This window comes from Arvicanthis niloticus, chromosome 30 (genome assembly GCF_011762505.2).
Source record: "Arvicanthis niloticus isolate mArvNil1 chromosome 30, mArvNil1.pat.X, whole genome shotgun sequence".
NCBI classification, from domain to species: Eukaryota; Metazoa; Chordata; class Mammalia; order Rodentia; family Muridae; genus Arvicanthis; species Arvicanthis niloticus.
The window spans coordinates 2862723-2934811 of record NC_133438.1 but is presented as its reverse complement, the minus strand read 5'-3'; the positions used below and the strand labels follow the sequence as shown (position 1 = coordinate 2934811).

Below are 72089 nucleotides of genomic sequence, written 5' to 3'. Positions count from 1 at the left end.
CCAGTTTAAGAAAGAGCAGTTGACACCTGCCTGCCTGGAAGTGGTTCATGTATAGAAAGAGATGGAGACAGAGGCACAGACTTACCAGGTGTTCCCTGTTCAAGGGCATGGATGGCAAGGAAAGATGATGTGAGGTCAGCTCTCCAAGGCAGTCTGGTCAGAGTCTCTGAAAAGTTCTCCTTGGTTTTGTCTGAGTAGCTCAGCCTGTTCCAGTGGCTAGGGCCAGCTCAGAACCTGTGAAATGAACTTTCTCAGTGTTGTGCATTGTGGATTGGGGAGGATAGGATTCTATGATGTTCTTCCTACCCCAGAGTAGAATGAGACACACCTCTCTTCTCAGATTGGATGAAAAAAACATATCTGTCCTAGGAGAGCTTCATGTTGTTCAGGGGACAGTGCAGATACCAAATAAGAATGTGTTCCACAACAGTAGAATGCTGTAGGGCCATGTTGTTGAACTTAGCAGAAATCCCAACAGGATTACTATGCCAGGAGCCTTGTTGTCTTGTATTCAAATTAGGGGAGACATTTGATAGGACGAACGATCCGTGTGTCAGGCACATGGGCCTCTCTGAGCCTAAATCTGGGACAGATCTTGACACAGCAGAGAGAGAGAGGACACAGGAGATGACACCTTATCAGTGTGACAGTGGGGGAGACAGGTAAAGCTTCCCAGAAGCCATCTCTAAAGATGTACAAGGCTGCTTACCTGAGTGAGAACAAGCAATGTGCAAATACAAAAAAAAAAAAAAAAAAAAAAAAAAGGAAGTAACCTTGCTGACATTTCCAGCTATGTGCTGACTCTAGGTAGAGGCCTGAAGCTGGCATGAGAAGCTGGCATGAGAAGCTGGCATGAGGCAGGGCCACAGCAGGCTGCTGCCTCATCATAAGGGTCTCAAATTCAACCCTGGTCACAACACCTATTACTCCCTCATTGTATGGCACCTGAGGCTGAGAGTGTAGTCCTATTGCCAAGGTGAATGTTGGCCTGGAAAGAACAAGCATAGAGAGGCAGGTGGTGAGGAACTAGGGGGCAGAACTGGTGGAGAGAGAGGACACAGCTGCTCCTGGAGCCACTCCACAGCTGTGGTGTTCATAAGCTTTGCTCTGAGTTGAGTCTGAGGACTCAAGTAATGTAACCTGTGATGGATCTTGCAGGGAAATGGAGGTGGTTGGGGGTTTGTAAAAGGTTGACAGGAGGCTGCCCCCTAGAGGACTCCCACAGAGACACTTGCAGGCCTCATTTTCAACCTAGGAACTCATTTTGGGGCAGGTGGGACATGCTGAGTAGGGAAACGTCTCTAAGGAGAGAAGTCTACTTTGTGAAGAAGACCATATCCCCTCCAAGAAACAGAAAGCAAAAAACAGTCACTTCCCATAGAACAATCTCTGATGGTTATCCAGGCTAGAGGAGAGGTCACAGAGCTACTGTTCCACATAGAGTTTTGCACCTCAGCCCTCATCTCTGAGCAACACCCAGTGAAAAGCCAGCACTTTCTGCCTGGGGTTTTATCTAGACAGGACAGTGCTGGGGTGGACAGCTCTTCCTGTGCAGGAGGGGACTGTGACCACACTGGCTCATGGACATCTGGCCTGGGTCTCCCGATGAGCTGTCAGATTCTCAGCTAAGCCAACCCCCAACCCATGGCTCACAGGCCACGGAGGAGCTGGGACTGGTCCTCTTCAGGACTTCAAAGCCAAAAGAGGAGGGAGGCTCTTAGTAACTGTGAATTACAGAGAACTTACTGGGCTGGCCCTGCAAGGCAATAGCACCCAGCCCTCTCCTGAATGGCTCTCCAATGACTCTCTGCTTTCTTTTTCCGTGTCCCCACCCTCTTTACTCCCTGCTTTGATCAGCTTCTCTGCTGTCAACTTCTGGCTCAGCAAGCATGAAGTGGCTCCTCAGGGGTTTCTATGGAATTGCTCTTTCTGACGTGATAGATAGTTAAGTTCCCAAGTTTGCCACAAGGGGGCAGACTCATCCTTTGTCACAAGAGGCAGTGTGGCTAAAATGAATGAGGACATGCATCCTCATGATCCCCTTTCCTCAGAACCGATTTCTTACAGGAGACTTAACTTCTCTTCGGTGCTGGCAGGCAGCAGCACCATCAGAGGCAGTTCAGGATTGTCTTAGAGGCAGTTCATTATTGTAGTCTCATCCCTTCCAGTAGTGTGGCTAGTTATGAGGGAAATGCGGGCCAGCATCCTGAGGCTGGACATTAGTAGTGGGCTCTTCCTGAATGATGGTGACTTACTTAAGGATGGCCTCTTCCTGGGTTGTGTTCTTTTCCTGTATGAGAGTCTCTTTATGCAGACCTCCCCAGAGGAGGAGTCTCTGAGGTTTACACTCTTAGCTGCCTACAGGGATCCCCAGAGCTCCTCTTGGGGATGGCAGGAGGACATATGCCTGTCCAGCATATATCCTATGACTCTGCTGGTCCTGCCAATGCTAGGGCTCTTGTTGCCTGGGAAAATCTGTATGGAAGGAGGTGGTACATGTGTTTCATTGTCTCTGATCATGGGGTGTCTCATGACTTGGTGAATGGTGGGCCTCCTGCCAGGATTGATCATCAGCAGTTCAATGTTGACATTGAAAATATCACTGGAAACATGAGGAAGAATGCTGAAGTTAGCGGCCTCACATCCACAAAAGATCTGTTGAGACAAGGCCAGCTCCCAGCTTCTGTGAGGAACAGGAGGACCCCTAAACTCCATATATCCACGAGGTAGCCCTCATATTCCTCTGTGTACAAGAGGTCTGGAGCACATTACTTTAGCAGTAAGGCCAAAATCACACAGCTTGGGGTTTCCCCTGTGGTCGATCAAAATGTTGCTAGCTTTTATGTCCCTGTGGTCAGTGTGATTGTCATGGCAGTATTGCACAGCCTGTACTATCTGGACAAACATCCTTCAATCCTAGCTCTCCTCTAAAGATCCTTTTTGATGATGAAGTCTAATAGCTCTCCCTCTGAGGCAGGCTCCATCACCAGGTAGGTGGTCTTTCTCATCTGGACCATGTAAAACAGCTTGTTAATCTTAGGATGTCTACATGATTTCATAATCCTGACTTCCCTACAGATAAGAGAGGTATACTTCTTGGCTTTTTGGAGAATTTTTACAGCCACACAGGACAATGTTGAGATGTGAAGGCCAGTTTGACCATTGAGAAATTTCCTTCACCAAGGGTAGTCAGCATCTTATAGTTAGTTGTGAAGTTCTCAATTGAGTAGCAAGCCTCCAGGTCCTGCTTCATCATCAAACCCTCTATGATTTGGCTAGAAACAATCTTGCAATAAGAAATAAAAAAAAAAAAATTAAGTCGGGCCCAAGAGAATGTTTACAGCTACAAAATCCTATGTCAAAAGAACAAGAAAAAAAGAGTCAGAAATATGTCAGACAATGTGGAATGCTTTGACATTGAGCTAGGACAAGCAAGTAGGGTCAAGATAAATACAGCTGAGGGTTGTCATCTTTGTATCTTGATCATCTTGGTAAGTCCCTGGATACAGTGATCACAGGACTTTTACTTATGCCTTGTGGATTCCTTGACCTAGAACTGACTCTATTATTTGGATGTACTTTGTATGGTATATAGGCAGCATGTGAAAAAAATAAACTTGCTTCTGCTCTTACTGGAGTCATACTACAGTGTTGTCTAATTGTCTTTTCTTTCTTTAATCCTCACTCCCTCCCTTGAGACCCTGTTGACTGACTGAGTGGGCTTAATCAAGACAATCTAATCAGGTACTTTGGATCCTTTGTAAGAGAAGAACAAAACACCTGTTAGAGCAGAGGTCTCTTAATGAAATTGAAATGTTCATTGTCACCTGGAGGCAGTGCCTACCTATACATTCCCCACTAAGCACTGACTAGCAATTCTATCAACTAAACCATCACACAATGAAAGGGAGACACAGGCACTGTCCAGAAATGGGCACCAAAGCTCTACTTGTTATTTCTCTAAACAGATATTTGATTTTTGAAAGTCACAGAGCAAAGACCCTCCGTCTTCATCAGCACCTTGGAGAACGGGAAGGAACCTGAAAAGTGGTTTGCTGCTCCCCACTGCCTCTCTTCTAACAGATAAAAAGATTAGGATTCACGGGAGGAGTTATATTTAACCCTCGGAAATTTGGGAAGACTCCTTGTCAGTAAAAAGTCCCTTGATTTTCACTGGCCAGCCTAGCCAGTCTGTGAATTTAAGGTTTATTGATAGTCTGTCTCATAAAGTACTATGGAGATAGAAAAAATGCAAAGATAAATGCTGATTTTCACACATGCATGCACAATATATGCACTCATATGACCACACAGGGACACACATCTATACCCACAAGCTAGGCAGGATGCGCATGTCTGTAATCAAAATACTGAGGAAGTGGAGCCAGGAAAATCAGGAAATCAAGACCAGCCTCATTACAGAGTGAGTTAAGAACCAGCTTTGACTACATGAAACTCAAAAAAAAAAAAAAAAAAAAAAAAAAAAAAAAAGAAAGAAAGAAAGAAAGAAAATGGAAAAGAAAAGAAAGAAAGAACTTGGAAGACAGGATAAAGAACTCTTCTATATGAGTCACTTATAATTCCTAAATACTTAAATTTCTAATCTTCAGGCTAAAGTCCATCGCTGTGATGGAATGATCCCATAGACTCATGGGTTTGAATTCTTGATCAACAGGGAGTGACACTCTTAGGAGGTGTGGCCTTGTTGGAGTAGGTGTGGCTTAGTTAGAGGAACTGTGTCACAGCTTTGAGGTTTCAAATGCTCATGCCAGTTCTTATGTCTCTCCCTTCATGCTGCCTGCTGATCTAGATGTTGGACTCTCTGCTACTCTCCAGTTCCATGCTCCTCACCATGACTGAACCTCTGAATTGTAAGCCAGCCCCAATTAAGTGTTTTTTTTTTTTATATGAGTTTGCATTTAATTTCAAATTTTTATTTATTTTATTTAAATATATGGTTGCCTGCATGCATCTCTGTAGGTCAGAAAAGGGTGTGGAATCAATCCCCTGGCACTGGAGTTACAGCCACTATATGGGTGCTGAGAACAGAATCTGAAGAACAGTCAGTGCTCTTAATTACTGAGCCCTCTCTGCAGCTCCAAAAAATAAATGTTAAGAAACACTCCTTCCAGCCATGTGGTGCTAACTGTGGATGACTTTAATCCCACCACTTGGGAGGTAGAGGCAGGTGACTCTCTGAGTTTGAAGCCAGCCTGATTTAGAGAGTGAGTTCCAGGATATCCAGGGCTATGTAGAGAAACCCTGACTCAAACAACCAAACGAAAAAAGAAAAAAAGAAAAAGTTCCTACATCCTGTAGATCAAGACTTAGCAGCCTTGTTTAAGATTGTGAGGGGTTTATTTTGAGGAGAGGCTAATGTATCTCAGGCTGCCCTGGAACTTAATATGTAGCCGAGGCTGGCTACATAATCTCTTGGTGAATCTGATCCTCCTCCTTAGCATCCTAACTACTGGAATTTCAAATATCATTACTAAGCCCTATCATTTTGTGACATTGTTCAAAAGATGTACGCAGGGGGCTGGAGAGACATAGGAGCATTCAAGAGCAGCTGGCTGCTCTTCCAGAGGACTGGGTTCAAGTCCCACTAACCACATAGCAGCTAACAACTGTCTATATCTCTAGTCTCTAGGGAAGCCAAGGCCCTCTTTTGACGTCTACTAGGCATTGCATATATGTGGTGCATAGATATACATGCAGTCTGTCTCGGCCTGAGCAAAATGTTGAGGCCCGGGCTGCCCTGCGTTTGGCGGCCACTGTATCCCTGTCCAAGCTGCCGCTCAGGTCTGCGGGTCGGGGTTCAGCAAGAGAGAGAGTGAAGACAGACTCAAAGAATGGAGTCCAGACCGAGTGTGTTTCAATCCCGTTTATTCTTCAGTCTCTCTTCCTCTAAGTGTCTCCTAAAAGTGTCTGATTCTCTACCATCTGCCTCTGCCTTTTATGTGTCTCACTTCTAAGCCATGCCTTTTGGTCACACCTTTAATCATGCCCTTAGGTCTTGTCTCTAAATCTGATCTCTATACTCCTAAGTCATACTCTTAAGTCACACACCTTTAATCTCACGCACCTTTAATCCCAAGGTATCTAAACCAAGATTATCGGAGTGTTCTCAGCTGTTGTAGGCTATTGTAATCCAAGTCACATGTCAGGGTATATGGCTCAAGATGGCTACAAGGATGATAGCTGCTTTCAACAGCAGTCAAAATACACACACACATAAAAATAGTTAATACATAAGTAAATAAAATATAAAAAGAGACTTAAATGGAGATATAGGGGCTGGAGAGATGGCTCAGTGGTTAAGAGCACTGACTGCTCTTCCAAAGCTTCTGAGCTCAATTCCCAGCAACCACGTGGTAGCTCAGAACAATGTGTAATGGGACCCAGTGTCCTCTTCTGGTGTGTCTGAAAAAAGTTAACAGTGTACTAACATACACTAAATAAATAAATCATTTTTTTAAAAGCAATGCAAACAAGATGCTCTATGCTTACTTTTCTTTAAGACACTTCCCTTTTCCTGGTTTTCTTTCTCTACATGTAAATTTATGTGCCTATTCCTGTGTAACACTGGGTGTGTTGGGGGGGAGGGACTTGGGATTTGAAGGCCAGAGGACAATATGTATAGTTCTTTATGCATGTCCTCCTTTTAAAATGTATCAAGGAAATGGGTTGCAGGCAGGAATCTGACATTAGGCTAGAACAAAGAAGTAATTCAGTCAGGAATCTAAATCTTAGGCTACAACAAAGAAGTAGGCTTCAGGCATGAAAATGACTTTGGGCTAGGACAGGGAAGAAGGCTCAGATATTTTGGTCATCCTGATAAGCCCTTAGAAATAGTGATCACAGGAGTGATCACAGGACTTTGTTTACTGCCTTGCTTGTTCTTTGACTATTTATGTTTATTGTCTTGCTTGTTCTGTGACTTTTGCATCTATTGTATTGCTATTTCCTCAACCTAGAACTGACCTTAATACTTGCATGAAATTAAAATGGTATAAAAGCAAAAAGGAGGAAGAGGGATGGGATAGTGGGTTTATGGGGGGTGGGGTGGGGAAAGGGGATGACATCTGAAATGTAAATGAATATAATATCTAATAAAAAATTTAAAAAGTTTAAAAAGTTTCTTCAATTATTTCTTTTTTTTTTTTTTTTTTTTTTTTTTTTTTTTATTTTTTTTTTTTTTTTTTTTTTTTTTTTTTTTTTAGACAAGGTTCCTCTCTTTGTAGCTCTGGCTGTCCTGGATGGATCTCATTCTGTATAAGAGAGTGAATTTTTGTTGTTGTTGTTGTTATTGTTGTTGTTATTATTTGAGACAGGGTTTCTCTGTATAGCCCTGGCTGTCCTGGATGGATCTCATTCTGTATAAGAGAGTGAATTTTTGTTGTTGTTGTTGTTGTTGTTATTGTTGTTGTTATTATTTGAGACAGGGTTTCTCTGTATAGCCCTGGCTGTCCTGGATGGATCTCATTCTGTATAAGAGAGTGAATTTTTGTTGTTGTTGTTGTTGTTATTGTTGTTGTTATTATTTGAGACAGGGTTTCTCTGTATAGCCCTGGCTGTCCTGGAACTCACTCTGTAGACCAGGCTGGCCTTGAACTCAGAAATCCGCCTGCCTCTGCCTCCCAAGTGCTGGGATTAAAGGTGTGTGCCACCACTGCCCGGCGAGAGTGACTTCAATCTGAGAGAGTCATCTACCTCAGCATCAGCATCCCAAATGTTGGAATTAAAGATTTCACAGCTGGCTAAGACAAGATTTTTCTGTGCAGCCCTGAATGTCTTGGAACTGCCTTTGTAAACCAGGCTGGCCTAGAACTCACAAAAATCCACCTGCTTCTGCCTCCTGAATTCTAGGATTAAAGGCGAGCACCACCTCTGCCCGAGCATATTTAGCATTTTTAATGTGGTTTCTGGGGCTCAAACTCAGCAGGGCAAGCCTTTCACTGACAGGGGCTGGGCTATCTTTCTTCCCCACCCCACCCTTTTTCTTTCTGTATTGGGTTTTAGTCTTGAGACAGAATCTTATATAGCCCAGCTGGCCTTGAACATTCAACTTTGTCAGTTGAATGTTCTTCAACTATTTTTGGAAATAACAAATCCAAGAGAGTAGTGATAACTAAGTAGTTTTGAATATACAATTCTGCAGAAAGAGAGCTGTGGCATAGAGAAAAATGCATGGATGCCAAGGTTCTGAATTGCCACAAGACAGTGTTTTTGTTTTAAACACACACACACACACACACACATGTTTTTGTTTTAAACATATATATATATATATATATATATATATATATATATATATATATATATATATCAAGAGAGAGAGAGAGAGAGAGAGAGAGAGAGAGAGAGAGAGAGAGAGAGAGGCAAATAAGGTTTCCCTTCTCCTCCGGGCCTATAGGAGTCACATCCTTCTAGTGAAGGGGAACTTTGGAACACTTGACTTGTCCCCCTGGAAGGGAGAGGCTGATTAACATTCCTCAGGCCACATGGGAGGGAACCCACCTGCAGGTAGGGAAGGCCCTGAGCCTTCACATTCTGCAGGAACCAACCTTTGCCACCTGCAGACAAGGGAAGTTCCTGCCACCTCATTCCCTAAGACCAATCAGTTTAAAAAGTCACACTGTTCTGCCAATCACATTGTACCTAATGGCTGCTGCCCTAAAAACTATAAAAACCAACCAAATGGGCTGCCCAGGGTCACCATTTCACCTTCACTGTAGGACGACCCCAATGCATTGTATCATTAAAATTTCACTTGCTTTTTGCATTGATTCATGTCTTTGAGTGGTTCACTCAGGGTGTCTCCGGCAAGCTGAGGCTCACAAGAGTCTTACACCAGGACCCCTATTTCATTGTTCTAGGACAAAAGCCTTACCCAATAAATAATTTGGGACTTGAGACTGGCCACTTCTGTTTGCTGGCTTCCCTCTCTGAACCTGGATAAATAACTAAGCCTACCACTTGTAACTTTCTGAATCAAAGAAAGGCTAGCCACTAGCCTACTTGTCTGTAATTCTGGTGGGCTCTACCACTCCTCATACTAAAAATGAACCAAAGCAATCTATATCCTATACTCTGTCAGTAGCTAACTGAGCCTGCTGTTGAGTTCCAGGCATGGAGGGAGGTGGGCTGAGCTGTACTGTGTGCTTGCTGATGGAGCCCTCCCAGGGCTTGGCCCATGCTCTGGTCCTACAGCTGGCTTGGTTGCTGTAGTCCAGTTTTGTGCTACAACTAAGGGCAGGTGGTGACTTGGTGCTCTAGTCTCTGAAAGAGAAGCTGGACAAGCAGCAGCAAAGCCTGTAAGTGGTGCTGGTAGGCCCAGGTCTGGGATCAGAGGCCAGAGGACAGCAGCTGCTGTGTAGATGCTTGAGATCCCTGGGCTCTAGGGTCTGCAATACCTGCTGCTCATCAACAATACAGAAGAGACTCCAGACCAGGGTTGCAAGCTGTTACCTCATTGCCTTTTGGTCAGGTGAAGGTCTAGTCCCCAAATTCCAAAGTTCAAGAGGAGGGAGGATGTACCAGTGTCACTGCAGGGTTAGCCTAACTGGGTTGTTTAAAGTGCCTTAATCTTTGTCTCCTGGTGGGTGTGTGAGTCAAGACATCTTGAACAAATCCCTTTCCTTTTCTAAAGAGCATTCATGTATATTCTTAACTTGTATTAGGGGTGTCTGCAGGGATAGCCAATGGTTATAGGGAGTAACTGGGGAAGGGTGAGGGAGAAGAGGGTCCCAGCTGCTGTGGTATTTCTTCCATCCTGTTTTTGTTGTTGTTATTGTTTGTTTGTTTGTTTGTTTTCCAGGCACTCTTGGGGATGTTTTCAATGGCTTCCTGAATGTGAAGGACCTAGCTGAAGTGAACAACTACCTCAGGTACCCTAAACATTGTCTAGATAGCTCTGCCTTAGCAAGACTGTAGGTAACATCTCATCTCTGTGTGCCCTGAAGCCATTCAAGTGCTGGGGGCTGAATTATGCAGGGAAGGCTGCCTGAGAAATGTTGTACTGTAAGACACCCCCACACAAAGGGAGGACCTCCCTCAAGCCTCAGGAATTTTCTGCCACCCAATAACTCACAAGACACCATTCTTGATGCAACAGCAAGAGGTATATTTCAGGATCAGTCCACTGATATTCAATTCATAACCCACGCAGGAGCAGAGGAATTGACCCTGTCGGTTGGGAGTGGAGGGCTTATATAGGGAAGAACCACAAACGGGGGGGGGGGGGGGGGGGGGGGGTGGATGGTGGTGGTGGTGAGGAGGTAACCAAGGAAATATAACATAAAAACAGTAGAAAGTCTTAAAACATCTCAACCAAAATTTAGTCAGGGTCATTCGGAAAACATCTTATACACTTATCTTTTGTAAGAATGTAACCTTGCCCAACCATTTATCTTGCAGTCAGCCAGTTCCTGGGACTACCCAGATGACTTGAATCTTTCTTTGTGGTCAGGAATGTGTCTTCCTCCTTTGGGCCTTCCCCACCCACAAGTGGGTTCTCTTCCCTGAGGTCTGAGGTATGTTAATCAGCCTCTGCCTTCCTCTCCTGAATGTTAATCCAGCAAGTGTCCTCTGACTCAGGGATAATGTACCCCTCACGGAATGTGGAATGTATCTTGGGGCAGTGAAGGCCTAAAATCTTACATTTAGTTCCGCATTCTTGGTGGAACTAGTGAACCTGCATTCTTTTGCTCAGGTCTAGGGGTCATAAAAATTTTCTATATTTTTCATAAGTTTTCTATACCTTTCAGTACCAGGTCCTGGCTGTTAAGGAACCCAGCATGAGGGTGCTGAGCTATGCTCAGGGTAGGTTGTTGGTACTAACATTGCTGTCCCCAGATGTACCTGGTACCTTTCTTGGGGCTGGGTTAGGAGGGGAGCCTGATCTATATTCTCAGTAAAGAATCCACAAAGGCTATAGTGCCCCTCCCACAAGTCCTGGGTACTCACTTTGCAGGATAAATACAGACTCCCAAGAATTTGGAACAGTCAGGGACAGTCAGCCTTAGGAGATACCTGATTATCAGATGGCATAAAACACCCATATACATAAAAATGAATTAAATTTAAAAATAAGAAACAAAATACTTTTATAAGTTTAGCTGTTGGCTTTTCTCTCACAAGGGACACATACTATTCCTCCATGTATCCCCAGTATCCAGCAAAGTTGTACAGAGTCTGGACACAATAAATGTTCAAAGCCAAGCAAACAGATATTGTTGAGTGGTGAACATCTCAGTCTGAGCTGTGCTGGGACACTAAATGGAATGCAAAGAGGGTTCTGAGGTGAATAAGATAGGGGCTATGTTCTTATGGAAATTAAAGGGTATGTGCTTTTCTGATACTGAAAGAGTTAAAAAAAATTTAAACCTTCCACAGATGGAGTCAAGAGTGCAGATCAGCTTGTTCTGCACTCTGGGTCCTAGGAAACTAGCTATCCATAAGACAAAATAGATAAGATAGTAGTTCAGAGCTGAGAGTTCAGATCAGCGTAACCATGCACCATGGGTACCAGAAACTAAAAATTGACCATAAGATAGATTGAATAGGGTTTGAACTGGGAGTTCAAGTTAGCGTTCTTGTGCACCCTGGATACCAGGAACAGAACTGACCACAAGATAAATTGGATAGGATTTGATTCTATGAGCTATTTCCTCATGACCATTTCTTGAACCTCTCATGGAAGCTGAACACTGGACAGGTGCTTTCTATAGATACTTAATCATGATTTCCCCCCTCGTCTCCCTGGGTTGTGGTTCTTCCTTTAAAAGGTCTACCTCTTCTCTAAGTGGGGGTCGTACTTCATTGCTTGCCTCTGCGTAGGATAGGCTTGAAGTGCGGCCTCAACATATTGAAATCAAATATACCTCGTGTTAATTGCATCAAGTTCAGTGTCTTGCAGTTATTGGGGTGGCCGTGAATTCCCATGGGCTGAGAGGGAGTTTCTCCCTCCCTGGCAGGCCTTACAATACTTTCTCTTTCTGGCCAGCCCAATAAGATGCCGCCATGTCTTTATTCTAAACTTGCTATTTTAGTGGTCAAAGGTAGCAACATGTGATAGAATGTGTGAACGACTAAGGGGTTAGATTCAGTTGTCTGTACTTTTTTGGACTAGGACAGGATCATAGAGCCACAAAAGCAAAATGGTCTGTCTAATGCCTGAGTAAGGCAGAACCAGGACTCAAGCTTGCTTCTAATTTATCCATCTATGCTGGGTCTCCTCATATTATCTAGTGCCTGCCCTATATACACACCCATGATGTTTCTGGTCCACCATCCAGCTCATCTGCTCTGAGCTCATCCCAGGGTTCTTCAAAGGGCAGTGATCACATGTAAACCACAGCCAGGAGGGGAGCCAGTTCCAGAAGGGCCCAGTGTTAAGTTAGCCCTCTGGAGGATGCTCCAGGTATCATGGAGAAACTGAGAAGCTGCCCCTCAAGACCCAGAAGACAAACAGAGCCCAGCCTTGTTTTCATTTCAGTCTCTGGAAGAATGTTCTAAGAGGTTTCCAATGATAGAAAAGTCTGTTTGGAAAGATAGCAAGCCTCTCTCCAGAGGTGCTCAAGGAAATTAAACTGGGCATGGTAGAGCACTTGAGGGGTAGGAGCAGGAGTTCAAAGTCAGCCCTGACTACACAGCAAGTTAGAGGCCAGGATGGGCTACAAGAGACTGTCTCAGCACACAAGAGAGCAAGAGAAGCAGGGGAGAAGACAGGCTAGAGGGCTAGAGGACATTCAAATGTTAGCAAAGTGTTCTTCTCGAGTCCTTGTGTTCCATGAATTTTCTGCCCCTATAAGAAAGAGAGAGAGAGAGAGAGAGAGACAGAGACAGAGACAGAGAGACAGAGACAGAGAGACAGAGAGAGACAGAGACAAAGACCTAGGAGAGAAAGCAAAATCGAGCTGTCACTTTCTAACAAACATTGGTACTTTTACTTGCATTTCTAGAAAATCTCTCCTTTCTGCTAATGGAATTGTGAAGCCTCCCAAATTTTAAAGTGAGGACAGACTCGAAGAATGGAGACCATACAGAGTGTGATTCAATCCTGTTTATTCTTCAGTCTCTCTTCTTAGTCCAAATCCCAAGTCTTGAGTTCCTAGTCCCTAGTGCCTCCAAGTTCTAAGTTTCTTCTTCCAAGTGCTAAGTGCCTAATGTCTAATTCCATGTTCTTCCTCCAAGTGCCAAGTACCTAATAAGTCTTCTTCTGAATTCTCTAGTCCAAGTGTCTTCTTCCTCAATGCCTAATTCCTACTCCAAGTTATGCACTAAGTTGTACTCTAACCTAATTCCTAGTTCCAAGTTGTACTGCCTAATGTCTAATAGCTAACTCCAAGTTTTACTGAACTCTTCTGTCTGCCTCTTGCCTTTTATATGTCTCACTTCTAAGCCATGCCTCTAAGTCACGCCTTTAATCATGCCCTTAGGCCTTGTCTCTAAATCTGATCTCTAAGTCACACCCTTAAGTCACACACCTTTAAGTCTCACACACCCAAGGAAAGATCCTGGGTATCTAAAGCAAGATGTTATCAGAGTGTGCTCAGCTGTTGTAGGCTATTGTAAACAAGTCTCTTGTCAGGGTATATGGCTCAAGATGGCTGCAAGGATGATAGTAGCCTTCTGTCGGCTTCCCACATGTTAATATAATGGAAAAGTCAGGAAGAGCTGTTACACAAACAAAGATGATGAGCTCGACTCTAAACCATGTTTAATATACTTTAGTTTTGAATCCAAAACTCACTGGTCACTTTGTATGATGTCCTCACTTGTAATCCCAGCACTGGCGGACCCCAAGAATACATAGAGAGAACATAAACTAAAAAAGTTTAACAGGCAACATAAGAGAGCCTTGGCCAGACTTGACTCAGAGCTACCCTCCAAACACAACAGGGACCTACAACCTCTGTTCCCACCTAATGTTTTCCATTCACTAGGCCCCCTGGAAACCGACAAGAAGCAGTTGGCTTGGGAAAATTTTATGGACCCAGTGTTAAGAAGCGAACTGCATAAGTTGAAGTCAGCACTCATGGATTATGGGAAGTTAGCCCCCAAACTGTTAAGCTTTCTGCAGAACAGCACCTCCCTGTCTGGAGTCCTTTTGTAATTTTTTGAACAGTTAAGTCCATGTCCTGTCACAATGCCCTCCCTCAACCCTGCCTCACACAAATAACAGCCCACAGATCTAGCCGGCAGGGAGATGCCAGCACTGCCAATCATGAGAAGGCTTCTGCAGTGACTTGAGGGAGAGGTGATAAGTATTAGCACATTAGACCAGGGAAGATCAGCAGAAGTAGAAACACTGGAGAGATCTAGTTGAGTCTCTTGTCTGTCATCTGTCTGTGGGATACGGAGGGTGGATTCCGATGCAGAGGGCACCAAAGGAATCACATGTGGCTGGTCCATGAACTTCATGTCTTTGTCATACTACCTTTGTCCTATGACATTCACAGATCCTCTCTTGATCTAGTTCAAATACATAGTTATGAGGCAGATGCAATAGAGTATGTGTTGTCCTTCATGAATTCTTGTAAACCTTTTCTACAGTGCCCAGCAGTGGCACCCTGGTTCATTAGACAGGATGTCCCCAAGAACTTGGCTGTTCTTATTTTCCAGAGCTTAGCCAGAGAGATGTCTGCCTTCTTTCACTGAAGTCCACATAGCGTTAAGCACGGGTCCAAAGTCATCAAGAAGACTATCTCAAGACACCTATGCCCTTCTCATGCTTCTGTCTACACTGACCCACATTAACTGACATTTTCTTGAGGGCCCTAGAGCTAGTCCATGATGATTAACCCTCAGGGCCCAATACAGCGAACTGCACTGATCTGTTAGTGCTTTGATTTCTAATTCTGTCTCTATTCTACCTGGCAGTGCTGGGAATAGATCCCAGCTCCCATGGTAAACCCTCTTGACACTGTCCCTGTGGCCCTTGGTCTGCTATGGTACAGACTCAGGACCAACATGCCTTTGGGGAGAAGAGCAAGGATCCATGAGGAAGTACTGTGAAACCAAGTTCTATTGCAATCCACAGACATGGGTTGGAAGGTCCACAATGGGACTGGTCTGCAGCCAGTCTCTTGGCACACCTTTGACAAGGAGTATACAGTTCCCAGCCATCAAAACAAACAAGTCCCAGCTCTTCTCTGCATCTGCTTGTTAAGAGAACGTGCTGATCCTTCTTGTACCCAGAAGTAGGTGAAGCAAGGTGTGCAGCCTGGAAAGATGAGGATTGCCTTCCGTCAGGATATGCCACAATTGTCTGGGTCCTGCAGGATTCCCCAAGGTGGAGGGGGCATGTAACTTCTATCACCTTTTCCAGTGGAGTCCTTATACTCTTATAATGGAAATGACTGTGTACAGACCACTGGGCTGATTCTTACAAGCTGGTAACTCACAGTATATTGATTCATGCCTAAAAAAAAAAAAGTTGTATATTACAACCACTTAAATAAATCATATCACCCATACCAAAGGGTCATCATGAGTGCTGAGTGACCTAGTGTTTGGGTTTGGCACTAAATGGCCCAGGATTGATAAAATCCTGTTGGCTCTTTTATTTTTTGACATGGTCTCTTGGAGCTAAGGCTGGTCTCAAACTGTAAAATGACCTTGAATTTCTGATCCTTCTACATTCACTCAAGATCTGGGATAATAGGCATTCACAACCATACCTAGTTTTACACAGTGGTGGGGATGGAGGCCAGCACTTTATTCATGGGTACGTACTTCCAACTGAGCTACACTACCACTTCTACTACTGCCTTGTGACTTCTCACACACAGGCTTCTCTCCAAGGAAGCAGGTGCCTTGCCCTTGCTGACCTGTGGCAAGATCTCTCTCATGCACTGCACTGTCCCTATGCCAGGCTCTTCAGGGAAACAGAGGTTCCATCTGGATAGCTTATCTCAGACCAGTAGGAGAATACATAAGATTCCAGAGTCTAGAAATTTCCATACTGGTCTTGAGCAGGTCTTTATCACCTCCCTGAGTTTCTGTTTCCTTAGGACAAACTAATTCCTGTTTGTATGGTTTGGTTTGGTTTTTCCTGCAAACTTCTCTTCAGGGACAGCCAGGATGCACAGGGGATATCCATTGTCTTCTGTAAGTGTGGGAGGAGGTCAGTCTAGGGTGCCCTTCTGCCCTGGAGACACATGAGTTCCTCCCAGGCCTCTTGCTTTCTTGGTGTTGAGGGATATGGAACAGTCAGCAGCAGCCCAAACCCTAGTAGGGTCACTCTGCCTCTCAGCAAGACAGACAAGGAGTTCAGGAAGAAATACCATGTTTCCACAAGACGGCAGGACTTTCTCATGTCTTCTGAGTTCGGAGTCTTCCATATATTCTAAGAGCTCTTTAGGTCTATCCACAGGGGGACTCAAAGACTTGAAGGAGGTCAGAAAGAGATAGAGTCATTCTTCTTGGGAGGCCCCAGGGCTGCCCTAGGGACCTGCAACCATCTCTGCAAACAGGGATTTCCCTAGCATCAATCCTAGCTCTGGACTCAGTATCTCTGGAGCCCTTGGCACTGGAACTTGTGTGCTGGCCTCCAGGGCCTATCTGTTTTGTAGAGTTCATAGCTTGGCCTTAGTCAATTGACATGCTAAAACGTGTAATTATATCTATAAATACATGGCTGCACATTCAGAGTCCACCTGCAGGAGAGGTGAGCATGACAAAGGAAGTTTCTCTTTATCTTTGTTGGCACTGAGCTGGGTAGGTGTTGCTTCCGTGTTTAATAGTCAGAGCTGGGTGCCAGCTGCTCCCTCCAGAGGAGCTGGGGGATGTGGAATATTTCAGGATTATCCACACACAGCTGTGGTATCTCTCCCCATAAATGGAACCAGCTGGGGTCAGGCTGGACAGGAAGTTCCCCCATGAATAAACCCAAATGCCTCACCCAAAGTTGTTGTGAGCCCATTGCCAGCAAAGCCTGGAGGTATCAGCTCCGCCTAAACACCTGACTCTAGATCACTTTCTAAGGACAGGCTTCATTTCCCTGAGTCCCATTTCTCATCTCAAAAAGTGGGGCCTGGGCCCACTGCCTTCTGTCCTCCACCCACATCTTTTCCTGAAGAACATGGTCTTACATGCTAAAGTATGTTCAGCAATTTGCACTCACATGGCATGGGGGCACGCTCCTATGGAGGCATACTAGGAAGGCCTAGATGAGGGAGGTGAGCAATGGGCCTCCCAGTTACCAGAGAGGAGGCACCCCAGGGTGACAACTCTCCAATAGGATTACATCTCAATGACCTGGTGTACAACCCAGATGGACATGGGGCTGGAATCTCTGGGACAGCTTGCTGGAGAATTAGATGGAGAATCCCTCCAAGCCTTCCTCTGGGGTCAGGTGGAGGAGGAGTTAAATGAGGAAGATGGTGAAGAAAGGAAGGGGAATCATGCTTGCCTTGTTTGCCTGTCTTCTTTTTGTAGTTTGGAGGTCGTCTGGACAGGTGCTGGACATTGTCTCTCAGACATCTTAGAGCCCACCATAAGAGGTCTGAGTCATCTTCCTCCCCAGATATTCTCATCCCTGTCTCTTTTGCCCCTGAGGAAACAGCACCTCCAGACCTAATAACTCTAGCTGGAGTTAGGAAGCTGGACTTAATGTTTAGTGAATATTAATTTTAGTGAAGAGGTGAATGGTAAAATTCCTCTCTTGTTTTGGTATCCCACATGATAGAACGTCCCACATGTGACCCAGTGACTCTGTGATAACTCAGCTAGGAAACCTGAAATCAGTCTAAAGATCCCTTCATACCTATTACCTTTGGCCTGGAGAAAAGGAAAGGAGAGACTCCCACTTCTACTCAGACATGAGGCATGCTATCAAGAACTAACAAAGTTGCTGGCCTACACTGTGGCTGCTAAGAACTGTCTGCTCAGGCACGATTGGAATCTGAGCTTGGTTGGTATTTACCAAACGCTGCTTAAAGAAGTTGTAACCCAGGACTAGACCTAGGCCGCCACAGCCATTTACAGAGGTTTGCTGAAAAGTGAGTGAGTGAATGGTTACCAGAGTGAACCTCATGCAAATAACAGGACAGAAGCATTGTTTTCTAGAAGGAAATGTGCTGTGAGCCTCCAGGCATGAAGCGCTTTGATACAGGACATAGAATAGGACTCTGGGTGTGACTTTAAAGACTGAAGGTCTCCAGACCTTCTGTTCTATGCTAATTCTGAGGTTTAAAAGCTGCTGGCTAAGGTGATCAACACCTGTAGCCTAACAGCTGGGGGACTAAGTAATGTAGCCCTTATTCTATCTCAGCAGGAAATGCTTGGCTCTAACTTTCAGGCTGCAGGTTGAAGTTGCAGGAAGAAAAAGGGACACTTTGAAAAGTGGATTTTAGCTTTTATTTCCAAGTTGTAAGCAGTTTCCTATGAAAGCTCTTTAAGAGAAAGGGGGAAATGGAATGAATGAAAAAGAAGGATAAGGGTAAAATTCACACTCCTCTCTTTGTGCTGCTAAACATTCATCACCTGTCACAGCTTCACAGGCTCATTGGGACTTAAAAAACATAATTAAGTTATTAGTGAAGTTTTGTATAGATAAATCCAGTCAATATTTTATCTTCTGTCCTAGCACCTATAATGAATAGTTAGTTCTCTTTTTATGACCTATGGATAATGGTTTTACAACCTCTTGGAATGTGCTCTGAGTAGGAGAAAGTCTGGTTACTATCTAGAAGCAATTAACTGGTGACATATGGGAGACTGGCAGAGTTCTCCTTGCAGTTTTGACTATCAGAAAAGGATCAATAGCAGTCCTACTATAAAAGAGCTTAATAAATACAATTTTCTGAATTCTTATAGGATCATCATAAATAATCAAGTCATTTATTTGTCTACATAGCATCACTACAAGACATCTTCGTGGATCTGCAGAGATCTGCTCAAAGGGGTAGGCTAATACCTAGTGATTGTCATATATTTTTAATAATAACAGGAAAAGCATATTAATAGCAGGAATCTTTCCTAAAATAATTTTCCCCTGGGACTTGTGTACCTGAGTTCTGTTGTAGATTTTAATCTAATTTAATTTAAGGTGCTCATCTCAGGAAAACCACCTGCTAGTTATGATCTTGTTCTATGATGAGTCCTGGCACAAATTGTCTGTTTTATTTGTGTGTGCATGCATTGTCTGTGTGGTTATACATATACATACATAAACATGCATGTGTGTGTGTAGACCAGAGGTCTAAGTCAAGTATTTTTCTCACTTTATTTCTTTATTTATTTTTGAGATAAGTGTCTTTCACTTATCTCAAACCTAAAGGTCACCAATTGAGCTACACTGGCTGACTAGGGATCCTCCTGACTTTACCTCAGCAGCACTGGAACTACAGATTTTACCACTGCACCAGCTTTTTACAAGACTCCAAATGACACAAGTACAGGTCATAATGTTTGAGGAGCAACTGTTCTATCCACAGAGCTATTTCCCGTCACCCTAAGACTTGCGTGAGACCCAAAAGGAACCAGAGGCAAAGTTAGAAAGAGGAAATTACCTCTTTGTCTCTGGAGCATTTAGACACAGAAACTAGACTAGACCTGGTGAGAATCACAGACTGGGACAGGTAAGAAAAACCGTGATTGAGAAAGAGCCAGAAACACAGAATATAGAGAGGTAAGCAGTAAGATCCTGAGGTACTGTAAGTATAACTTTTATGATGGAAGAAGTCGAAAACTCATATTTTCACATGTACACCTACCCCCCCCCGCCCAAAACACACACACACACACACACACACACACACACACACACACACACACACACCAAGCATGAGTTAATGCAGCTACCCTGAATATTGCTGGAACTAATCTCTTTTTATTCGAAAAGCTGGAGCTTCAGCTGCACAAGTTTCACTGAGTTCACTGAGCTGCTACTTTGCATATCTGTCAGGCTCAAATGTAGAAGCTGTCAGAGGGGTATTTATGTGAGTGAGTGTGGGATTGTGTGAAGCTGGGTTTTGGAGTGGGGGGATTAATCCTATAGGGGATCTCAGGAGGCTCTCTAGAAATGCATGCTCTAGGATGCATGTCCAGTTCTTCCCAGATAGAAGCCCAGAGTTAGATACTAGTTCACCTAGTGTGATTAGGTCCCTGACAGCCAAGAGACCCTGGGAAGTCACCTGTTGTTCTTCAATCATGGTGTGTGTGTGAGTGTGTGTGTAGGTTGTCAGAGAGGCTGTTACGCTTCAGCCTCCTGGCTTTTATTTTGCACTTTTAATATTTACCATTAGTGTGTATGATGTATGGAATCCACATTGTGAGGTCCTCACAGACCACCAGAGACCACCAGGAGTCCAATTGGTATGCAAAACAAGGAGTCTTTATTCAATCTCTCCAGCACAGTGGAAAGTGTCAGGAATGGGCACAAGCCTTGCCTATTTATCATGGAAGAAGGGTGAGGAACTTTCTAACTTGGTAGTTACATGATTGGTTGACATTTGTTAGGTGAATTCCTATTGGCTAGTGATGATTTCAGCTTGGTATGAACAATGGTTGCCAGCTTAACCAATCTACTTTAGATAGTAGATTCTTTGTTCTTAAGAACTGATTGGTTGTTGCTAGGAGTGGAGTGGCTATTTGCCCAGGAGAATTTTGATAGTCACCAGGGTAACTCCTGAAACAAGTTAGGGTTTTTCCAGTACTGATTTCATTCAGAGAGCAAGTTAGGCATAAAATGGAGTCTGAAAGCAAAATGGTATTTGTAAACTTGGCCCTTCACCATATGGAAACAAAACTATAGGATACCTAAAACAATCCTAGGGTATAAAGAACTGCTGTATCATTCTCCCTGGTTCCAAGTTGTACTACAGAGGTATAGTAATAAAAGTAAAACTGTGGTACTGGCACAAAAACAGACACAAACCAAATTGACAACACAGACATAAATGTTCACACCTATGGGCACCTGGTTTTCCTTTGAAACCAAACCAAAAGAAAAACAAAATGAAAAACCTCAAAATGCATACTGAAAAAAAAAGGCAGCATCTTTAACAAATTGTGCTGGTCATGCTTAATGGTTACTTGTAAAAGAATGAAAATGGATACATATTTATTACCATGCAAAAAGTACAATCCTAAATGGATGCAGGACCCTAGCATCAAACTAGATACACTGAATCCAATAGAAGAGAAAGAGGGGGAATAACCTTGAGTGCATAGGCACAGGGAAAGATTTTCTTTTTTAAACAAAACACAATTGGCACAGGTACTAAGATAAAGAGTTGATAAATAGGACCTCATAACACTGAAAAGTTTCTGTACAGCAAACAGATAAAGCAGCAGTGCACAACTTGAGAAAGATGTAAAGTTTATGAACTATACATCCAATATAGAGCTAATATTCAAACTATATAAAAAAACTCAAATATCAATAAAACCACTCAGTTTTTTAAATGGAGTATAGATGTAAACAGTTTCCTCAAAAAGGAACCTCAAGTAGCTTACAAACACAGAAAGAAATGTTCAACATCCTTAACCACCAGGGAGAAGCAAATCAAAACTACTTTAAGATTTCATCTTACACCTGTCAGAATGGCTGAGATCAATAAAACTAGTGACAGCTCATCCTGGCAAGGATGTGGAGAAAAGAAGACATTCACACATTGTTGGTGGGAATGCAAACTCCTACAGTCCTTATGGCTCAAAATTTTGCATAAACCACAGAATTATAGGCAGGAGATATGGGGCAGTAGTTAAGAGCACTGACTGCTCTCTTTCAGAAAACCTGGGTTCAATTCCAGAACACTCAGGGTAGCTCACAACTCTCTGTAACTCCAGTTCTGGGTGACCCAATGCTCTCATACAAACATACATGTAAGCAAAACGCCAATGCACATAAAACAAAAACAAATAAATTATTTTTTAAAATGTAAGAAGTAGCAAGTTAAAGGATGGAGTTAAATTTCTGTTGAAGGTTCAGTGTCACACCTCCACACCATGGTCCCTTTTGCCTGTGTCATTTGGGGATTTTAAATTTTTACTTGCAATTTTTACTCACCCCAACTAAATTAAAACAAAGCTAACAAAAACATATTCCAGTCCTCAATGTCAAAATCATTCATTTTAAGAATTCTGATCCTTTGTGTACATCATGTCATTTTCCTAAATGACATTCAAGGTTTTCCCCTTTCCCTTTGGACTCTATTAGCTGGTATATGAGAGTATTCTATTCAGTTTTTCCTACTCAGGGCTCCAAGTTTGATAATCATTTGGACTAAATCTTTATAATATCAGAAAGTTTTCTGACCGTACTTCTTTAATTAGTTTATCTACTTTCTTCTGTATCCCTTTTTAATTTTTTAATCATGTGTTTGTGTGTCCAAGTGACACTTCCTATGTGTTTGTGTACATATGGGGTGTGTTAAGTTCATAATTTTATAATGGACCACATTTACAGCTATGCCTAGATGCAAACGGTCTTCAGGCCACAGGCCAGAAACACCTCCAAAGCCACAGAAAATCCTCACAGAGAAGAAAATGAAAAGGAACAGTGTCACACCTGTGCATTTTTGAGCTAAACTGAGCATCCCAGAAGTCTTCCTCACTGTGGGTTTTCACAGTACCTCCTGATTGAAAAACTGGTCCATATACCCAGCTAATAATATCAGAACTCCAAGAACATCAGGCAAGACCCTCACAGCCAGACAACTGGAAGGCATAAAAGACAAGGAACTTCTCCATACATAATTTCCATTTCATTTAGCTTGAGGTACCATAAACTAAATTAAGGAATAAAATATGTCATCACATGCCGAGGCTCCATGTAAATCAGAGAGATGTCACTAGTCCTTCTGGAGGGCCAGCAAGATGGCTCATTGGTAAAGGTGGTTGCCATCCAGCCTGATGATCTGAATTCAGTTCCTGGGACCAACACACAGAAGCAAAGCATTGACTCCTGAAAATTACTCTCTCTCTTACTCACTAAATAAATAAATAAAAATTTTCTAAAAGTAAATAAATACTTGTGGAATATTTAGGATTATAGAACTGAAGGTGGTATACACAGACTTCCTAGACCAGCTTTTCTCAACTTTTGGGTTTTGATCCCTTATGAATGGAGGGAGGGGTGAAATGACATTTTTACAGGGGCCAAATATCAGATATCCAGCCTATCAGATATTTACATTGTGATTCATAACAGAGGCAAAATTAAAGTTATGAAGTAGCAACAAAAGTAATGTATGCTTGAAGGCCACCAAAACTGTATTTAAGGGCTGTCACGTTAGGAAGGTTAAGAACCATTGATCTAGACTCTTAACCACCCTTAACCCAGGATTCAGTAGGCTAGAATCACCTGGGCATCTGTAACCTTCACTGAGAACCTGTTTTCACCTGCAACTGTCCGGTGAAATCAGTCAAGTGTTCTAGGTACCACTGGTGACTATGACTCCTCCCATCATACTCAACAAAGGAAGAATGATGGTCCTCTCAATAGAATCAAAAGACAAAAATACAAAAGATGTACTATCTCCCTCTACTCCCATGTCCTTGTAAACTAGAAAATAGCCCAATAAAGAGGTCCTAATACAAACAAATGAAGACAAAACACACCAAAACCCTCATGATGAAGAAAAAGACCATTTACTGTAACCCCCTTTATAAAAAAAGGTGTGTGTGTCTGTGTGTGTGTGTGTGTGTGTGTGTGTGTGTTTGTGCATTCCTATGTGTTCAGTACAGAGAACAATTCAGAATAGTCAGTTCTCTCCTACAAAATAAGTTCACTGTATCAAATTCAGGTTCTCAGACTTTGCAGCAGTTTTTTTTTTTTTTCTTAAGAGTGGTGTATAGCACTACAATGACAACACTGAATACACTGGACAGGGGACAGAGTGGAGTTCTAGTTTGATGGTGGAGCACTAGCCTGACATACTCAAGGACCATGTTTTTTTTTTTTTTTTATTCACATCAAGCCAGCCATGATTACAAAAAGCCAGGAGATATAAGGCAGGTTTGATCAATTCAAAGTTAATATAAAAACGTCACCATCTTTCCACCGTGTGTGTGTGTGTACATATATATGTATGTATATATACATACACATACACACATATATATACACATATACATATATATGTATGTACACACAACACACATATACACATATGTATATATGGGTATATATATATATATATGTATATATATATATACTCCTATATTCCATATATATATATGTATATATATGTATATGTGTGTGTGTATATATATATATATACACACACACACATATACAGTTCATTGATCATCTATGTTCATTCAAAGCTGCCCAGGGGATGTGTGAGACTAAGGACTAAGATAGGATGGAACTGCACATATTTTTTTCAATATATACACATATAGAAGTTTAGTCTATATGTTTGTTATAACAAATTATTTGTAATAACTTATAATAAAATAGAACAACATAAATTATACACAATAAAAGCCATTTAATACTAATGAGTTCTTTATTTCGGAGATTTACCACTTAACTTTTTAGATGTTTAATACAGGTATTTATCCATCTATGAATGGATAGTGGATTAGAGGAAAACTTGCAGGAGTAAATTTCTTCCTCCACCATCAACTCAGGTCTACAAGGCTCGATGTCAAGTACAATCAGTTGAGCCTTCTCATTTCTGGCCCCTCCCCCACTTAATATTTTCAAAATGCAGTTGACGTTGGTGGCAGCCTAAGTCAGGGAAAGGAAGAACCTTAGTAATCATAGAACTTGAAATTTAGCCATAAGTGTTGTACACACCTGTAATCCTAGCATTCCAGATTCTGAGACAGGAGAAGCCTGATTTGCATTCCAGTCTAGACTAACTGAATCATGGAGGACCAGGGTCAGATATGGAGAGACTACCTTCCCTCATATATCCATATATCCTTTTAAATGTGAAATAATGGTAGCACACATAAAATGATAACAACAAGAAGATGAAGGGATCCATCTGTACAGTCAGAAGCCTTGGAGAATCCTTATCTGGATTCATCAGTAAGCCTAAATACCCCATTCTCTGCAATATTCGTTATCTGTAGAATACCAGGACCTGAGGATTTAGAGCTACACCAAACTTTCAACATCAATCATACCTGTCTCCATTTTGCCAACCCCCCTCCCCCAACCACCACCACCAAGGAGAGGAAGTGAAGCACTGGCCAATCACATGGCACCACAGACTATTTCTTCCCAGTTCCAGCTGCCATATATCAAGGACTAACCTGGAAGTCCTAGGGCAGTGAGTCAGCAAATCTTGTCTTCTGCTTCTTTTCTCTTGTATGCTTTAATTTGCTTTGTTATTTGAGGAGCCACTGTGTGGGATCATTTTTTTCTTCCCTTTTTATTCCCTCATGTCTAGAACAACCAGAATTAGTTTGTATCCTTTGTCATGGTTATTTGAACTTACTTTAGCAGGGTAGCCAGGACACTTTATGGTACTCTAACTTTTTTTTCTTTGTAGGAAAACAAAAATCATTACTTGTTCAAATCCTTCAACACTTGCTTCAGCTGGATCCACAGACAATCCTAGCGACTTTATCTGGCTTCTTTTGAAGTAAGTAGAGGGACAACAAGAAATTGTTAGCTGGGCTGGAGACACTGGAGGAATAGATGCTAATGAGGTCTTCCAGATACAAAGAGAAAATAAATAATGTGTAGGCATCATGAGGGTTGGACACCTGAAAATGTAGAGGGTAGAGATATATTTATATGTATATGTATGTATATGTATATTCATATTTATATTTATGTTTGTGAGGCCAATAACCCCAGGAGAACCCACAGAGAAGACAGATATGGACACATTATTTGTGTCTGAGACATTCAATTAATTGAGTTCACCCTTTAAAGACTCACACTTTTTTTTCACATATCTTTACTGTTGGCTGGAGTGTTGGTTGAGTTGCTCCAGTTCTAAACAAATGTATCAGTGTCCTGACCTTTAATACCTCAAAAAGATATTACTGTAGATTTAATTAGTTGTTGAGGGGTAACCATGTGGAGACTGGAACACAGGAAACTGTAATGTGATAATCAAGGCAGATACTGGAGTTAAGTAGCTGCAGGGAAAGAAAACAAAAATTTTCACCAAAGCAGGGACTCAGAAGGGGCATGCCAGGGGTTCCCTGAGCAAGGGAGTGTGAAGCTGCTGACCTCTGCCTCACAAATAGTAAGGCAATATGATTCTTAGTCATTTTGATGTTATTGGAGTTGGTTGGTGCTTTTAGACAGAGTCTCAAGGACAGTGAGTGGGCTAGATGAGAAATCTCTGTGTAGTTAAGGATGACCTTGAACTTCTAATGCCCCATGCTTTCACCTCCCAGATTCTGGTATTAAAGGAGTGCAGCACCACATCTGATTTTCTGTGTTGCTAGGGATGGACCCCAAGGTTCTGTACATACTAAGTAAGCATGCTACCAGTCAACTCACATACCTAAATGAATTTCTGTAGTTTTAGTGCACTTAGTTTATGTAATTTTGTGACAGAGACCTCTGCAAATTTACCTGTAATAGTTACCACAAACAATTAATGGTTTGTTTTCTGAAAATAAAAATGTTGTTGTTTAAAACCACAGTATATCAAAGTCAGTATATTAACAGTAGCAGAAAACTGTTGGCCAACATTAAGACTTATTTTGCCTGGCATAAAGGCTCATGCCTTTGATCCTAGCACCAAAACCAGATAAAATAATAATGAATGAAAGAAAGAGAGTAAAAAACAAAGTGAGTAGATTCTGTGGGAGAAAACAAAAGGCCTAAGTAAAAAAGGAATATTAAAAATGAATAAATAAATAAGGCAGTAGTCCTAATGTCACACAATGAACCCCATTTAAGCAGAGGAAGGCTTCTTTAGTTCCGAGTTGATCTTCTTCTACAAAGTGAGTGTTAGGACAGCCAAGGCTGCATTGAATAGCAACCTCAACAACGACAATTAAAAACAAACCCAAACCAAAAAAAAAACCCAAGCAAACAAAAACCAAGCAAACAAAACCACTTAATGTTTATAGTATATAGTATATACTTTTAAATGGTGAACTATGTTTTTCTATTAAATATTTGTTACCACTTCCAGCATGAAGCCTGTGCCTCAAACAGTTGGGGTTCTGGCACAAATGTGTATGTTTGTGCATACTCTGAATCCCTCCACTCCTGTGAGAGGTGTGTGTATGTAAAATTCATCTAGATGGACAAGATAATTTTTTTTTTATCCCAACTTACTGAAAGAGATACTAGAATCTGAAGTCATGGGAAGGAATTTGTTTTACCTGGTAAAGTTAGACTTCAACATTTCCAGGGCGTTGACAGCTTAGATAGTGATAAGCACATGCCTAACTAGCTCAAGACCCTGAGTTTGATCTACAATGGTGGAACTAAAAACTCTTAAATAAAAATAAATGAAAAGTGAAAAATATTCTTCTCCCAGAATCTGTATATATGAACAAAATCATCAGTTTGATTTGAAAGTGGTAATTAAGGATATGTGATAAAAGTTCCTAGATGCTAGCTGATGTTTGTTTATTCTGTTTTGTTTTTTGTTTCCTGCTTTTTAAAATTTTTAAAAATTTCCCTGTTTGTTTTCTTTGTTTATTTTTGAGATATGGTCTTATTTTGTACCCCTGACCTGCTTCAAACTTAGAGATAGACCTGCCTCTGCATCCTGAGTGTTAAGATTAAAGGTGTGTGCCACCATGGTAAAGTTTTTGTTTTGTTTTGTTTTGTTTTGTGATAAGGATTCTCTGTATAGCACTGGTTGTCCTGTAACTCGCTGGGTAGACCAGGCTTGCCTAGAAATCAGAGAAGATCCTGCCTCTGCCTCCTGAGTGCTTGGATCAAAGGTGTATGCCATCACTGTCTAGCTTATTTTATATTTTTTAATTGTACCTGAAGGTTGTCTTCAAAGAAATCTACCGACTTTGAGTCTCTCTGTCTGTGTCTGTCTGTCTCTTTCTCTCTCTCTTTTGCTTTCTCACTCTATTTTGCCTGTTCTTATTGCCTTCTGTTTTGGGTTCCCTTCTTTGTTCTTTCTCTCTTAAAGGATGTAACTTGCTCATGAAATTTCAAACTAAGTATAGTCCAGTTAGTATATGTAAATAGTTGTGGGGCAACTTGAATACTGACAACTACCCATGTTGTCCCCTCCTCGTGGAAGAATGGTTATCCATCTCAGTAGCTATCAAGTGCCAATAGTTCCTCAGTTAGTTAGAAGTTATCATATCCTCTTCCATCCATGATAAAATGTTGACAAGCTTGATCTTGTTCAGGGAACTCTAGCCACTGTGAGTTTGTGTGTGCAACAACTATGTCAACTATATCATGTCCAAGAGACATCTTTTCACAGTTCTCCTTCCCATGTTCTGGCATTTAAATTCTTTCCCAAATTCCCTCATCAGATTACTTCAGGAAGCAAAGCCTCATCTAATGAATATTCATGGTTGAGACAGCCCCTTTTCTCTTTTCATTTTCAGTCACAAGCAAGACTGCTTATAACTTTGCAACTCTGCAAACTGCCAGCCACCAGTTAGAGGAGAAGGGGCCTAAGACTTCCTGCTTTCAATCTTTGACTGTTTGATCTCTAAGTTTGGAGCACACTGAAAATGGACCACAACAATTTATTTCTTACAGTGACCATGAGAGATGAGGGGCTGCTGCAGCTATGGTGGCCTGAGCAAAAGTCTAATCTGGATGCTTACACTTTACTTCTTCCTACAGTGTCTGATCTAGTTGAGTTGTCACTAATTATAGAAACAGAGCTCAAGACAACATTGACAATTATCTAGGAAATTCTTTTCAGAGACACCAACCCCCATCCACCCAGGCAAAACTAGGATTTGTGGCTTCAACAAAGAAATTAATTTCAGAGCAAGGCAGATGTGAAGCCCTACTGGATTTATTAAAATAGAAAAATGTTGCAGGAGGGAGGGAGGGAGGGAGAGAGAGAGAGAGAGAGAGAGAGAGAGAGAGAGAGAGAGAGAGAGAGAGAGAGAGAACAAAATAGACAGGAAATTGGATTCTCTAGAGAGACTCAGGGATAATTTCTTTGCAGTGGGCACACACTGGAACTTGGTGGCTCTCAAGTTACACCTCTCAAGGTTGTTAAGAAATATGGCCACCCCCATGAACCTCTCACTTCTTTCTAATACTGACCAAAGAGTGTAATTTTTGGTGCTGGAGAGACAGCTCAGTGATTAAGAATGTTTGCGGCTCTTCCAGTGGATCCATATTTGGTTCCCAGTTGAGTGGCTCACAGCTGCCTGTAACTCCAGCTCCAGAATACTGATACTGTTTTCTGGCCTCTAACACACACACACACACACACACACACACACACACACACACACACACACATATTACATCACATACAAATACATATACATGAGAAAGAATCCAAATAAGAATAAAGAAGAATGTTATTTATAATATGGGTAAAAGTTAAAGGAATGTTCTCACAATACAAAGTTTTAAGGTGGCTTTAGGAGGAGTTGTATAATTTTTCACTCTACAGAGTATCCTTTAGAACAGGCGAAAAGAGTGGTAAAGAATCAAAGTTATATATTATGTTAGCTCAGTGGTTCTCAACCTTCCTAATGTTGTGTCCTTTTAATGCTGTTCTTCAAACTGTTTTGACCCCGACCATACATTTTTTATTGCAATTTCATAGCTGTATATTTGCTGTTATGAGTTTTACTGAAAATATTTGATATGCAGGATATCTGATATGTAACCCCAGTGAAAGAGTTACTTGATCCTTAAGGGGTCATGACCACAAGTTGGAAATCTATTTTAGCCAGAAGTAAAGACAGATTATTATTGTTTTTGTTATACTTGGTGGGGATGTCTTCAGAAAGGCAGATCTAGAACCAAGTGATGACAGTTCATTTATCCTCTTAGATACGATGTTGTCCTTTGAAGAGCATCTACAGTGTCAGTGGGCTTTTAGGTACTTGTCAGTGGGGTCTGACTTCTGACTATTTTATCAGTCAAAACAGGAGACTGTATCTCTAGAACATAGCATCTTTCTTCTCCAAGCCCTTCCCCACATCACCACAATTTAGTGCCAGCCATCCACAAGCCCTACCTAGCACTCAGAATTGTCTCCAAATTTTTCTGTCTTGATTCTGTAGTTTCCCTCTACAGAGTCTAGATGTTGGGTAATGTCTCCCTTTGGGCTTCTTGATATAGTAGATTGATGATTCCATCAGTTATTTCAAAGGGTCCAGTAGTGATCTTTCCAGATACATAGATATCTTAACTTACATTGAAGTTACATCTTAACAAATCAAGTGTGGAATGAAAATACATGTGTACTTGTAATTTTTATTACATTAATATTATTTGTGAGTTGGTATACACATAGGGTTGTACACATCCTTATGAGTGTCTGTGGTGTCAGAGGCCTGCTTACAGGAGTTGATTTTCTCTTTCCACTGTGTACTTAAATCTGAATCCTAAGACTACCCAGGAGTACGTTTTATACGTTTTCTACCTTCCTTCATTTTTTTCTTCCCTTCTTTCTCTCCCTCCCTCCCTCCATCCTTCTTTCCCTCTCTCTCTTCCTCCCTTCCTCCCTCCCTTTCTTCCTTCCTTCATGTGCATGTGATGAATGGAACCAGAGCTGGCTGCTTGTTCGTCAAGCAGTCTTCCATCTGAACTTCATCCACACTCCCTTGCTCATTTTCTTAGGTATATGAGGATGTATCACTGTTTTTATTTTTCATATTATTAATGATGAATAATGTTTAGCATCTTTTCATGAGTGTGAATGCATGTGTGTGCACAGCTGTATGTGAGGACAAGAAGACAATTTTCATATTATTAATGATGAATAATGTTTAGCATCTTTTCATGAGTGTGAATGCATGTGTGTGCACAGCTGTATGTGAGGACAAGAAGACAACCTCAGGTGTCAGTCTGCGGGAGTCAGTTCATTGTATGTTGCATGTAGACTGTGTTGTTCTAGTACCATTTGTTGAAAGGACACTCCTTCATGTATATTCCCACTCCTTACATATAAGTCTACTTCCATTAGACTATAGATGTGATAGGTGGATATAGGCTAAGAATTTTTATACTTTTTTGGATAATTCTATTATTTCTGCATCTGATATCTGGCGAGAGTCCTCCTTTCTGTGTTTTTGTGTCAGAGTTAAAATTCTTAGATATTCTAGTTATGTTAAGCCTTCTTTTGGATGATTTTGCCATATCAGATTTTTGTTTGTTTGCTTTTGCAGTACTGAAGACTGAATCTAGCGCAGACTGTACACTACACAAGTACTCTACGACTGATCCATAAATCAGCCTTCTTTTTAAGTTTTGTTCATATGTGCCATGAATGTAATATCTCATTTATTTACTCATTTACTTATCATGTATATGAAAGTTTTGTCAGTGAACCATATGCATGAGTACTGCTCAGGGAAGAAGGTATCACATGCTGTTGAACTGGAGTCATAAGTGGTTGTGAGCCATCTGATATAGATGCTGGTAACTAAAGTCAGGTCCTCTGTATGATCACCAGGTACTCTTAACTCCTGAGCTGTACCTCACCATCATTGTAAGGTACCATATGGGTGCTGAAATATGAACCCAGGTTTTCTGGAAGAGCAGTCAGTACTTCTAACCACTTTTTTTTGAGACAGTTTTACTAAGTTGCTTGGGCTTGCTTTGACTTCACTATGTTTTTAGGCAAACCATGAAGTTTTAATACTCTGACTTCATCCTCTGTGGTAGCTGGGATCCCAGGCCTTTGCCACTGGATTCATCTGTTTATATATTATAGCTGTTTTATAACAGTGTATCGTGTACCATAATACTATTATCATAATAACATTGTAATACTTATTTACTTATATACTAGCATTCCTCCTAGTATCACCAGAGTCAGTGGTATCAGTAATTCTTTTAACATTTATTCATGTGTTTGTGTGTGCCTGAGTAGAAGCACAACATGTGTCCCATGCCTGCAGAGTTCATATGAGGGTGTCAGATCCCATGAAGCCAAAGTTATACACAGCTATGAGCCCACCAGTATGGGTACTGGAAACTAAATTTGGGTCTTCTGCAGGAGCATCAAAGTCTCTTAACTGCTAAGCCATCTCTCCAGCCCCATCACTAATTCTTTAGAATACTAAATCTTACTTTGTTGTTGTCTAAGTTTTGTTGCAATAGTTTTTAACCGGTGGGTTATAACCCTTTGGGCAGGTGAATCACTGTTTCAAAGGGGTCACCTAAGACCATAGGGAAACACAAATATTTACATCACTATTCATAAAGTAGCAAAACTGCACTCATGAAGCAGCAGTGAAAATAATTTTCTGGTTGGAAGTCACCAAAACATGAGGAACTGTTTTTACAAGGTTATAGCATTAGGAATGTTGAGAACCACCATGTTGTTTTAATGAGCCTTTTAATGGGATGAGACCTAACATGACCCCATACTGAAAAAGTCCCTGCCCTTATTTATTACCCATAATGAATAGTGTACTCCCTGATTCTTGAGATAAAAATTTCTCAGTGAAACTAGAACTCAAGGAATTTGGCTAGAGAAGCTGGCTATCAGGCCACAGGGATTTTTTTTCTGCCCTCCAAGTGCTAGGACTACAGGGCTTTGCCATCACACACCTCATCTTTTTATTTCTTTACATATATTAGTTTCCAAAAGCAGTTTCGCCTACTTGCATGGATGATAGTCCCTCTCACGTATACCTTCTCTTTCTCCTAGATTCATTTCTACTTTGTTTCCCTTTAAAAATATACAGTATAAGAAACTACAATAAGACTAGGAACAAACCATTATCAAGGCTGGATGAGGCAACCCAATAGGAGGAAAATAATCAAATCCAGAAAAAAGAGTCAGAGACAGCTCCTCCTCCCACTGTTAGAGGTCCCACAAAAAAACCAAGCTATACAACGATAACATTTATTCAGAGGACCTAGTACAGAGCCATGCAGGCTCCACATTTGTCTTTTCAGTATCTTTGAGCCTGTATGAGCCCTGTTTAGTTGATTATATGGGTTGTGTTCTCATGGTGCCCTCGACCCCTCTGGCTTCTGAAATCCTTCTTCTCTTCCTTCTGTGGGATTTCCTGTCTTCACCTACTTTTTGGCTGTGGTAGCTGCACCTGCTTCTCTCACTTGCTCAGTGATGCCTCTGATGATTATTGACACAGGCACCAATCTAAGAGTATTGCAGAAAAATCATTAGGAATCATTTCATTGACTATTATGTTTTGGAGAGTTGTGTTTGCTTCTATCATGGGTGTCTGGGCTGCCTAGCCAGTGGTTCCTGGCCATTCATGTAGTGCCAGCTATGGGCTGTCTCTCATATTACGGGCTTCAAGTTGGACCAGTCACTGGTTGTCCACTCCCACAAGTTTTATGTCCCCATTGTTTCAGCATATCTTGCAAGCCAGACATACAATAGGTTAAAGGCTTTGTGGCTGCACATGAAAAATGCTTCTTACATGAAAAATGTGGACCCAGCATATGTCCCTACACTTGTGCAGCAAGCACTTTATGAGCTTAAACATTCCCCTTTGACCTCTGTTTAATTTTAATTAATTATGTAACTCAGCTGCTTGCCTGATTTTCCCACAGATCCCATCTGTTTTTTTTTCATCCTGATGCTCCTCTCTCTAAAGACGAGTCTTCCTTAAGACACAATGGCGTCTTTCTTTACTGATTTTGGCCTTATGTGGTACTTGGAAGAACTAAAGAAGAAGGAATTTGTAAAGTTTAAGGAGTTCCTCAAACAGGAGATTTTGCAGCTGGGGCTGAAACAAGTTTCTTGGACAGAAGTGAAGAAGGCATCTCGGCAAGACCTTGCCAACTTACTGTTGAAACATTATGAAGAGAAGCAAGCCTGGGATATAACCTTCAGATTTTTCCAGAAGATCAATAGGGAGGATCTCATAGAGAGAGCCAAAAGAGAGATTGATGGTGAGTTGGTGAAAGCTTCTTTACAGCAAGTGAGAATCATGTCTTAGTTTTGATAACCTTTTCATGCCCAACTATCATAGGGCCAGCAGGTGGAGTAGGATAATCTCCTTGAGGAAGAAGGTAGCTTCATATAGACACATTAGATCTAGTCTGTGAGGTCAAATGTATCAATGTATTATGCGCTAAACTAGTTGCTTAAACTTCTACACAGGACATGAGTAATGTTCCCTTGAATGTAAACTGGAGCCTTAACTCTATAGTGAAATGGTAGCACTATGGATTTAGGTTAGCAGCAACAGAAAACAGCTGTAATAGATCATATTTGTGGGGTCTAGGAAGGTGGCTGAGTCTGTAAGATGCTTGCTGTGTAACATGAAAAACTGACTTTAGATCTCAGCAAACACATACAAGTAAGGCATGGTAGCATGTTGACCAGTCAGCTTGGTAGTTTCTAAGCCAGCTAAAAAGTTGTATCAAAAAATGAGATGGAGGGCCTGAAGAGATGACTCAGTGGTTAGGAACACCTGCTCTTACAGAGGACCTTGGCTCTGTTTCCAGAACCTACCTGGTGGGTCACAGCAATCTGTCACTTCACTTTCAGGGGATTCAATGCCGTCTATCCTCTGAGGGCATTGCACACATCTGGTGCACATACATGCATGAAGACAAAAGCATCCATTCACCCAAATTAAAAATAAATTTTTTTTCTTAAGTGGTTAACAGTTGAAGGAGATACCCAATATCAACCTCTGGTCTCTACATGCATATGTATTATACTTCCTTCTCCCTCCCACATACATATCATATATGCATTTGAAACATCTATTTAATATAGTGTGGAACAAGATTTTTCAGTCTTTGTTGTGGTTGTGATTGTTTTGATCTTTAGCAAGCAAAAGCTTATAGCAGAAAAGCAATGTTTCATAAATGCTATGACCTTACAAGTCATACTTATATTCATCCTGGTATAAGATATCATCAATGCTTTAAGGTTGAATTAATTTCTTTGTCTTTTATGTTCTAGTGTCTTACTATGATAACCCTAGATGTATGTTTTTTTTCTAAGCTCATTCTGCTTGGGATTCACTGATAATCTTAAATCTATGGCTATAAAATATTCTTTACTCCAGCCCTTATTTGTTTAAATGTTGTCTTTGTGTTGTTCTTTTTCCCACTTTTTAAAAAATTCAATTTTCTCCTCAAGATCAGTCCCCCACTCCCCAATAACCCACCACGCATATACTCTACCCATCTCCCTTCCCTTTTCCTCTGAGAAGAAGGATACCCCTGGGTATCCCCCACCCCCCCCACCCCGTGCTTGTACATTAAGTCACTGTTTGTCTAGGCACTTCATCTGCTACTGAGACCAGACAGGGCAGCCCAGTTAGGGGATCCACAAGCAGGCAACAAATTAAGGGACAACAGCTATTCCAGTTGTCAAGCTGCATGACTGCTACATACACACTGTGGGCAGGGGGAGCTAGGTCCAGCCCATGCTTGCTCTTTGTTTGGTGGTTCAGTCTTTGGGAGCCCCCAAGGGCCCAGATTAGTTGACTCTTTTGGTCTTCCTGTAGAGGCCCTGTTCTCTTCGGGTCTCTTAATTCTTCCCCCAACACTTCCACAAGACTCCCCAAGCTCAGTTTAATGTTAGGCTGTGGGTCTCTGCATCTTTTCCCACTGGCTGGTAGGTGGAACATCTCAGAGGACCGTTAAGCTAGGCTCCTGTCTGCAAACATAATGGAGTATCATTAATAGTGTCAGAGTTTAGTTCTTGCCGATGGATGGGTCTCAATTTGGGGCAGTCATTTCTTGGTGATTGCCTAGGTTTCTGTTTTATTGTTTTCTCTGAACATCTTGTTGGTAGGCAGTGCACAATTTTGGGTTGACAGTTTTGTGGATGGGTTGCTGTCCGTATCACTCCACTGCGAGTCCTGCCTGATGCCAGGAAGTGGCCACTTCAAAATTCATTATTTTCAACTGCTAGGAGTCTCAGCTATAGTCACCCTCAAAGACATTCTGGGGTCTCTCCCCATCCCAGGTCTCTGACACATCTTCAAGTTGCCCCCACATTGATTACATTCTTTCTCCCCTGTTCTCCCTATACCTGATATTCCCACACACATCCTCTCCCCTTCTGTCCTACAGTTCCCTCTCTCCTTTCAATTCTCATATCTATGTTATCTCTTTTTTTCTAAGAAATATTCTGCTATTCTTGTTATTTGGCTTCTTTAGGTTTGTGGATTGTACTGTGGTTTTCCTGTACTTTATGTATAATATCCACTTATAAGTGAGTACATATCATGCATGTTCTTTTTTTTTTAAATTTGTCTCACTGCTGTTTTTTCCCATGTTCTTCTTAAAATACAGCTGCATATAAGAGTCTTTAACTTATGATTAAAATGCATGTGAACAGTTAGAAACTATATTATGTGTATCTGAGAGTGCCTGCATGCACTATTTATGGACTATTTATTTCTTGAAAGCCAGAGGGTATATCAGATATAGACCTACAGAATGTGGATACTGTTATGTGGATGCTTATAACTAAACTCGAGTCTTCTGGGTGCTTTTAACCATTGAGCCCCACCTGTTAGATCATCATACAATGTCTTGTGTATATTTCTTTTGATCTTTCCCCTGTGCCTTAGAATAGCTTTTGTTTCTAACAGTCCTTGAGCCCTTCGTTCTCTGTTCACCTATTTCTAATCAATAATATATGCACTTGTTGGCTTCTTTTGACTTTTCTTACATGTATTATTTGTATGTAAACACTTACTCATTTGTATTCCATAGTTCACAAGTGGAAATCAGAGAACAACTTTAGAGAGTTAATTCTGCTTCTGCCACTTGGGTTTCATAGAGTAAACTTAAGTACTCAGGTTTGAAGGCGAATATCCCTGAAGCATCTTACCTGCACATTTCTGTTGATTCTTACATTAAGATCTTTTGTGTAAACAGTTTGCCTTCCTTTTCTTTAGTTTCTACTGATTGCCCAACCTGCCTTTTATTTTTTAGGTGCCTTTTAAAAATTTTTATACTTGGCATACAAGGTGTTTCAGTATAAACTTGTGTGTGTGTGTGTGTCTGTGTGTGTGTGTGTGTATCTTTGTGGTTTGCTCACAGTATTTTCCCACTGTGACTCTCTCTTCTCTCTTTCCCACTACTAGTTCCCTCTGGCCCTTAAGCTGTACAGTTTTTGCTTCCTTGCCACATATGTGGGAGGTTGTGAATGTTAAAATATGTTTAAGGCACCTTTTCAAAAATATCACATGTGCATGCACATGTGTGGGATTATGTCTGTGAGTGCAGTGCCTCACAGAGGCCAGGCCCTCTCAATCTGGGTAGTAGGCTGTAGTGAGCCATCTGATGTATGCGATGCAAACTGTTCTCAAGACCTCTTTCAGAATAGCCAGTGTCCTTAACTGCTAATGCATCTCTCTAGCACCATTATTCTATACATTTAATATCAATGTGATAGTACCTGTTTTCATTATGTAGTCAATCTTCTGTTGATAGTAATACTATTTTTCAGTTTTGTGCTGTCATGGCAACCATGTGTTTTTACACTCTCTTAGGTGTGTTTATCTGTGTATATAAGAGGGGTTAAGAGACACTAATATTTGAGTTTACAGAGCCATGCATTCTGCCACACCTGGTTAGTGTTTCTACCACCCAAGCAGTGCAGGTTCACATAGTGCAGGGTTGCATATGGTCCAGAGTATTATCTAGGAAAGCTATGATTTTGGTCTTGAATGATTACATTTATTAAGTACATTGCAAGTCAAAGTAAATAATAGATAAGAAATAATAGAGATAAAAGTAGGTAGGTAGGTAGATAGATATGTGGATGGATGGATAGATAGACAGACAGACTGACAGACTGATAGATCTCAAAACATCATCAAACTGGGCCCTCAAACCATCCAATAGAAATTGACTGGGAAAGCCTCTTTAAGGCAGCCAACTGGAGTTCTCAAGAGGATCAGAGAGTATCCTCTGAAGCAATATTCCCAATTGAAAAAGCATATAATGTTATGAGGGTTACATCAGCAAACCAGTTTCTCATAACATCATCAAGTTATACTTTCACAGCATCCAAGAGAAACCTGATGGGAAAATTGGAGCCAGTTGTAGCTCCCAATTGAGCTGTGTTCCCTTGGTTCTACTTCAGCCTTCTTTTTCCACTGGCTGCACTTTTATATCATGGGAAAAACAGTCATAAAATTTGCTTGAAATGATTCATATTTTAGTGGTCCTCAAGGGCATAGTATTTTTATGGTTGATTCTTTTATTCTCTTCCCTTCCTGTTGCAGAGTTAGGGATCAGTTCATTCCTAGACAACAACCCAAGAAAACACTACACTTAGACATGGTTGGATCTAAAATGGGGAAGAGGAACAACCCAAATTCAAGTGACAGCTTTTGAAAGAGCACGTGACAGTTTAACAGTATAACTTTCCTGACACACACAGAAATACAACTGTGATCCAGGGCTAGTGAACATCTCACTGTAATGAGCATTGTTCTGGGCCAACAGATTACACACTCATAAAAACATATACATCATAAGGGGGCTAAAAACATGACTCAGTGGCTAGGGGCATGTTTCACTCTTGCAGAGGACCTGAGTTTAGCTCCCAGCACCCATGTGGGACTACTCATGGACAGTGGTAAATTCAGCTTGGGCTGGGGGTGGAATTTAACTCTTTTGACCTCTACAGGAACCCAATAACACAAAAAATTAATTTTAAATGATCCATTCTGATAATTAAAGTGTTAATGTCAGATATGGGGGAATGCTTAACTTTGATATGTTGTGGATTTATTTCCCTTGTGTTCACTGACTTAGGCCACCCAAAGTTATATCGAGCTCATCTGAAGACAAAGCTGACTCATGACAGTTCCAGAGTATTCAATATTAGTATTCAGGATTTTTTAAAGGAGGAAATTACTGAGAATGACTATTATTGTTTTGAGAACCTTTTTCAATCAAAGGGAACTGAATTGAAGCCACCTGTGGTGTTCCTGAGCGGTGTTGCTGGAACTGGCAAGACACTGATATTGAAAAGGTTAATGCTAGCCTGGATAGAAGGCCTTGTGTTTCCTCACAAATTCTCCTACCTCTTCTATTTCTGCTGTCAAGTAGTGAAGCAGTTGAAGACAGCTAGCCTGGCTGAACTGATCTCCAGAGAATGGCCTGGCCCCTCAGCTCCCATAGAGGAGATACTATCGGAACCAGAAAAACTCTTATTTATCATTGACAGCTTAGAAGGGATGGAATGTGATTTGTTCAAAGGAGAATCTGAGCTGTGTGATAACTGCATGGAGAAGCAGCCAGTGAATGTCCTGCTGAGCAGTTTGCTCAGTAGGAAGATGCTCCCTGAGTCTTCTTTCCTCATTTCCACTACCCCAGAGACTCTTGAAATAATGGTGAACAGGATTGAGTACACACATGTGAAGATAGTAACGGGACTTAAGGAGAGCAATATGAAGATGTGTTTCCACAGATTATTCCAAGATAGGAACATGGCCCGGGAAGTCTTCAGTCTGGTGAGAGAAAACGAGCAGCTGTTCACTAAATGTCAAGTCCCTGTGCTCTGCTGGATGGTGGCTAATTGTTTAAAAGAACAGATAGAGAAGGGACAAGATCCAGTCTCCATCTGCCGATGTACTACCTCCTTGTATACTACTCACATCTTCAATTTGTTCATTCCCAAAAGTGCCCAATATCCAAGTAAGAAAAGCCAAGACCAGCTTCATGGTTTATGTTCTCTAGCTGCTGAGGGCATGTGGACTGACACATTTGTGTTTGGCGAGGAGGCTCTCAGGAGAAATGGGATCATAAACTCTGACATTCCCACACTTTTGGACATTGGAATGCTTGTAAATATCAGGGAATGTGAAAATTCTTACCTGTTCCTCCATCCATCTATTCAGGAGGTCTGTGCTGCCATCTTTTATCTGCTAAAGAGCCACGTGGACCACCCTACCCGAGATGTTAAAAGTATAGAGACACTCATGTTTACGTTTCTAAAAAAAGTCAAAGTACAGTGGAATTTTTTGGGCTGTTTCATCTTTGGCCTTTTACATGAATCGGAACAAAAAAAGCTGGAGGCGTTTTTTGGCCACCAGTTGTCCCAGGAAGTAAAGCATCAGTTGTGTCAGTGCCTGGAAACCATCAGTGGCAATGCAGAGCTTCAAGAAGAGATAGATGGCATGAAGTTGTTTTACTGTCTGTTTGAGATGGAAGATGAAGCCTTCTTGGTACAAGCAATGAACTGTGTGGAACAGATTCACTTTGTGGCTAAGAATTATTCTGATGTTGTTGCTGCCGCCTACTGCTTAAAACACTGTTCTACCCTGAAGAAACTATCCCTTTCAACCCAAAATATTCTAAAGGAAGAACAAGAACACAGCTATATGTGAGTCCCTTCATTATCTTTCATTTAAGTCTCATCTTTAGAATCTTTCCTGGTGTATTTATGATTTATATAGACAGATTCAAAACACACCTTTACTGGTTGTTCAGTAGAGAGTGGTAAGCCTAGAAACCACATACAAGCCACAAAAACAAACTCAGAAGGTTGTGTGTGCATATATGTATATGTAATATATATACATATATATATGCATGTGTATATATGTGTGTGATACATATGTGTATATACATACTATATATATGTATATATATATGTATGTATGTATATATATATTTTTTTCACCCATTTTGATAACAGCTTCTATTTTGTAAGATTCATTTTGAGTTTATATATATGTGGTTTCATGTTAGTATGCACATGTGTGGAGGTGGTCTCAGTAGCCAGAAGAAGTCATGAGATTCCCCTGGAGCTATAGTTAATGCCAGATGTGGGTATTGGGATCCAAATTATTATCTAAAGAAAGGTAAGCACTCTTAAATCAAATACTGAACTGTCTCCAGTCCAACATGCTCCATTTTGAGACCCAGATGGACTCTTTTAATGATAATGTTATTTGATCTTATTAATATTTATTTTGTTATTTGTTTTTGAGACAAGGTCTCACTATGTAGCTGTGGCAAGCCTGGAACTCAGATATCCATTGCAAGTCTCCAGAGTACTGAAATTAAAGGAATTTGCAACCAGGCCTGGAGATTTTTGTTAATTATTAGTTGTGCATATTTATGGGTTCACAGTGATATATCAGTTCATATATGCAGGGGACCAGGAAGTAGCTCAGTACTCAGAGTATCTCCTGGTATAATGTACAGGTCCTGGATTTGTTTCCCAGACTCCTATAAAACTGAGTATACGGGTACATGCCTGTAACCCAGACACTATGCCAGACCTAGAATATATAAGACAGTGTATGTAAGGAAAACAATATATTCATTACATTTATCCAGGTATGAGGATCTCATACTTGTAACCCCAGCACTCAGGAAACTGAGGCAAGAGCTTCTCTCAGCATTTTAAAGTAGCTTGGGCTACATACAATGTGAGTTCTAGGTCAGTCTGGTCTAAAGTGTGAGATTGTGTCAAAAATAAGCAAGCAAGCATACAAACAAACAAACAAACAAACAAAGCACTAAAAACCCAAACCTCAAATAACCAAATTCAACAACAAAAAATACATGTGTATAATTTCTGATCTCTTGACTCTGTTTTTTCCATCCTGAGAATAGAATCTGGGGCATTATATATACTAGACTAGCATGTTACCAGAAATGGCAGTCCTAGCTCATGTTTTCGAGACACGGTTTTACCCTTCTATTCATTCTGTAATCAAGACTGGCCTAGAATTTCTGCTCTTTCTGCAACAATAAAATAAGTTAGCTTGATTCCTTAGAAGCCCTAGAATTTATCCTTGGAACTCATTTCCTACTTGAAAACCTATTAGGTAAGCTGGCAAAATGACTCAGCAGATAAAAGGTACATTCCCTCAAATCTGATGACCTAAATCCAATTGATTAGACCACAAAGGAAAACTGATTCTGATTTCTGCAAGAAATCATACATGTAATATTGTGCACGGGCACTTGCTCACACACACACACACGCACACACACACACACACACACACACACACATACACACACACACATTTCCACACACAAAAATATTACAAGGCAAATTTGATTATTCTGTTAGAAGTAAGGAAGGTAGACAGAGAAGTCACCAATAATATTCAAGAGTATAAACTGAGTAAGTAATGGCATCTGAAGACTGAGCCAGAAGTTTCTTGCTGTAAGTTTTGACTCAGTGGCTAAGGCAATTTTCCTCATTTTTTTTTTCATTCTAAAACTACCAAGGTTGTCTATAAAGCAGGTTTTCTCAACTTTGACACTGCTAAGCAATCTGGGTTATCTTATCCTGTTGTAGAAATGGGGAAGGTAGGTGAAAGTCCCAGACAAATCTGGTCCCCAATGTGTAGTATTCTTAGAATCCTCTGACATTTTCCCAGTAGATATTAACTGCATCTCCACCTCAAGCTGTAACAGCCAGAATCCCAGAGACCTTGTCGTATGTCTAAGAATTGCAAACAGGAAGTAGCCTTAGATGGCTATGCTAACTCAGCATAGGAGTCAGTTTGCTCCATTTATGTGCTGTGAATGGCTTGACTTAACTTTTTGTAAATGAGTAGAATCTGAAAGTGCTGGTAAGTATTATCATCTATTTATGTTTATTTTATGAATATCTTTGCCTACATGTGTGCATGTTCATGGTGTCCATGCAATGCCCATGGTGGACAGAAGATTGTGTCAGGTAACCCTGTAATTGGAGTTATGGATAGTTGTGAGGTACCATATTGGTGCTGAAACCTGAGCTCAGGTCTTCTGGGAGAAAAGCCAAATGCTCTTAGCCACTGAGCCATGTCTCTAGCTCCTTGAATTAACTTACTAACTGTGGAATGTATTCTTTCTCCTCTGTTACAGGGAAAAGCTTCTCACCGGCTGGAATCATATTTGCTCTGTGTTCTTAAGCAGTAAGGGCATCCAGGAACTCCAAATGAAAGACACCAGTCTCAATAAACCAGCCTTTTCAATCTTGTATAATAATTTGAAGTACTGCAACTCCAACCTTAAAGTACTTATGTAAGTTAGAAATCTATTTGATTTAGTCATATATCAGAAATAACAGACTAGCCTTCCCACCATCTCTTAGCTAAGTGCATAAATGAAGGCTTGTACAGTCTAAAGTAGAATCTCACTGTCTTTTGACTTCTAATGTCTGTTGCTGACCATTCTTCATTTAGGGCTGTTCCATGAATTATAGGATGATGAGAGAGAGGGAGGAGGGGGGCTCTGCTGTTTAGATGCTAGTAACTTCCTTATGTAATGGCAAACCTTGCCTTCACATGTTTCCACAAAAATTCCACATCGAAGAGAAAAATCACTCAGTTCGAGAACCAGTGATCTGTGTCACTGGGTTACAAAATTAGAGTTATGTGGTCATTATGGGATATAGGATTTTGCCACAGATAACAACTAAGGCTGGGCAGAAACTGATGGATACCACTCTTTCTTTTGCAGGGTAAATAATGTGTTCTTATGTGAAAAGTACTTTTTCTTTGAATTGATTCATTACTGCAATTTACAGTACTTGAACCTCAGCCTCACATTCCTCTCCCACAGTGATGTGAAACTGTTATGTGATGTCTTGAACCAGGCAGAGTGCAACATAGAAAAACTTGTGTAAGTCTTTGTGTTCCACTATCTCACTGACTCCCCTCAAAGGAGGCATATTAATTTCGATCCACTTGTTGTGATAAAAATTCCCTGACTTAATCAATGATAGAAAACAAAAAAAGTTTACTGGATTCAGAATTTCAGCCTATGGACCATCACCATGAGAAGTCAAGGTAGCAGAACCTCAATACAGTCACATCATATGCACTATCAAGAGCAAAGAGCAGTGGATTACTGTACACATGCTAATGCTCAACTAACCTTCTTCACTCCTATACAGGTCAGGATCCTGTTTCCTGAGGAATGGTGCCACCCACAGTGGCCGAGTCTTACCACCTCAGTTAACTTCAATAAGATATCGCCCATAAACATGCCTACAGGCCATCCTTAGCTAGAGAACCATCATTGGGACTCCCTTTCTAGGTGACTCTAGATTGTGTCAAGGTGACAAGAGCATCACAGGACTACAGTTTTTAATTTGTGTACTCTTGTCTTATTTTGCTTTTATTCATGTGTATACTTCCTCACTTTAAAGCCTGATTATGGCTGGTCAATGAGATGGATCAGTGGGTTAAGGCACTTACTGCCAACCCCACAACCCTAGTTCTATCCCAGGACCCACATGCAGAAAGGAAAGAACAAACTTCCACAAGTTGTCCTCTTTTGTTCCATATTCTCCATGTTGTCTTTTGCATGCTATAGCATATGAAATAGTGCATGCATACAAAATTTAAATAAATAAATGAATTCAACTGATAATAATTTAAAATACTGTGTTATTATGAGCTATTTTTGCTCTTACAGAGGTCCAGAGTTCAATATTCACCCCCAACATGATGATTCACAACCATCTCTAACTCTAGATCCATAGAACCTTATACCTTCTTGCATGTGCAAGCACCAGGCAGTCATGAGGTACACATGCATACACAGGCAAAACACTCACACATGAAACAAAAAATATCTAAGTCTAATTGAATTTTTTCTTAAATTGAACTGATTATGGAATGTGAAAGTTAATTTCTAGATGGGTATATCCGCTTTGGAAACCATTGCTTTGCATCCAATTCATGACTCCCAATGTACCTTAGATAGAACTCAGAACTCTAACTGCTATGTGTACTGTCTATGGCTGAATGATTCTATTTGCTGAAAGATGGGTGCTAACCTGAACCATTCATGACAGGTGTTCATACCAGAAAGTTGTGATTCTGACTAATAGTAAGCTAGGTTGAAAACCTGTGGCTACTGATCGTATCTAGATGTATCTCAGATATTGTTGGTGGTACGAATTTGATTCAAAAGGGTGTCATGTGGTTCACATATAAAGTTTAAAATGGTTGGGACTGTGGTACTAGAGGCAAGGAGAGTGGTTCCTGGTTGCAAATAGAGATAGAAAAGGGGGGTTGGAATGAATATGGAGGACTACAGTTCATAATATGTGTCCTTTATCCTGTTTTTCTACCCTGGGTACTGTTAATCTGTATGGTTCTCTGATAAACATACATCTGTTTTGAATAGTTGAGTTTACTGAGTGATATAGCAAGAAAAATTAACAACTAACTAAAATAAATAGCAAGTAGCAGAAAGATGCTACAGATAGCTAGCAAATTGTCCTTGGATCTGATACATCATCAGAGGAGACTAGGATAGCCCAATGAGAAAAAACTAAAGATGACATCATATACCTACAAATATCCAGAAGACATTGACTTAAGAAACCTCACTGAAACAATCAGAGGGAAATCCTAATCTCATGTCCTGGGAGGAGGAGCAAGGTATCCATTTTTGGGCCCCCAAGTTAAAGAAGAAACAGTAGCAGATAGATAATATTTACAATAACATGAGCAAGACAAGTGCTTTGGCTAATCCATCCTAAATGACTGGAGAGCCCTTGAGCCAACCCTGCTGGAGTTCCCCATTTAGAGGTCTAGACAGAGTAGAAATTTCTTTCCACTCATGTCTTTCCTCCAGCTTTCTCTTTTATGATTTATGTCATTATTATGTTGTTATTATGTTGTGGCATAAACAATAGTAACTTTGGTAGGTACTGGGTTACCTTCCAGCAATCCTCAGAACAGAGTTTTTACTCTTGGGTGTGGCTACTTACCCCACTTCTTATAACAGATCAAGAGGGACTGACCCATATATAGACAAAAAGTCTTAGAGGACATTTGCAATATATATGCATCAGTCTGGGACAGGAAAGCCCTCCTCATTCTCAGCATTGAATTTCAGCAAGCTTAAACAGCTTAAATCACAATTTATCAATATAGCTTATATTATATCTGGTAACTCAAGGACATTTCTCTCTCTCTCTCTCATTCTCTCTCTTTCTTTCACACACACATACATACACACTCACACACACACACAAAGACATACACCAATAAATACATGTAAATTTTAAACTGGGCTGGAAACATTGCTCAGAGGATTATGAGCACTTGTTTTCATGTGGTAAATCTAGGTTTCAGTTCTGTCCCAGCACTCACACTGTCCACTCATACAACTTACAACTACCTATAACTCTAGTTCTCGAGGATATGGCAGCCACCTGCTGTCCTCTATAGACAAAAGGCACACGTCATACACATATATACATGAACACATACTCTTATTTAAATTACAAGTAATTTTTAAAAAATAAATAATAATGTCAAGTTCTGAGAAGTCCCACACCTTCATGGGAATAGAAAAATTAAATGTCATAAAGACAGAGAAGCATATAATGTTATTGTTTTCCTGCAGGGTAGCAGCCTGTAATCTTTTACCTGATGACTGCAAGATGTTTGCCTCTGTCCTGATCAGCAGTAAGACCTTGAAGCATCTTAATTTGTCATCCAACAACTTGGACAAAGGGATATCCTCACTGTGCAAGGCTTTGTGCCACCCAGACTGCATTCTGAAGCACTTAGTGTAAGTGGCTTTGGGGGTGGGGGTGGGGTGCACTGGGGAGAAATGTGGAAATAGTTTGAACATGGAGTCTGTTTACTAAAATCTCCCTATCGTGTGTCTGGGGAAATGGCTCAGTGGGTAGGAGTACTTTGTATGCTGATATCAGCAGTAAATGACGTCTGTAATCCTAGAGCTGAGAAATGAAGATAGGTGGGTCCAAGGACTCAAGGATTAGTTTTATTGGTGAGTCCCAGTCTGAAAACAAAGCAGAGAGCAGCTGAGGAAGACACCAGCATCCGCCTCAGCCTCCACACACAGGAGCACACATGTAGAATACACATTGCTAGATTTCCAAGGCAACATCGAGAGATAAGAAGTAGGAAAAAGACTAGAGCTTAATCTCAGAAGACTGGACTATTTATTCTAAAACAGAAAAGGACAGAATATTTCCTGTTGGAAAAGGGGTGTCTGTGTGGAGGAAAGCTGTCTGTGAATCTTGATTGGTGTGATGTGAGGGTATTGTTTGCATTCATAAGGGGCTAGTACAGTTACCCAGTCTCTCCTTCCTTGGGATTAGAATGCAACCAAAGGGTGTTTTGGTGGGTTTGCATTCTTTCTTTCCTTGAATTGTCATAGTTTTCTGTGTTTACCTGCTGATTGGAGCAAGATAATCTGTAGGAGTCCTGTTCATGGACCACAACATTCTGTGACACCACACAGACAACTTAACTATTTATAATATATTCTCATTAATATACTCCCATAGCATAAGTTTCAAAGCAAAAGCCTAAGAAACATATACAAGCACATGCAGCTGGAGAGGTGGCTCAGTGATTAAGAACATACACATTGCTCTTCCAAAGAACCCACTTGTTTCCTAGCACTCATGTCAAGAAACTTAACAACCACGGTTCCTCTAGGTCTGAGGAATCTAAGAAGCTCCTCAGGCACCCTCCCTAAAGTGGACAGACCCACACATATCATAGACAAATACACAAAACTAAAATCTTTAAAACATGCAACTACTCAGATATAGACAAGGTTGGGTTGCACATATCTGTAGTTCCAACTATGCAGGATTCTGAGACAGGAGGATTTCAAGTTCAAGTTCAACCTTCAAAAAAAATACCATGTAAAAATGGAAGGGGAGGGAGGGATCCATGACTCCAGCTGTATATGTAGGGGAGGATGGCCTTGTTGGGCATAGGTGGAAGAGGAAATTCTTGGTCCCATGAAGGATGAACACAGAGTGAGAGGGGATGTGAGGGTGGGGAGGGGGGAGTAGGGATGGGGGTAGGTGGGGGCACAGCCTCATAGAAGCATGAGGAAGGGGGATGGGATAGGAGGTTTCTGGGTGGTGGGGGAAAGTGGGGTAAGGGGATAAAATCTGAAATCTAAATTTAATACCTAATAAAATAAAAGAAAAAACTAAAAAAGAATGGAAGGAGAAAACCAACTCCACAAAGCTATTCTCTGACCTTTATTTATATGCTGTAGTATGTAACACATACATCCTATACACACATCCACACATCATTTACATTTTGTATTGATTCTGAACGTAACATTTTTTTTTCTTTATTTCTTTCTTTCCTTCTTTCTTTCTTTCTTTTTTTTTTTTTTTTTTTTTGTTTTTTTTTTTTTTTTTTGGTTTTTCAAGACAGGGTTTCTCTGTGTAGCCCTGGCTGTCCTGGAACTCACTCTAGACCAGGCTGGCCTCGAACTCAGAAATCCAACTGCCTCTGCCTCCCAAGTGCTGGGATTAAAGGCATGTGCCACTACTGCCCGGCTGAACTTAACATTTGTAGGTTATTTTTCTTGTTATTTCCTAGTCAACATGGGAAAACAGTTAGTTGATATTTAAATTGTATTGTATATTATAAAAAGACTGGCAGAGGTTGGAACTAGTATATGGGAGAATAACAACAGGTTGGGGACATGCTGAACCACTGTACATACAGCTCTTGAGTACCTCCAGAGTTTTTGTATCCACAGTGATCCTAACCCCACATCCATACTCACTCCTGCTACCCATAGATTCCAAGGGATTAATGTACTAAATTTCAAAAGCTGTTTGACTAAATTCAAGTCCCTATAGCAGACATACAGACCTGTTTCTATAACTTATTTTGGCATGCAGAATGGGCTATCAACTGGGACAGTCACAGAACCAATGCATTTTAACTCCTTGACCTCATTTCATACTGAATGTGTTGCTCTTGTAATTGTGGATGGAATAAATGAGGAGACTAACAAGAAAGAAAATTAAAGACTTTAGAACTCAGGAGAGAGATTTGGTGTTTTGAATAGGGCCAATGATTGTGATTTTTCATATCATGTACTCCTATATATTTTATATTGTAATGGTTGGTAGCTGTCACCCTGGCACAATGGAGAATCACCTGAGAAGTGAGTCTCAAATGTGTAATCAGGAGGGCCCATGAGCATGTCAGTGAGGGATTGTCTTCACTATGCTAATTGATCTGTGAAAACCCAGCCCACAGTGGGCAGCACAATTACCCTGGTTTGGGGCCCCGGATTATACATGAGTGAAAATTAATCATGCATGTATGTATTCTCTGTATCCTTAACTCTAGATGTGATGTGGCCAGCTGTTTGAAGTTTCTGTCTCCTTGACTTCACATAATAAGAGAGTACAGTCTGGAATAGTGAGCTAAATTGGAGCCTGTCTCCCCAAAATTGATTTTTGTAAACATATTTTATCATAGCAACATGAAACTAAACCACACACACACACACACACACAGACATATGTGTGTATATATATATATACATGTATATATATACATATACATACATGTATATACATGTATATATACACACATTATTTTTCAAGATATATTTTTGATACTGTTTATTACACAAGACAAAATGGATGTGATTGCCATATTATAATAATTATGTAGCTTTAAAAAGTATCATTAAAGCCAGTAATGGAGTCATTGTTAATATAAAAGATTTAGGTTAGTATCAGGTAAGGTCTTCAAAACATAACCATTGTCAATCAATTTACTCAGTTTTAATGCTAGATCTGATGTGAGTCAGAATATATGAAGAGAGATGTGTTTGGATAAACCAGATATTTCTCCTCTTGCTTGGATAATTAGTGTTATGTGTAAATGTTGTATTTTCCCCCTTCATATACCCTTTCCTCCCCTACAGGTTGGCCAACTGTTCCCTCAGTGAACAATGTTGGGACTGCCTTTCAGAAGTTCTTAGGTGGAACAAAACCCTGAGCCATCTAGACATCAGTTCCAATGCCCTCAAGGATGAAGGACTGAAGGTTCTCTGTGGGGCTTTGACTCTCCCAGACAGTGTCCTGAAGTCATTAAGGTAGGTGTCTTTGAACTTGGCCTTGGAGGCCCTCTTAGAGAATATTTAGTGTATATGTTTGAGAATATCGAGGGTAGTGTCACTCACCTCAGGTTGCTAAAGACTCTTTTCTGAGGAGAGATGTTTGCCTTGACCTCCGTGTCATGCATAGCTTTGGTATGTGGTAGACAGCCACTCAGAATATAGACACAAAGGACTAAGATAAAGAAGGGAATTATGGCTTAAATCTAAGGGATGACTAAAATATTTGGAGTCGGTGCTAGAAGATGATTAGGTATCATCAGATGAAAAACTGGATCCCAAATTCTAGATAGAAGTGTCTTTAGTAATTTTTTGTAATCACTGTGACTTTGAAATATCTGACAGAAGCAACATGAGGGAGTCAAGATTTGTTGTAGTCATGGTATGGAATGGTCTAATCTCTCCTAGTGGAGAAAAAAAGCATGATAGAGTGGCCTCCTGGTAATAGGAGTGTGTATAAAAATTCTTCACATCTTTGTAGATCAGGAAGGTGAGTAAGGAACACAAATCGGGGTCTAGGATATAACCTTTAAGCCCACAATCAGTGGCCCACAACTCACTGTTAGACCCCAATATTTCATAGGTCTCACAACTTACCAAATCAATGTCCCCATCTGAGGATTAAGTTTTTAAACACAGGAGCCTGTAGGAGACATGTCTTGTCCAAAGAATGAGGAAGACATGGAAGAGAGGACCCAAAAATGTGTGTGTGAATTAGTTGTTGTGCATGGAAATTCTACCATGGAAAAATAAATAGCAGTATGACAGTAATGAGAAGAAAAATGACAGCCCCCTTGTTTTCAAATTATAAAATCAAGAAGTATTTGAATAATTTAGTGGTAGTTGTTTTGATCATGCCAAGTAGATTAGTATTCCATGATCAAATGACTTTTGGTGAGAAATCCAGATGTGTTAATCTTGGTAAAACACTGTTACTTAATCTGTTGTAAAATCTCAGAGTTACATTTTTGTCTTCTTTAGAAAGAGGATAAGGGACAAAATGAAAACACAACGTGGAATTTATTTTTTCACCCAAAATGACTTTGGCTATTTTAGAATCTAAAAACCACTAAAGATATAATATAAGATATATTTTAAGAACATTAAAAGTACCTGTGTTTTCCCACCACTATAAAGAATGAAGAAAAAGTAGTTTAAAAGTATAAAGCACTTCAGGTCTCTAAAAATACTGCATTTTTATTTTAAAATGTGTTGGGGGAAAGAAAATCAAGTTTTATCCAATTTAGTGACCATTAGTATATCATCTGTACTTTAGGGTAGTCACCGTACACTGTTTAATGGACTTTAGTTGGTTGGTTTGGCCAAACTGGGCTAAAATGAGACCCTACCTCAAAAGAAAAAAAAGTAAAAAGCATATGGTGCTTTCCAAAACCCTAAAATATTAACATGTTAAGAATATGAAGTAGAAAACTATACTCAAAATATTTTCACAGATTAAATAGTTGTGTGAGAGCTGGAAAGATGGCTTATCAATACATAGCTCTTGCTCTATTGCATGAACTCTGTTTGGTTCCTGGCACTGAATGAAGTCCAGAGATTCAGTACCTTCTATAACTCCAGCTTTGGAATCCTAAACAACTCCCTTGTCCTTTGTAGGCACCTATGTACAAATGGTAGACGTGTAAGATTCACACTGAAATTTCAGAAATCAGAAGCAGAATGGGCTCATCAGAAATAAGTCCATCATATAACAAAGTGGATCAAAGATAAGAAAAAAGTGCAGTTTCAACAAGTATCCCAGTCAACATCTATTCTTGTGGTTTCAAAGGCTGTGACACTATGTCATCTTTCTTCCCATAGAATAAAATATGAATCTTGAAAGCTGTTTTCCATGTTTTGGGTTATCCATAGTGCCCAACTCCATTTTCTTATGAGTTTCCTATAATCAATCATAACATTTAAAAAAATTTAAAGTATCTTTTGCTTCACTTCATGCCTGTGTGCTTCTGAGTGCATCACATGTGTGCATGTACCTGAGAGGTTGCAAAATGAAATCAGATCTCTAGGACCTGCACCAAATGGGTTCTGGCAAACAAACCTGGGTCTTCTGCAGAAGTGTGCTCTTAACTTCTGAGCTACCTTTTCTGCCTCCTATTTTAACTCTTATTACAATGTCTTGCAGTTCATCTGGAAGGCCATTGAAAATATCTTAGTTTGCTTGGTATACTCTCTTTACACTGTCTATGGGACACTGAGAAGATTATGTTATCTGAGAGGCTCAGCACTGTCTGAAGTTTCAGGCATCAGAGTCTTGTGAAACACTTCCTCTTCAGATACAGAAGTAACCACTGCATTGTGATTCTTCTTTTGAAGTTTGAGATATTGTCTCATCACCACTACTGGCTGCCAGGACCTGGCTGAAGTTCTGAGGTGCAACCAGAACCTGACCAGTCTACATGTTTCAAACAATAAGCTAGAAGACGCTGGTGTGAAGGTGCTGTGTGATGCTATAAAACATCCCAACTGCTACTTAGAGTATCTTGGGTAGGTGTCATCAAAGTTATAGCTGTAGCTTTGAGGGTGCAAAAGCATGGGCAATTAATGTGTAGAAAATTAAAACTCCACATGGGGTTGAAGTGATAAATGACTCAGTAGTTAAGAGCATTGGCTGCTCTTCCAGAGTACCCAGGTTTAATTTTCAATACCTGTCTCTGACTCCAGTTTCAAGAGACCTGCTTCTGTATAAGTTCATACAGAGAATTCATGTAGGCACACTAATAAAATAACAATAAAAGGGAAACAAATAACTCTATAGAGGCAACATAACAGTTAGCAGTGTTTGTATAAATAAGCCACTCTGTAAGTTCAAGCCTAAAAGCAATAACTCTTTTTTGCTGGCTAGATAAGGGAATGGTGCATGGATATATGTCTAGATGGATAGATGAACAGATGCATAGATATACAGGTGGATGCCAATTTGGGTGAATGAATGCATAAATGGGTGGATGGCTGAGGGTTACATGCAAGGGATAAATGTTTATTATATGGATGAGTGGATACATATTTGGTTGGATGAATGCATAGATGATTGGATGCATGGTTGTATGGATAGGTATGGATAGACTGACAGTTGCAGGCATAGATGTATGGTTGTATTAGTGGATGGAAGCATATATAAGTCAGATAGCTGTTATATGGATGGGTACATAGATAGTTGGATGGATATATGGATGCATGGCCACTGGAGATGACAGGAGTGCCTGGGTTACATCTCACTGACTTATTTGAGTGAACTGATATAGCAAATGCACTGGCATGACAAAAAGTTTGAGTGGCTCATAAAACAGAGATGTGTTGATAAACACAATTGTAGATGCTAGAAGTGAGATTATACTGCTAACAAGGATGGTTCCTTCAGAGGACCAATACAAGGAGTATGTTACTGGCTTTTGTTTTTCCATTGAGTTAGAAGTGGCTCATTTCTCCATGTGTCTTCACAGATATGCAAGATTAGATCCCACCCTAGTGTCATCTTAGTTGTCTCTGTAAAGACCCTGTCTCAAAGTCTCAAAATTCGGTCCCGTTGGACACTGGGAATTAGAACTTCAAACCATGGATTTTGATTGTATGTAGTTCAGTTAAAGACAGAGTGAATTTCAATGGTTCAAATCAAAAGGTATCAAGGTGATTGAGATATAGGCTCAGAACTCACCAACCATCGCTTCACTGTATTATCCAGTGTGAGGTATAATTTCATCCTAGGTTCAAGGGCTGGGACAGCACATGATTAGTGGATCTATTAGTTCACCACAGACATGGATACTGAGAATGGGCAATTGTGGTCACATCTGCTAACCAAGGGTTAGTTTGATGTCATGGACCCTGGGATTTTAAGAACCTGTCCTCAGAGGCTATGGTGTGAGTTTAGACTAAATGATTAAGTTACCTCTCAACCACAGGCCTTACCAATTTGACATAGAAGTGTTCTTTGTTTTGTTGCAGATTGGAAGCCTGTGAGCTAACTGATGCCTGTTGTGAGGACCTTGCTTCTACATTCACCCACTGTAAAACTCTGTGGGGTCTCAACCTGCTGGAGAATGCCTTGGACTACAGTGGATTGGTTGTCCTGTGTGAGGCTTTGAAACAGCAAATGCGTACCACATTTGTACTTGGGTGAGCTAGCCTTTGATCTTCTTTGTAGCATGAGTCCTTTGGGCTCAAAAGGGATAAACTGAGATCTGAAATGCACAGCTAATGATCATTTAAGATAGAAATATGAGCTCAGTCCATAGAGTTCTTACCATATGAATGTAGGAACCACAGCTAGGTCCTCGGAAACTACATGAAAAAGCCAGGCATGGTGTTTGCAATTATAATCTCAGTATTGGAAAGGTAAATACAGGAGTATCCTTAATGTTCACTGGGCAGCCAATCTACTCAAATTGCTGAGAGACCCTGTCTCAAAAATCAAGAATAATACCTGAGGTTGACCTCCGATGTCACCTCAGGTATGTGGTGATCACAAACACACCCAAAATGCAAATAAGTCAATAATAAGGTCATTGGTCACACCAATGGTTCTCCTGCTATTGCTACACAAGTACACATATCTTCTCATGAAACCCCATCTGTTACTGAGAGACTATGGGCAATTAATTGGTGTTTGGTGAGAGTATGCTATAAAATATTTTTTGTTTCTGTCTCTTTTTATTTTTTATTGTTTATTTTGTATTATTTATTTACATTTCAAATGTTATTTCCCTTCCTGATTTCCACTCCACAAACCCACTATCCCATCCTACTTCCCTCCTCCACCCCCTGCTTCTATGAGGAAGCTCCCCTACCCACTCACCCATTCTTACCTCACCACCCTAGCATTCCCCTACATTGGGGCATTGAGTGTCCACATGACCAATGCCCTCCCCTCCCACTGATGCCAAATAAGGCAATCCTTTGTTACATAAGCAGCTGGAGACATGGGTCCCTCCATGTGTACTCTTTGGTTGGTGGTTTAATCCTTGGGAGCTCTGGGGTTTCTAGTTGGTTGATATTGTTGCTCTTCCTTTGGGGCTGCAAACCCCTTCAGTTCCTTCACTCCTTCCTCTAATTCCTCCATTGGGGTCACCTTGCTGAGACTGATAGGTGGCTGTGAGCATCCACATCTCTATTAGTCAAGATCTGGCAGAGCCTCTCAGAGAACAGCAATACCAGGCTCCTGTCAGCAAGAGATTCTCTTCTCAGCATTACCAATAGTGTCTTGGTGTGATGTCTGCAGATGGGATAGATCCCTAGGCAGATGGGGCAGTCTCTGGATGGCATTTTCTTCAGTCTTTGCTCCACTCTTTGTCCCTTCATTTCCTTTAGACAGGAACAAATATGTGTTAATATTTTGGAGATAGGTGTGTGGTCCCATCCTTCAACTGGAGGGTCATGCCTAACTTCTGAATATGGTCTCTTGAGGTTCTCTCTCCCCTGTGTTGAGTATTTCAGCTAATGTCATCCCTATGTGTCCTGATAGCTTCTTGCTTCTTGGAATCTGGGACTTTCTATTGGCTAACTCCAGTTTCCCATCCCCCAAAGCTACACACCTCTGTACAATTTCCTGACTCTCTGTACTTCTCCCGTCTCCTCCTACACCCAATCCTGTCACTGTTTTCCCTCCAGCTCCCTCTCCCTCCCATGTCCCACACTCCTTTTATCCCCTGTGACTATTTTCTTCCCAGTTTTAAGTAGGACTGAAGCATTCACACTTTAGTCATCCTTCTTCTTGAGCTCCCTATGATCTGAGTTGTGTTGTGGGTATTCTGAGCTTTTTTTCTAAAATCCACTTACCAGTGAGTACATACCATGTGTGTTCTTTTGTGACTAGGTTACTTTCTCAGGATGATACTCTCTAGTTCCATCCATTTGCCTAAGAATTTCATGACTTCATTGTTTTTAATAGCTGAGAAGTATTCCATTGTGTAAATGTACCACATTTTTTTGTATCAGTTCCTCTCTTGTGGGATATCTGGGTTGTTTCCAGCTTCTGGCTATTATAAATATGGCTGCTATGAACATAGTGGAGCATGTGCCCTTATTACATGTTGGAGCATCTTCAGGGTATATTCCCAGGAGTGATATAGCTCCGTCCTCAGGTAATGCTATATCCATTTTTTTGAGTAACTGCCAGACTGATTTCCAGAGTGGTTGTACCAGCTTGTAATCTTACCAGCAATGGAGGAATGGTCCCTCTTTCTCCACATCCTTGCCAGCATCTTCAGTCACCTGAATTTTTGATCTTAGGTGTTCTGACTGGTGTGAGGTGAAATCTCAGAATCATTTTGATTTCATTTCCCTGATGACTAAATATCTTGAACATTTCTTTAGGTGCTTCTTGGCAATCCAAGATTCCTCAGTTAAGAATTCTTTGTTTAGCCCTGTACCCCATTTTTAAATTGGGTTATTTGGTTCTCTGTAGTCTACCTTCTTGAGTTCATTGCATATATTGGATATTAGCTTTCTAATGGATGTAGGGTTGGTAAATATCTTTTCTCAACCTGTAGGTTGTTGTTTTGTCTTGTTGTCAGTGTTATTTGCCTTACAGAATCTTTCAATTTTATGAGATCCCATTTATCTATAGTTGATCTTAGATCCTGAGCCATTGGTGTTTTGTTCAGGAAATGTTCCCCTGTGATGATGTGTTTGAGGCTCTTTCCCACTTTCTCTTCTATTAGATTCAGTGTATCTGATTTTATGTGGTGGTTCTTGATCTACTTGCACTTGAGCTTGGTACAATGAGGTAAGAATTGATCAATTTGCTTTCTTCTACATGCTAACTGCCACTTGACCCAGCATGATTTCTTGAATATGCTTTCCTTTTTCCACTGGATGTTTTTGGATCCTTTGTCCAAGATCAGGAGACCATATGTATGTGGTTTTAATTCTGGGTCTTCAATTCTATTTCATTGATCTACCTTCTTGTTTCTGTACCAATACCGCGTGTGTGTGTGTGTGTGTGTGTGTGTGTGTGTGTGTGTGTGTGTGTTTATCACTGTTGCTCTGTAGCACAGTTTCAGGTCAGGGATGGTGATTCCCCTAGAAGTTCTCTTATTGTTATAGTGTCCACTATCCTGGGGTTTTTGTTATTGCAAATGAATTTGAGAATTGTTCTTTCTAGCTCTGTGAAGAATTAAGATGGAATTTTGATGGGCATTGCATTGAATCTGTAGATTGCTGATCATCTCATTAGATGCTGAGAAAGCATTTGACAAAATACAACACCCCTTCATGGTAATAGTCTTAGAAAGATCAGGAATTCAAGGTCCATACATAAACATAATGAAAGCAATATATAGCAAACAAATAGCCAACATCAAGCTAATTAAGACAAACTTGAAGCAGTCTCAGTAAAATCAAGGACCAGACAGGCTGCCCACACTCTCACTATCTATTCAATATAGAGCAATTAGACAACAAAAGGAGTTCAAAGGGATACAAATTGGAGAGGAAGTCAAGATATCCCTATTTGCAGATGATATGATAGTATACATAAGTGATCCCCAAAATTCCACCAGAGAACTCCTAAACCTGATAAACAACTTCAGCAAAGTGACTGGATATAAAATTAACTCAAACAAATCAGTAGTCTTCCTCTATGCAAAAGATATACAGGCTGAGAAAGAATTAGGGAAACAACACCCTTCACTATACTGTCAAGTAATATAAAATATCTTGGTGTGGCTCTCACCAAGCAAATGAAAGATCTATAAAACAAGAACTTCCAATCTTTTAAGAAAGAAATTGAAGAAGACCTCAGAAGATGAAAATATCTTTCATGCTCATGTATTGGCAGGATTAAAATAGTAAAAATGGCCATTTTACCATAAAATAATTTTAAAATTAAAAAAAATAAATTCAATGATGTTCGCTCACTTAGAATAGGGGACATATTCCAGGAGTATTAGATTAAGTAAAAAGACCTTCCTTATTTTGTGACTGGTGAGTACTTAAGTGTTAGTGATATTTGGTAGGATTATAATGAGAATTCATCAAAATGCTTGTAAATATGATTTTGTTTGTGCAGACAGTCCTGACTTAAGAGTCACTGGATCTGCTAAGTCATTCCCTTCTTTTTTCTTCCATCACATTAGTCACTGATGATATGAGATAACATTTTAACATTTCAATATTTTTAATATAAGATGATTTTTTGTTATGTGATTTGGTTTTTGCCCACATGTAGATAAATATGACTCATCTGAGAATATTTATGAGAGGCTAAGAGATCTAGGGTGGTTGTTTGTAGACAAAGGCTTATATTATGCATTTGTCATATGAATATGTGATTCAGACTATTTTATATAAGCATATGTTATTTTATAAATGTGATATACACTATAATATTATTTTTATAATACTCAGCATTTATCTTTGTGTTTTATTTTTCCAACTATCATCTTCAAACTCATATGGGATTAAGGTAATTTTAATGGAAGTACGTGAGTTCAGGTGCACTTGTGTGTATGTATTATGTATAACAGTGCTGTGAGCCGGGCGGTGGTGGCGCACGCCTTTAATCCCAGCACTTGGGAAGCAGAGGCAGGCGGATTTCTGAGTTCGAGGCCAGCCTGGTCTACAGAGTGAGTTCCAGGACAGCCAGGGCTACACAGAGAAACCCTGTCTCGAAAAACCAAAAAAAAAAAAAAAAACAGTGTTGTGACCAGATGACAGCCTGACAGCCTCTAATGTTCATAATGGTCCACCTCAGCTACTTTTGAGATGGGATCTCGCTCTGGAACCTAAAAATAACAAATTCCGTAAGTCTGGTTAGACAACACGTGCTAGATACCTGTCAATCTTCATCATTAGTTCTTGAACCAGTCATATGCCACTGTTTCCAGCTTTTTATTGTGGGTGTTGGGAATTAGCCTTAGGTCCTCATGCTTGTGTAGCAAACACTTGACTAGAAAAGCTATCTCCTCAGACCCCCAAGACCAGGGTCATTTTAGATCATAGTGAGCCACTTATTTCTAGGAAAGGGAAATCTTATCAGGGTAATTAACCTTTTGACATTTTACACACACACACACACACACACACACACACACACACACACACACACATACACACACACAGTTAAGACTCAAAAACGATGCAGATTTTTAAAAAATTTTTTTAAAAAAGTCATATTGTTTTGAATAAACTTAAATTTTTATGCTAAATCTTTTCAAAGCTACTCTCTTCTTCATGTCTTCATGTAGACCATTGGTTACATACCTATGAGATATTGGCTTACAAAGTTTATAACTCTAGCTGTCTCTCCTGAGAAGGCAGAGATTTACTTCCTTAAGGTTTTCTCTTGCAAATTCCCCTGCCCCATGAAAATGTCTAGTGAGTGAAAGATTTCTTTCTGAATTGGTGATCCCTGAAGGTTTAGAGGGTGCCAAGCTGGAGTGAATGCATAATGAATTAGAAAGAAGTGAGTTTTTTTTTAAGAAAGAAAGAAAAAAGAAAGAAAGAAAGAAAGAAAGAAAGAAAGAAAGAAAGAAAGAAAGGAAGGAAGGAAGGAAGAAAGAGATGTGAGTTAACTATCATTGTCTGAGCCTTCTAGCTCTGCAGTTGATTCCAATTCAGCCATGTTCACTCTGCATGCTGGAGGATGGTATACACTCCTTTGATTTGATTTGGAAAGTAAGCATTGACATTTGACATGATAAATTAAGAATATACAGATCAAATAATGTGGCAGATCTTATGAAACTAAGTACGTTTTTATGGTGTTCTCCTTTCCACCATCATGGAAAGTCTCAGAAATACATATACTATATTAATGTATGCCTTAGGATCATGGTTCATCCATATGGTTAATACTTGACATATGAAAATATACATAACATGATTTGAATAAAATGTCTTCTACAGGCTAAGATGTTTGAATACTTTGGTCTGCAGTTAATATTGCTATTTAGGTAGGTGTAGGTGGTGTAACCTTGCTTCAGAAAGCATGTCCCTAGGACAGTCTTTGAGGTTGCAAAACCTCAAAACCCATGTATGAGCTTTCTCTGCTTCATGCTTATTGTTCAAGAAGAGTCTCAGCTTTCTTCTTCTGAAAAAACTCTTACCTGCCACCATGGTGATATAATCTAATCCTGTAGGAACTGTAGATGTTTTATGAAAATAGTTCACTCGTTCTGAAAGTTTTCTTGGTCATGATGTTTTACTACAATAATAGATAATTAATATAAAATAAAAACACAGACAGGAACAAGAGTTTGTGTGTGTGTGTGTGTGTGTGTGTGTGTGTGTGTGTGTGTGTGTGTGTGGTGTTTGTATGATTGTGACTGTATGTGAATGAATTCACATGTATGAGAATAGTTAGAGCACTAAGACAAGACAGGTCATGGAAGGAATTACCTTCTCGAACTTGAAAAAAAAAATCATCAAGCTTTTTCCAAATGTCTTCTACCTAAAACTCTAAGACTTAGCTGGAGTTTCAGTGCTTCCTATCACCATTCTGGGTATAGATATCAAATTGAAATCGAAAACAGTTGAGGTGTTGAATTCATAGTGCAGAGATGGTCAAAGCAGAATCTGAAGAGGTTTAGGCAAGTAAAGTACTTACAGCAGAAGTATAAGGACCTGAGTTCACCCACATAAAAAAAGTTGATTGCGGTCTTATATATCATATACCTTAGGACCAGGGAGAAGGGAGAAGACAGGAGGCTCCCTGAAGCTTACTGGCCAGCCAGTCCATGAATGCCAGGTTCACTGACAGACTCTGACTCACAAAGATAAGGTGGAAAACATGTACACACACACTCATACCAACAAATTTGTTTTCCTCGTTTTATAAAAATAATTATGTATATGTGTATTTTGTCTGCATGTATATTCTGTCAGAAGGTGGTATCAGATCCCCTGGAACTGCAGTTTCAGATAGTTGTAAGCTTCAATGAAGGAATTGAACCTGGGTCCTCTTCAAGAGTAGCCCGTGCTCTTAATTATAGGACCAGTGCTCCAGTACTCAAATCAGTTTTCATGAAAGAATCTGGATATTAAACATGTAACAACACACCATCTCATAGCATGGATATTATAGCCTATTTAGAGGGAACATCAGGGTCTCCTGAATGTGGCCTTGGAAAAAGTTACAGAGGGAAAATGAGATGGTGGAAAGCATAAGCATAAGAGTAAAATCTGGAAGGAAGGCTCTTCATTTAAGATCAGTTGCTGCTCTAGCAGAAAAATCATCTTCAGTTCCCGGCACCCAACATAGCAGCTCACAACTGCAATAACCCTAGCCTCAGTAGCTGGTTTCTGATTTCCACAGGTATCAGTACACATGTGGTGCATATAATCTCACACAGGCACATACATACGCATAAATAATAAAAACTTTAAATCTTAAAACAAGAAAAAATACTTAAAACTGTCAATTTTTTATATCTTTCTAGATTGCGAATTACTGATTTTAACCCTGAAACCCAGGAATTTCTGGTTGCTGAGGAAGAGAAAAATCCCTGCTTGAGAATCCTAAGTGGTGTGTAAGCAGAAGCAGAAAACAATGATGGACATTCTCATGCAAGAACCATGGGTGTATTCTGATCTCAAACCACCTCCAAAAAAGAAAGCAGGATCATTATTTTGTCCCATTGTATACAAAACTTATAGATTAATAACAGTCTAAGAAGATATGATTTCTTTGTACCACATTCTGATGTGTTTTGCAAGAGAGGTGTGGCTTTTGGTTTGCACTACATATCCAAACAGGTTATTCAAAGACATTCATGCTAAAATTACTGGCATATAATTACATTTTCTTTTCCATGCTGGTATCTTGATCACCCAACAAAGTGTTAAGTGTCTTTAAGTAGTGGAATGGAAATGTCTTAAAATGAGATTTGCTTGTTAGTAGATTATTAGAGCCATAGAGTAGGTCCACGCAGTAATGATACATGAAAAGGTTGTTGGGGGAACTTTTAATGAGAAGTGCTTGAAAAGCCTTTAGCAAAGGGCCTAGGCTGGGCCTTCAGATAATGGAAACTCTTGCTGTTTGGTGTTTTTTTACTAAATAGTAATTTAGGCATTTTCCAATTTTACTGACTTCCAGTTTCAAATGTTAATGGTTAGTGTGTGTGTGTGTGTGTGTGTGTGTGTGTGTGTGTGTGTGTGTGTGTATAAACACATGAGCATAGGTACCTGCAAAGGCCATAAGAAGGTGTCAGATCCCTTGGAGCTGGAGCTTCAGACAGTTATGAGCTGTCTGTCATGGGTTATTTGAAACTGAACTTATGTTCTGCAAGAGCAATATGTGAGCTTAACTGCGGAGCCATTTCTAACCTCTTGTTAATCTTGATTTTGAAAGATTGTGCCCAAACTGAGATTCTAAGAAAGACTTATCTGACTTGATTCTTAGTCCTTCTAGCAATCTAACTAGGGGTCTTCTTTTTCTGGATGAAGGCATTTAAAGGCACATTTTATATGTTTATTACTTCTTTGAATATTTAATACTATATATTTTGATCATATTCACCATCCTCCCCACTTAACTCTTTCCAGATCCATCATCCTTCTCTTTCACCCAGTGTTGTGTTGTCCCTTGCTCTACCATCAATGCCAATATGTGTTATCCAAGCATTCTTGGACATGTGGTCTTTTACTGGAGCATGGCCAGGGGCTGCACTTAAAGAAAACTGACCCTCCATATCAGTTAGCTAACAGTTACAGCTCCTCCGCTAGGGGTGAACCTTCATGACCTACTCCACTCTCCATGCTGGGATCTGGTCTTAATTTGGTCTTACATATATCTTATGCATATGGAAATCATATTTTTATAAAAATCATGCATTCCTTCTAATGCTAAAAGTAAGAACAAATACTTAATCAAGCCCCATTTTATTCCTCTCTTTGTAAATTCCACAAGTAACCCTGTCATGTATATCATGTAGATGATCTTACAGCATTATACATATATATTTAACCACGTCTTTCAATGACATAAGATATTTATTTTTTCAGTTATTTAGAAGAAACCACATCTTCAAGTTGCCAGTATTATTGGTCTGACCCTGTAGCTACTTTTATGTGCCTACCAGCACAGATAAAAGTGAATGGAAAAAAAGCATAGATAACAAATTTAAATTTGTGTAATGCATGTTCATGTATCTATCACTGTGTGATGAGACAAAAAGCAAAAATAGATATGAAATATATATTTATGAATTTATACCATTTTAGTGATGTTTTAAAATGTTAAAGTGGAGTTGGTGAGATGGCTCGGTGGTTAAGTGTTCTTGCCTCTAAGATGGGTAGTCTCAGCTTTATCTCTGGCATCCTCATTGTGGAAAGAGACTATTGAGTTCCAAACGTAGGCCTCTGACCCCACACAGTTCCACACAAAAAATAAATATACAAAATAAGTTTATATAACTAGTTATGGTATGCCATGCATCTGTTGTCCCAGTACTCTGGAGGTAGAGGCACACAGTTTAGGATTTCAAGGTTATTTTTGCTGTATAAGAAGTTTAAGGCTAGCCTTGGCTACATTAGACCATGTCTCAAGGAAAACCTCAACTTATGGGAGGTAGGCATGAAATCCCACCTGTAGTTGAAAAGCTACTGGCAATTGACACCTCCTGAGTGAAAGAGTCAATTTTCTTTAAATATATAGACACTACTAAGGTGACCATTACTCCAGGGAAATACCAAACATCCAAGAGTATTTGGGCAGCAGAAATTGTACTTAATGTTGCTAAAAAACTGAACATGATTTAGTGACAAATTGTTGGGTGACACCATTCCAAGAGAGACATGAACCAGCTCTATTCACTCCAGATAGAAACCAATATCAGAACAAAGAATGTACCACCTGAGTCCAACATGGATGAACAGTGAATTTTATTGGGATTACTCAGAGGAGCAGAAATGATGTAAAGTCTGCTATATCACAAAAGCCCGTCCTAGAATGGGTGACAGTTCACATCCCAAAGCTAGGAACCTGGATCACATTGCCCAGCCTGCAAGCAGCTCAGCACATTGAAGTGTTCTTTGCAGATAGCTAGCTGGTCGATGTTTCTTCTAGACAGTTCTACTAGTATCTACTTCTATGTTGATGCTATGATCTCTGAAGCTTGAAGGGAAGGAGGCAGAGACTAGACTCTGCATCGTCTTTATTGTTTAATCTTTAATGGGGGTAAAAGGGCACTAATGAATCTAGTCCATGTCAGGGCCCTTCTGAAGCTATTTTGAGCTATTTATTTTCTGTCTCAGGGAGCTTCTACTGGGTGCAGTGTTCTAGTTCCCCCTTAGAACACTCTTGACTCACCTGTTTGTAAAAATCTTGTCCTAAATGTACATTTGAAACTGTTAAGTTCATGGTCCTAGTAGTTGGGAAGAAGAATTCCAATACCAAGAAAAGGGAATGAGGACCCACCCCTCAGAATAAATGATGGAGACAAAAATATAGGATGTTGGTTGCCTGGACTCTGAGTGTTCTTGAGATGAAGCAAAAAAATTTAGATTGGCTATATAAGGTTAATTTGGGGATAACTGTTATCTGAAAATGGGCTCAGGTCGTGTTGGGGGGAGAATACAGTTTGAAAGGCTTTTGTTACCTCAGAATATTCTCTTGCAGTGTTCAGGTAGGTTCTGACATTGAAACATTTCAGGAACATGGATGATTGTGGAGGCTTTTGGCAAACAGTGAGAGGGACTGTCTTTATCATATTTTTGGGTTTGATGTGGAAAGGCAGAGAGAACTTAGCTTTGGTTCCCTGTCAGTGTTCTGCGTTACTCTCAATGACTGGTAGAAGAAAAGACAGCCACTGCATGATGAATTTGGCCTTCTCAACAGCAGGGAATCAGCTTCTGAAGGACTGAACCCCACAGCCTCCACAAAGGTCTTTTTTACTGTTGCACAAAAGGGCACCTTTACTAAGTCAATTCCAGCATTGTCGAAACTTCTTATCTAGGAGTTGTCTTGAGAGACCCATCACCTAAGCAATTCTCAGCCATAAGAGACATCCTGCTTTGCCAGGACACTCTCCAGATAGTTATACAAAAGATCTGAGAATCCTTAAAAAATATCCCCATAAAAACTCAGATAACAATCACTAACAAAAGGCACATCAAAGCTTAGGTTTCATTACCCCAGATTCATGTCAGGTTCTGCTAAAAATCTGCTACTATTAAGATGAAAATGTGTTTGATTTACAAAATGGAATACTACTCAGCCATTAAATATCAGGACACTATGAATTTCACAGGTAATTGGATGGAAGTAGAAACATCCTAAGTGAGGTAACCCAGATACAAAAGGATATGCATGGCATGTACTCACTTATAAATAGGTATTAGCCATAAAGTACGAGTTAACTATAATATAATCAAGAGAGCCAAAAAATCCAAATAACAAAGACAGCCTAAGGGACGATGGTTGAATCTTTCTCAGAAGGAGAAACAAAGTAGATATTGGAGTTCCATGTAAGAAGAGAACTTGGTGGGAAATTGAATTGGAAAAGATGGGGTGGGGGGTTAAGACTTACAGAATGCAAGGAGAGAGCAGGGAAAACAACATTGTAGGTGATGTAATCATTAGGACCTGACAGAGACCTTGGATGGGTGAAGTCCCCTGGGGGTATATCTAGGCAACTCTAGCTAAGACTCTAAGCATTTAGAGGATATGGTTCTTGAAGTGGCCACATCCTTTAGCTAGGCAAAACTCCAAGTAAAGATACAAGGACACTAACTCGCCCACAAAATCTTTATCCTAAAATGTATCCTGCCTAAAGAAGTGCAGGAAAAAAGATGGAGTGTATAAGGAGGATATGGTGAACCAATGACTGTCTCAAATTTGGATTCATCTGATGGGCAAGAACCAATCCCTGACACTATTAGTGACACTCTATTTTGCTTGCACACAGGAACCTAGCATAACTGTCCTCTGAGGGCACCACTCACCAGACAATAGAAAGTGATGCAGAGACTCACAGCCAGATGTTAGTTGGAGCTCCAGAGTCTTATTGAAGAGTTGAGAGAAGGACTGAGGGACCCAAGGAAGACCAACAGCATCAACTAATCTGAACCCTGGGGTGTAGGTATTTCTCAGCGCTTGAATCACCAACCAAAGATCGAACTTGGGCTAGACCTAAGACCCCTGCACATGTGTACTGATGAGCAGTTTGATCCTTATGTGGTCCCCCAACAATAGAAGCAGCAGCGGCTATCCCTGAAGATGTTGCATGAGTGTCTATGGATCCTATTCTCTAAAATTATCCGCGTTGTTTGGCCCCAGTGGGAAATGCTGCATCTAGTCCTGTAGCAACTTCATTTGCAGGGCAGAGGAGAGAATAGCTTGGGGTGTGTGGGTCTAACATCCAGATGGGGGCTCCCCCTTGCAGAAAACAAGGGGAGGGTGGAATGGGTGAGTGGATCTGTGTGAGGTAAGCTAGGAAGAGAAGGCTGATACTAGGAAGTAAAGAGGATAAATAAATTTAATTTAAAAATAGAGAATCATGTACTTTCACTACTATTCAATTCACTATAGCCATTAAATAGAAAATGGCCTAAGTGCCCTTCAGTTGGTGAATGGATGATGAAAATGTGGTATAGTCACACAATGGAATATTTTTCAGTTGTTAAGTGAAACTGAATTTGGAAATTCAATTAAACTGATGGAGTTGGAGGAAATACTTATTCCAAGTCTGGCAGTGCAAATGCAGGAAAACAATTTTTGCCATTTTCTTTCATTTGTGGATGTTAGCTTCGATTCTTTTGATGTGTAATTTTTTATGGAATATCTTTACCAGTCACAATTTTGTATGAAGCATTTATGGGGGTTTTCAAAGGAGTAAAGAATAATACAATCGTTAAAAATACTAAAGGGAAAAATGGAGGATATGAGTTAAATTGTGTTAGATAAGAGGTCAGTGTAGAGGGGGGAATATGAAAAGGCACAATAAACACTAGTGGTCTATTGAAAACACTATATAAATACTTCTATAGAAACTTTTAATGTATGTTGATTTATATACAAAAATTAAAGCGATTTTAGTGGAGTTAGTTACAATACTTTATCATATGATACCTCAACTAAAAACATTATGCTGCCTAACAAATATGCCAATTGTAGGAATGGGTTACTTAATTTTCATTTTCATCTATATAAGTTTCATCCAATAAACTTATATAGATCCCCAATCATGGAAAACTACTGCCAATACAACTGACAGATCACCAGAATTTGATGTTTGAAAACAAAAGATACTGTATTCACAGAACATAGAGATAAAATCACCTGGAACATTCTTATACCAGCCATGTGTGTACAAGTGGTATAAGGAAGAAGGCTAAAACAGTTAAAAGGAAATATACGTTGGAATGTGCTATATAGAGTACTGTAGGAGAAAAGTAATCAAAATCCCACCTATCATGAGCCCTGCAAGTTACAGCAATGATTGTGCAAAGAAGAGATATTGGTCTAACCACTTATGCATTTCCTAAATGTTCAAAACCAGACTTTAAAATATTTTAAATTAATTAACAACATATGACTGAGCCTTAAAATTTTGAATCGAAGATTCCTTACCATCAAAATAAAACTTAAAACCAGAAATATAGTTGCAAAGACAAAGAGACTAGATATATATCGTCAAGAGAGTTTCTGCTGGTCTAGACCATAGGGATGTATTGATCTTATTTATCAAACATATGCATGTTTCTTCTGTATGTTGCATATGTATAAGTGGATGTTCTGATACATTCATTTATTCTTGTACTCAGGAGACAGAGGCATACAGATCTCTTTAAGTTCAATGTGGTCCTGGTCCATGTAGTGAACTCTAGAATAGTCAAGACTACATAGTGCCCAAAATTCAACCAAACAAAAATGGCATTTATTTAGGTAGTGTGGCCATGGGTTTGGGTGTTTCTGTATATGAATAAATATATTTCATTTTTACCAAAACATATTGTGTTTCCCTTCATGGCTATCTTTTTACCCTGGATTCCCCTTGGGAATCTTTTGTTTCATTAATTATAATTTAAAAAATTAACTCAAAAGAATGTTTCCACTAACTTGAATATCATCTTTATAGGCTGAAAAAGAGCAAGGGATCTTAACCTCTGAATCATCCCTACAATGAAGTTTGCTATTTTTACCTACTGTGCAATACTTACACAAAGCTGAGACAAAAGTCAAACACTTTGAAATAAATACTTATCAGACTAATGTGGGGTGGTAGCCTGTGAGAGGCAGCTGAGTACCTGATTGACACAGTCTTCAAATCCCAGAAACCCTCAGGAACTGTAGAAGTTTGGCCACACTCCTGGGCCCCTGGCTCCGTTCACATAGCTACAGCCCCTCACAGCCTCCCATTCTTGCAGATAGGTCTGCGTCCATCAGTCACATAGAAGCAGCACTTCAAACACTCCCACATGTAGCTAAGGTATCCCCAAGCTCTCAGACCAAATCAATAGGAAGTATCTGCTGCCAAATGCTAACCCACCCCAAAACTGTTATAAGAATCCTATCCAGAAGAAATAAAGGGGTGCAAGAATTACTGAATTTCTGTCATAAGAGCTGTAACACTACGACTTGGGAAGAGATCTCTCTAGAAATGCCATCAGAAGCTTCCCTGTACTTCTTGCCAGCTAGTTAGCCTCTCATTGGCTCAGCCCAGCCCAACTAAGTGCACAGTAACAGGTGCAGCAACTTGAAGCCACTGAGACAGTGACAACAGAGACTGAATTGGGGGCAGCTGCAGCAGTGGAGGCAGCACAGGTGATTCCCCCTCCCTTTCACACTCTCTCCCCTTTGCCTGAACCTTTGCGCCTGGCTGAGCCAGAGATCTCCATGGAAAGCCTCCAGTACACAGGCCCACAGACTAACATCTTATTCTTATAATCTGGTACCCATAAATGTTACCACAGACAGATGATTCTTTTAAGAAAGATCCATTGACTTAAATATATTCAACTTCAGTCTTAACAAGTTTATATCTCAGATGCCATAATGGCATTTCACCTTTTACATTCCTATAAGTTACTCAGATCTTGCTATCTTGGTAAGTCTTTCTGCTTCCTATTCTGGAAAAAAAGTGGCCATCTTAAATATTTATCCAGAAATCCTTCTTTGCTTAAAACTGTTCCCATTTTTACACCATAAGATTTCCTTTTTTTTTTTTCTTTTGAGTATACAATGTATACTCAAAAGGCTTTAGAACCTCTAAATTTTCAGGCTGTAAAGGACAATCCCAATTTACATATGCCAATTTCCTTTACATTTAATTTATTTTCTACTGAATATGAGATAGGGTAACAGAAGAAAAATGGTGAATCCAAACTACAAATAATACCTAATATAATATATTAATGCTACCTATGTTTATATTGTTTAAATGTGATGCTTTCTGTGTCCACAAGCAAACACCATAGAAAGCAAAAGTTCCTGTTTTGTAGAGACCAGGAGATGATCTCCCAAAGCCATGCTTATGGTTTCCATTGAGTATAAATGGCAGATGGCAGGTGGCGAAAAGTAGTGGAAAGAAAACAAAATATTATCCAATTTATCTTTACAACATGCAAAAGAATAAAAGATAAAGTCTGATACAACCCTCATCATGAGATAATGACTGGGGAGTTGTACACATATCCAGCCATCTATCCTCTGGATGGATGTGCAACCTCCTATTTGTTTCTGCTGTAGACACCATTCTATCTTGAGATAAGCAATAGCTTTATCTACTGGAAACACTTTACTCCTCAGCTGATCTTAAGGGCAAAATGTCCCCTTGGTCTATTTTGCTTTCACAGTATTGCTTGTCACAGATTTAGGCTATCTTGACTCATGGAAGAGGATTTTGGAACATGTGTTGAAACTTATGTTCTTTTGCCTAAAATGGGTTAGCTAAGTCCCTTTTTTAGAGCCAGTTTCTTGGTGATCTTGCATGTACCAAGTACATGACAATGTATACGCTAAAGGCTTTAAAACCTCTGTAAATTTTCAGGCTGTAAAGGACAACTTTTTCTAGAAAATATTTGACCGAAGAATAAGGCAGTGCTATATGTTTGACCGAAGACTCATGTTCAGCCTAGAAATGACAGGCTGGATCCAACGCACATGAGAATCTCCCAATTTCCTGCTGCTTTATCCAAAGTAGGTATACACCACAATAGTTACAAATGATATAAAATATCTTGGGGTAACTCTAACCAAACAAGTGAAAGATCTGTATGACTAGAACTTCAAGTCTCTCAAGAAAGAAATCGAAGATCTCAGAAAATGGAGAGATCTCCCATGATCATGGATTGGCAGAATTAAGATAGTAAAAATGGCCATCCTACCAAAGGCAATCTACAGATTCAATGCAATTCCCATCAAAATCACAACACAATTCTTCAAAGACATAAAAAGAGCAATTCTCAAATTCATCTGGGAAGGGGAAAAAAAAAGCAGAATAGCGAAAATAATTCTTAATAAAAGAAGAGCTGGGTGATCACCATCCCCTACCTCAAGCTTTACTACAGAGCAGTACTAATAAAACCTGCATGTTGTTGGTACAGAGACAGACACCTAGCTCAATAGAATAAAATTAAAGACGCTGAAATAAAACCACACACTTACAGACACCTGATTTTTGACAAAGAAGCCAAAACTATACAATGGGAAAAAAAAGAAAGCATCTTCAATAAATGGTGCTGGTTTAACTGGCTGTCTGTACATAGAAAAAATGAAAGTAAACCTATATTTGTCACTTTGCACAAAGCTCAAGTCCAAGTGATCGAGGACCTCAACATGAAATCAAATACACTGAATCTTATAGAAGAGAAAGTGGGAAAGAGCCTTGAACTCACTGGCATGGGACAGTTTCCTAAACAGAACTCCAGTGGCTCAGGCTTTAAGATCAAGAATTGATAAATGGGGCCTCATAAAACTGGAAAGCTTCTGTAAAGCAAAGAACATAGTCAATAAGACAAATCAGCAACCTACAGATTGGTAAAAAATCTTCACTAACCCCACATCCGACAGAGGGCTAATATCTTATATATATATATATATGTATATATATATATATATATATATATATATATATATATATATATATATATCAAGAAGCTAACCACCAAAAAAAAAAACAAACAACCCAATCAAAAAATGGAGTATAGAACTAAACCAAGGATTCACAGCAGAGGAATCTTGAATAACTTAGAAGCACCTAAAGAAATGTTCAAAGTTCTTAGTGATTAGAGAAAAAGAAATTGAAACAACAGTGAGATTCCACTTTACACCACTCAGAATGGCTAAGATCAGAACCTCAGGTGACCAAGGATTTTCCCCACTTTCTCTTCTATTAGATTCAGTGTATCTGGTTTTATGTGGAGGTCCTTGATCCACTTGGACTTGAACTTTGTACAAGGATATAAGAATGGATCAATTAGCATTTTTCTACATGTTGTCCTCCAGTTGAAAATGCTGTCTTTTTTCCACTGGATGATTTTATCTCCTTTGACAAAGATCAAGTGACCATAGGTGTGTGGGTTCATTTGTGGGTCTTCAATTCTATTCCATTGATTTACCTGCCTGTCACTTTACCAATACCATGTAGTTTTTATCACTATTGATCTGTAGTACAGCTTGAAACCAGGAATGATGATTTCCCCGAGTTCTTTTATTGTTGAGAATAGTTTTAGGTATCCTGGTTTTATTTTTGTTGTTGTTGTTGTTGTTGTTATTCCAAATGAATTTGAGAATTGCTCTCTCTAACTCTGAAGAATTGAGTTGGAATTTTGATGGGGACCGCATTGTATCTGTAGATTGCTCTCAGCAAGATGGCCATTTTTACTATATTAATTCTGCCAATCCCCAAGCATGGGAGATCTTTCCATCTTCTGAGGTTTTCATCAATTTCTTTCTTCAGAGACTTGAAGTTCTAGTCATACAGATCTTTCATTTGTTTGGTTAGAGTCACACCAAGATATTTTATATTGTTTGTGATTATTGTGAAGGCTGTCATTTCCCTAATTTCATTCTCATCCCATTTATCCTTAGAACATAGGATTTGTTTGAGTTAATTTTATATCCAATCACTTTGCTGAAGTTGTTTATCAGGTTTAGGAGTTCTCTGGTCGAAGTTTTGGGATAACTTAAGTATACTGTCATATCATCTGCAAATAATGATATTTTGACTTTATCCTTTCTAATTTGTGTTCCTTTGACCTGCTTTTGTTGTCTAATTACTCTAAATAAATCTTCAAGTATTATATTGAATAGATA

The 72089-nt window shown here is 40.0% G+C and overlaps 1 protein-coding gene and 1 pseudogene across 2 annotated transcripts; one reads left to right on the top strand and one right to left on the bottom strand.

Moving 5' to 3' along the window:
- Positions 1-2423: 2423 nt before the first annotated feature.
- Positions 2424-3256, bottom strand: LOC143440566 (sperm motility kinase X-like; annotated as a pseudogene).
- Positions 3257-33660: 30404 nt separating this feature from the next.
- On the top strand, positions 33661-61453 carry LOC143440640 (NACHT, LRR and PYD domains-containing protein 4A-like). 2 transcript variants are annotated; one of them, XM_076927428.1, is made up of 9 exons: positions 33661-33937; positions 38786-40358; positions 42851-43009; positions 43448-43609; positions 46355-46522; positions 49685-49855; positions 52211-52381; positions 53840-54010; positions 61273-61453. In XM_076927428.1, exons 1-9 carry the CDS (start codon positions 33661-33663, stop codon positions 61364-61366), a joined length of 2946 nt encoding a protein of 981 aa, XP_076783543.1. In that variant the 3' UTR covers positions 61367-61453. The 2 variants fall into 2 exon arrangements, with proteins under 2 accessions (XP_076783543.1, XP_076783544.1); XM_076927429.1 differs by lacking the exons at positions 46355-46522; positions 52211-52381 and having other exon boundaries at positions 38786-40345; positions 42844-43009.
- Positions 61454-72089: the final 10636 nt, after the last annotated feature.

Bases quoted from the DNA above. Each gene is read 5' to 3' on its own strand.
- LOC143440640 (XM_076927428.1), top strand. From the start codon at position 33,661: ATGGCGTCTTTCTTTACTGATTTTGGCCTTATGTGGTACTTGGAAGAA. The intron at 33,938-38,785 runs GTGAGTTGGTGA...TCACTGACTTAG, and splicing joins AGCCAAAAGAGAGATTGATG to GCCACCCAAAGTTATATCGA. The intron at 52,382-53,839 runs GTAGGTGTCATC...GTTTTGTTGCAG, and splicing joins TGCTACTTAGAGTATCTTGG to ATTGGAAGCCTGTGAGCTAA.